Source organism: Anguilla anguilla, chromosome 9, assembly GCF_013347855.1.
Source record: "Anguilla anguilla isolate fAngAng1 chromosome 9, fAngAng1.pri, whole genome shotgun sequence".
In the NCBI taxonomy this organism is placed as follows: Eukaryota; Metazoa; Chordata; class Actinopteri; order Anguilliformes; family Anguillidae; genus Anguilla; species Anguilla anguilla.
The window spans coordinates 5,368,345-5,440,433 of NC_049209.1; the positions used below are offsets into that span (position 1 = coordinate 5,368,345).

Below are 72,089 nucleotides of genomic sequence, written 5' to 3' on the forward strand. Positions count from 1 at the left end.
ACAGGACGTATACGTAATCTGAATCATGCGAGGGTTCACTTTCCAGTCCACAACTGGACAAGGTGGGATATCAATAATAGAACTCACTGTTTCATTCCACACCCAAACAATTGGTAATCAGGAGTCAATATCACAATCTCCTTCACCAGCCAATAGCAACTGCCCCCCCCCCCCCCACAGAAGAGAAGACCCATTTCTTTCTGCTTTATCTCTCCTACCAGATCCACAGTATTGATCCCGCCTGGGCCAAACTGAATTCGACTCACTGGAGTTTATCAATGGCTTCTGGTCAAACGGCCATTGGGAGATAAATCCAAACACACTGTTTCTTCCCTCGCTGGCCTGAATTAGACCTGCTGATTCCAGTTAAACCCAGACAAGGTACTCAAGGTAGTTCAGCAACGAGGAAAAAAATGGGCGGAAAAGAACTTCTGTTGTGAACTTAAAATAAGTTGTCAACTCTAGCATTTTGTTGCCATCTTTCCAAACCATCCTTCAGCGATGTCATTGTCAGTTCTAGAAAGTGAGTTCCATATATGTCCCTCTGAGCAGCTGCAGTAGGTATTCTGTTAGAACAGCCAATGGCATGCGTCTGCAACCGTGTGTAGACGCAAAACGCATTCGATTTGCAGTTATAATGTGAAAAAGAAAATTATGCCACATACTCGCCTGATATAAGTTTCTGTCCCATTTCCCTTTCGGTCACTGCAATAATTCTCTACTATTTTTTTTTCCCCAAGGGAGATAATGCTAATCCTTCATTCTTTTCTCTCTCCTGCTGCCTCGGTGTGCTTGGTTGGTTTCATTAACTGCATTCTGAAGGTGATAGCTTTCAATTAAATTAATTTTCCCACAATGCACTTTCACAAAGCAGTATACAATAGTATCTCTTCTTTTTTTTTAATGGAAGCCCTTAAATTAGGTTTAATTGGGAGGGGATCGCGTTACCCAGAACTGTGGTCTTCCGCCGGCTTTCATTTACATTTAAAGGCGTACCATGCAGGATTTTACCTTGAAAATATCAAATAGGCCACAGTTTTAAAACAACCTGAATACTGAAAAAAATGCACTTTGAATATGAAGAAAACTGACAGAGTGATGTAATCGGACAAAAGTCCTCCAGCAAAGGTTTGTTTCATTCTCTCTTTCGAGACAAAACCTCACCAAGATCTGCTTCTTATAAAATGATCTTTATCTGAAATGACTCATTATTTGAAATGGTATGTACGTCATCTTAAAGAGGAAAAAGAACAAACGTCTTTAAAACATGAATTCTAAAGTAATCATTTGTACTTTTTGTTTAAAAAAAAATCATATACCTACTTGTGAATGAGAATAAAGTAGAACAGAATTTATTATCAGGACTGCAACAACTTGCTGGTGTCATGTCCGTCAACAGGCAACAAGAAATGATAAGAAATTCTCACCATGTTCAGGAGACCAGAATTTGTATTATGTCTACATTTTGTATTTGCATCCATCCGCAAAATTAAAGATACAAATGTTGACGAGAAGTGTCCTAGTATTTATCTTGTTCATTACAAGAACAATGTGATTGGCTATGGATATAATAGATTGCCTCTCACACCGATAGAGATATTTTCAGTCTGTTTCCGTCAAAGCCGTTGTTGTTTCAGCACCATGGACAGCAGCGGCCTCACGTACTGCTGGGTAATCAGCCAAGTACGTCTCATTGCTTTCAACAGGCCACACCACACGCAGCTGTTGTATAAACGCGGCCGGTGGTACCTTGGGACAGACTTTGTTAGACAAAAGTTGCGCAGATGGTTGGGTTATGTTTTTTTCTTTCTCTGTCCTTGCCATAAATAAAACAGATCCAGCAAGGCTTTTTAATTTGACAGGGATTATGAAACAATTGGTTGAAAAGGTTTTGAGCTTCGTCCAAATGTTACATTGTGATATAATGATTGACGCGCCTGTCAAGTGCCGACGAATAGGACAATCTGTGTACCTGGCCAATGGAAGATTCCATTTTTCCTAGATGCCATTTTGGTGGGGTCTGGGGACATCCCAGCTGGCCCCTGACATGGACCAGGAAGCAGTTTTGTTGCAGTTTTGTTGCCAGAGGCAGTTGTACTTGGCTGATTTAAAGCAGGGGTTGGTAGCATCCATCTTCATGAAAAACAGCTTCAGTAAATTAATCTCTCTAACGGAAGAAAAGAGGCCAGATTTCACTTTGAGGGTCAAGCAGATGAGCTTAACAGAGCCAGCAGAATGTCTGATCAGCTACCAAGTTCTTGTTTTATCCCTGTTCTGGAAAGTATCACTGATGAAGTGTGATTTTCTTTTTTCCAGAATCCACACACCAAAAGGTTATGTGTCAGTCTTTTTTTTTTATCTTTGTGGTTTAAAGATAAGGACAGCATATGCAAAAATCAATTCCATCAACATGAAACCTTCCAATAGGAAGTCTCCCTGTTATTAGTTCGCGTGTCACTTCCTCCACACATGTCCAAAGCAGCATCATTATTTGACACTCTTGAACACCTCAGTTAATCCATATGAATAACTTATTTTGTCCAACTTGAATGTGTTTTTGTGCATATTAAGTGGGCGAAATGGTTTATGTATATTTGATTCACCAGAAACATTTCCAATGACTGAACTACAAGCATGGAAAAAGGCAATGAGGCCTAGCTTTAAACCAGCACATAAGTTTCTTGTCTTTTTTCTTTAATAATGACTGAAACTAAAGGCAGTAGTTTTACATATCTCAAGAACCATTATATAATGTATGTGCGTGAGTCTAGTCAGAAATAAATGCAGCGTGGTGTGCAAGCATTTACCTCCGTATGGCTAAATTCATTTTCAACACCTTGGTTTCTCCATACCTATTTATACCTACATGTACCAGCAGATGTTCTTATCACAAGTGACTCAAAGCAATTCTGAACGGTTCAATGGCATCAGTTGTGTGAACCGATTTAAAACCTTATGCTAGCAATGGCATCAGTGAGGAATTGCGGAATGGGATTTTTATTTTTTATTGTTTATTTTTTTATCTTCTTCATAGCTCATAGTTTATTTTATCAGTTGGGAAATTATCGGGATGGTTGGGCAAATAAAATGTAAGATATGGTTTCATTTCGCTGCCTAGACCCTCCGAGGTGCAGCAAATGCCTGCCGATCATCGCTTGGTGTGAGCTTGTTTCCATTCATCCAGCAAACATGGATGACAATCAAAGCATGAATGGAGATAGAAAGGTTCCGTTAAACCTCCCCACAGGCCCAAGTGCATGCTGGGAGTGCAAATGAAAAAGAACTATTGACTGCTCTTCGTTTGGCACATTAGGTTTGACCTTCCACTGTTTTAATTAGTCCCGCATTTTAGCCTTGCAGGTAGACCTGTGCTAGCTTTGTCTTTTGCGAGGGGCCTGCTTTGTTCAGCTTTCTTTATCAGCTCAGAAACATCTCGCTGGAATGTAACGGACGACACAACGCCAGGGTATTATTCTGCCCTGAGTTACCGAGTCTGATAGCAATCTGCAGCGGCTTTGAAGTCTTCCATTTTCGCTTCCAGACCGATGCTTCAGTGTGAATGAAAGGTGGCACATTGTCACTTCAACGAGCGTGTGTCCTCATCAAGGAAGCCTGGCAGCCCTGCACTGAAGGCAATAAGCTTCATTTTGCAAAAAAAAAAAAAAAAAAATCTAGATCCAGTTTAACCCTTTAAGGTGTAAGATTACAAGTATGTGATTAGAATGTTCTTAACTGAACATTCTAATGCTGATGTAACAATTACCACTGGTAATTAAAGGCAAGTTCCAGAACACTGACTTAGAAATTTGAAAAAAAAAAAAAATCATTCTAAAGAACCTGTCTTAAAAAAGTAGCTGTTGCTCCCAGCATGCACCTCCTCACCAGGTTCAGTCAGCAGGTGACAAACATATGTAACACTTTTTGACGTTCTGCGGGTTGGGGCCAGACACGGGCTGGAACCAGTGGAGCATAAATCATCTGTGCCCGAGGTGATAATGCATTGCTGGATCCGTGCTTTGGATCTGGATGCCACGTTTGTGCCAGTGCTGGCCCTCAGTGCATTTAGAGGCTGGGTTTTGTGTTCCAGATCCGGCCTGGATGCTGCGTTGCACTGGATTCAGGCCGGTCATATTTTTTTTAAATCTGGGAACAGAGACATACAATCAATCAATCAATCTTTTTTTTTAATTTTTTTTTTTTAATAGTGATGAATATTCCTGAAGGGTAAAATAAGAAATGAAGTCCAAGTCCATAAATGCTATGACTCCAGACACGGTCAGGTTTGCCGAAGCTCTGTGATCAGGCACAGCGTTCACAATTAGGGACGGCTAATTAAGAGGAAACAGTCAGTGGAAAGCCAGCCATACCGGCTCAATTTGTCAATACCGGTTACCAGGGAAACAGAACCTGTCCCTTTCATGATAAATGTTGAGTGAAAGCGTTGGGGCATAGTCTCAGTGAACCTCCGTAGCTTTGTTGACTTTAACAGAAATGGCTGCACGTCATTCATAAAGCATACCAAATGTGGACGGAGGAAGATTGTCTTATTCTTTGGTCGCTTTGGTATGTTCAGGTAAGAATGTTTGATTTTACACCTTAAAGGGTTAAAAACTAATTACCCATGGCATAAGGATAAGATAGCGGTACAGCTCGTGTCTTTAAAAGAGAGAAAAGCTGAAACTGAAATTGTTCAAGTCTATTTCAACAAATTAAAGTAAAAAAGTGTCGGCTGCTTTCCCATACAGCCGTGCAGATGAATATCCTTTGTGAGCCGAACCGTTGATTTTCAATTTTAAGTGGAGCATGTTCAGCTGACCTCCATGGAATTCAAGATCAAATATGGCACAGATAGCAAACAAAATCCATTAAGTCGGCGGGGCTGTTTCTGAGCCCATGCCCAAGCCTCCGTGTGTAAATCAGCGTGAAAGATATCTGTGCCAGTTCTATCTGGACAGTGTTTACAGACAGGTTTTTGTATTCTTCGGTCAGGGTATATTTCACGGCTAAAAGCCGTGTGAACAGGGACTTTAATGGACGCGCTGTGGTCATTTGCATTCCGTGGAGTGTCTGGGAAGAGGCAGCACTCTCTTTTCTATTACGCATGAAATGCAGCTCTACGACACCCCTGCACACTGGAGCCACTGCTGCGAATGATTGATAACTTTAATTATTCTGAAGGAATGGCGTCCCCATACTTTTTTCCGAAGCAAAAAAACTTGCTGCCCAAATCCTTGGAACACACTTCAAGGAATAGGTGTTTTTGCTGTTTTAACTGATCATGAAAACCTTGTTAAAATCTTTGATAAGCTTTGATCAGTGTCACAGACTACCCCTTTGTTTTATAGACCTGAGTGTAATGAGTGTAAATAAGTACAGAGGGTAGCACCTTCGCTTCACAGCAAGAAGGTCCTAGGTTCAAATCCGGCCTGGGCCTTTCTGTGTGGAGTTTGCATGTGTTCTCCCCGTGTCCGTGTGGGTTTCCTCCGGGTACTCTGATTTTCCTCCCACATTCCAAAGACATGCAGGTAGGCTAATTGGACACTGTAAATTGCCCATTGATATGAATGGTGAGTGAGTGGTGTGTGTGCCTTCCGATTGTCGGCCTGTCCAGGGTGCATTCGTGCCTCTCGCCCAATGCACGCTAGGATAGGCTCCAGCACCCCCCGCAACCCTGACCAGGAATAAGCGTGTATAGATAACGGATGGATGGATGAATAAATACCAACAGTGACAAACAGTGACAGCTACTTGTCACATGTTTGCATTGCTGTAACTTTTTCCGTTGCATTTGTTTGTATCAAAAAAATTGTTGTTGCCAGAAGTTTAACGAGTTACACATACTTAATTACGTCCTTCACACCGTCTGCTTTAGTATTGCACGTATAATGAGACAGATAGAACATCACATCATGCCGTTATTGTGCCTGGTCTGGGTGTAAAGTGACTTTCAGCGCATTTTTTACAAATAATGCACTAAAAATAAACGCTCGGCTTAGCTGTCAGTGCGTAGCAGAAGCCATTTAGCATGCAGAATGTCTCAGGACTGATCACTGGCTGATCACAATTTGGTTTCACGGTGATGGATTGGGCTCTGTAGCGCATAAAACAGCACAGCCAGAATCTGCCGTGTTGCGTAATAGGTACTGTTTAATATGACTGCGGCAACGGAATTCTCCTCTGAACTGAAATGATGTAACAGGAGGTAAGATGGCGACCAATAACGGCTGGAATGTCATCTCGTACTTATCGTTTTGTTTGTGGCATTTGATGTGATCTGTTTAATGTGTGCAGTCAATATGCTTTTCCTCTAGGAATGGTACGTGACTTTGGATGGTGAATCGATGTTAATTAATCTGCCTTGAATACAAAAACACATTACATTACATTACAGGCATTTAGCAGACGCTTTTATCCAGAGCGACTTACACAACTTTTTTTTACATAGCATTTTACATTGTATCCATTTATACAGCTGGATATATACTGAAGCAATGCAGGTTAAGTACCTTGCTCAAGGGTACAACGGCAGTATCCTACCCGGGAATCGAACCTGCGACCTTTGGGTTACAAGTCCAGTTCCTTAACCACTGTGCTACACTCCGTCCTCCGTCCACGAATTTGAATTCCAATGAACACACATTCTAACAAAGATTTAGGATTGGTGGCATGGAGTTACACACCAACAAACACAGTGTTTGAATTGCACCATATGTGGTGTCCGGTGTCATCGTACACTAACTTCTGTGCTGAATAGCCCTTGCATAGTCTGGAAAAATAGGCAATAAGGCAGATGTATTATGCTCAGACAAAAAATTGCAAATATATAATCATTTGAACAATGTACACTCAGCAAAGCAAAGTGACCCCCTAAACATAAATATGTGGGGCATAAACAATGCACTGCATTGTGATTGCTTTTATATCCCACTGCTCATGTGTGCATCTGTGAGTTTCATTACACTACTGAGCATGTGCAGTTAACCCGAGGAAGGGTTCCATCGATTGCTTTCCCTAAGATATCTCACAATCCCATCCCAGGAGAGCATGAGGAGTTTATTTCACCTTTTTTTATAAATTCATACGTGTGAACGCGCAAAGCCTTGCCTTCTCTGGAACTTGCAAAAGTGGAAACACAGAAAGAAGTGAGAGATTAGAAAGAGCTGTATTAATCCTTCCAAGGTGTGAGATCGCAGATATGTGATTGGAATGTTCTTAACTGAACATTCTAATGCTGATGTCACAATCACTCCTGGTAACAGAAAGCAGTAGAGTTCTAGAACACTTTAGAGTTCTTCCACGATGATCTTTTTCACCTAATGGTAAATGGTAAATGGACTGCATTTATATAGCGCTTTTATCCAAAGCGCTTTACAATTGATGCCTCTCATTCGCCAGAGCAGTTAGGGGTTAGGTGTCTTGCTCAAGGACACTTCGACACACCCAGGGCGGGGTTTTGAACCGGCAACCCTCCGACTGCCAGACAAGCGGTCTTACCTCCTGAGCTATGTCGCCCCCACAGTATACAGTATACAGAAATACAGTATATAACAGAAATGCAGAGTGTTGTGTTTCAGAGCCTAGGCTTAAAGCAATGGTTTATGAAGTTTGGACTATTAAAAAAAAAAAAAGTGAATAAAAAAATAATAGGTGTAAGACATTGCTGCCATTTAAAATGCTACAGTTTGAAACTGCCCGAAAGTGGAACTAGCCATCATGCGACGGTGAGCTTTAAAAAAAAAAAAAAAAAACATACTGGATGATGGATCGCACAAGCCTGAGAAGTGTTGTAGCAGCTTTCACAGCTACAGAGACCTCAACTTTCACAAACATCCTACAAATCCATTTTTTTTTCTTCACAAGTCTATTTTAAGATTGTAATAGCATGCGTTATGCTTTTATATGAATGTTACCGATTTGAATCCAATTTGTATTACGATTCTAAGTTGGCAAGATATTCACTATGCTACAGTACATACTGTTTCTAGCATACAATATATATGAGGGACAGTTTGCTGAGAAAATGTCATTTTTGTAATGGATGAGCATAGTGTGAGGCCATCTACCCTTTGGTATATTTACCCTGAATTGTGAAGAGGCATTTGTTAAGTATAAAGTTCTCTGTTCTCTGAAGCGTATTTATCTGTATCTCTGCAGGGAGTTCAGGCAATGATTGGTCAGGGCCAGTATCAGGTCAGTGCGTTCTGGTGAATCTTGCACTTGAAGGAACGATCTGTTATTTCAGAAGAATTTGCAGTTGTAGCTTGTCCCTCTGAGACGCTAGAAGTCATCAACAACATCAGATTGATATAGCCCACCGATTAGCGTACGCTTCATGAACGTACGTCATATATATAAATCACATCCAGTCCAGTGCTAAGCAATGCAGTATACATTCACAGCAAATATTTAAAATAGGTGAAAAATCCATCATTCATGGCCCATGTCTATTTTCAGGAAATGATTACATCTTTTCAGGCTTGACACTTCTGGTTAGATGAGGTGCGGAAACATCGCATTTACATTTACATTTGCAACCGCTGTTTGATCCACTCTTACTGGCTCAGAAGAAGTGGGGGCATACTTCAGGGAAAAGAAAGTGAAGAGAAAAGCTTTTGGTAATCACAAAATGGTACACAAGAACATTGTGTTTGATGGCAGCAAAAAGGTCAGACCGCCAAGGGAAGTTCACCATTTTGCCCGCTATTATTAGCTTCCTGTGCTATTTTCTATTTGATGTCTTCACGCATAAAGAAACAGTGTCCATGACGATGAAAGATTTGAGCAAGACTTAGAAACTCAAAGTCTGGCGACGTTGCTCCCAAATCCGTGTGTTGAAAAATTCAAAGGCAAAGTGAGAGCAAAACTGTATGGAATTTTGAAATGAATATATTTTTAATTCCCATAAAATATTAGGCATGGGGTAAGGTTTGAAAATTAGTATGGTGGTAAATTTGGACTTTTTAGAAGTATTTTTGGTGAATAAAAATGGAATGTCTGGCAACACTGCTCCAAGGCTGAAAATGAACACAAAACACTGGACTAGAGACACTTGATGTGATTTTGAGGTTCAGTTTGTTCCCTCTTTTTCCTTCTTCTCTGTGTGATTGTGGCCCGGGGGTCAGGGGATGAGAGACACCTTTTTTGAGTGTTCAGTCGCATGGGGGGGGGGGGGGGGGGGGGGGGGGGGGGGGGGGGGGGGGTCGGGGGTCGGTGTGGTGGTGCCTCGTGGCTTCAGGTGACGGCTGGTGTCCCACAGCGACCGGCTGATGGATTCTGCGTTCGGGCTGTGGATGGTACGCCTCGCACCACCTGTTAAGAACTTAAGATGCCGGTGCCAACCGCAGAATATAAATGGCCTGCTGCAGGAAAAGAACAGAGAGCAGACTTTTTACCACATTTTGTTGCCGTGCAGAATGCTCAAAAGTGCTTTAACTCAAAATTAGCTATTTTTAGAGTTATTATAATCTCCGTTGACCAGTCAGTGGACATACATAGTTGGCTTCACGGTTAATATTCTCAATTAAGTGAAGCAATTAATCAAATACATAGAAGTGGGGATTTTTTTGCCGTGTCCAAATATGTGGTGGCATTGTTGTATCAATCAGCTGAATCCTAGCAGCAAGCTGATAAGCTATTGTGGGCATCAAATCCCATCATTAACAAAAAATGTAAGGGTTTAAGACAATTTCTGTTTTGTTGTTTTTTTTATTCTTTTATTTTTTATTGATTTATTCTTTGTGAAATTAAGTATTTCTCTATATATTTATAGTGAGGACATCTATAAGAGATCCTTTGTCCTCGCTGCAGTCTTCAATCGAACAAAACCAGACTATGAGCTATCATTTTGTGTGATTCCTGAGTGATTGATATGTACTGTATATTGTATTTCTGAGCTGAGACCAAAGACTAATTTCTGGTCTTTGCTGGACAATAAAGTTCATTCGTTCATTCATTCATTCATTCATTTTTTCCATGACGTGATCAGTGTTTTAATAACTGGTCTTACTACCCAGCTGTTTCATACCCCATGGAGACACATATATGGGCCGCCATTTTGTATATTTATTTGCTGCCCACAGCCAAAAAGTAGTTGATGGCAGTATGGTAGCCTACAGTGTATCATAAAGGAAAACATCCATGTCAGCTGCAATGGATTTTCTTTGAAAAGCAAAATTATGTAAACGCGACTGTCCGTCCCATCTGTCGATTGGCCAGTGTCCACCGATGCGCTTGCTGTCTGTTGTTTTGATTGGCTCTCTCATTTTAATACATGAAAAACAGCGCTTTGCACAGACTTCTGTCCAAACGGGCAAGCCGATGGAGTCTCCTCACTGTTTATTATATGCTATTAGATGCACGTGGTTGATATTATCCGCTTTTGATGGTGGAATATTTAAGAACGCTTCTGTGAAACCTTGAAAGGAGCTGCCCAAGGCTATCTTTCGCTCCACTGAGTGATGATTCATCTCGCTGTCGATTTCAGACCTTAATTGTGTTTATTTGTTTTTAATTGTAGGCCTGATGTTGTGTCGTATGGCCTTTTTCGTGATTTTTGTTCAACTGCCAAATCTGAATAATCAGAAATGCCTGATTGAAGATGAAGTTATTTTTATGTTCAGTGCTAATAAAGTGCCAGCAGCCTTTTCAATTCACCCAAGCAGACTGCTGGACCATGAAATGCGGTTTTAATGGTGAAAGAAAGGGGCAGCAGGGTGGTGCAGTGAGCAGCACTGTCGCCTCAGAGCCATAAGGTTCTGAGTTTGAATCCCAGCAGAGGACCTTTCTGTGTGGAGTTTGCATGCTCTCCCTGTACGTAGGTTTCCTCCCACAGCCAAAAGACAAGCAGGTTAGGTTAACTGGAGACTCTAAAATGCCCGTAGACATTTTAGTGTGTGAGCAAATGGTGTGTGGGACTCTGTGATGGATCTACCAAACACATTACCACCAGGGAGGGTTCATTCCCTGACTTTAAATAGCAGGCCTCACCTGGCACCCCTGAATGGAAATTGCCCACTCCCACTCTCTTCATGGTATTCTCCAAACTAAAGCCAGGGGGGGGCTAGTAGGCTGAAGCATGTTTGGACCACAAAGATTGAGATGTACCTCTAAAGTAAAGTGTCAATGACCCAACATCTAGAATAATAAAACTCTGAAAACAGGGCGACAAAAAAACTTATTGAATGATTCCATCGACCAATCAGAGTGGAGCATGTCTTCTTCATGCAGGTAGGATGCAGGTAGATTATATTGATCCTGATTGGTCCCATTCGCTATGACTGAAGTTATACTAAAGTTCCGATTAGAGCAGGGATCCATTTTACTACTGAATGCTCACCGCCATTATATATATATATATATATATATATTTTTAGCAGCACAATGTCAGATGTTAAGATATGGAAGAGTGCAGATTTACTCTTTGGTGAAATTGCCTCAGTGTCTATCTGCAGTAACATTCCCGTTCCATCATCTGTTTTCGATATCAGCCTTGACAACGAGGTCTTGCGATTTTAAATGAACTGCTAACCCACTATCAGCTATTGTAAGCGAACTGATGAAAAATCGTTCTTTCTGAAGTTTCATACAGATTATGTATCGACCCTCTTAATGTAGGGCCATAAATCCATTGCCTTCCTCAAGGACTGTCTTCTGCTAGCACTTATGAGACGTGTTATGCACCATACATTATACAGAATATAGCTACGGTTAATTTTCACAGCAATTACTGAGTCATTCTTTTGACTGGCCCAAGTGAAATCTGTCGTTCAGACAAAACATTGTAACCCTCTCTGCAATTATAGCCTAAATCAAATGATATTACGAGACACGAGATGTGATTAGGCTGGGTAAATTAGAGATGTCTGCAGCGAGTGAAAGCCAGTCCATCCCAGTATGTAACCACCCATCCCCATGATTAAAAGAGGCATTAGTGACATCCTGTTTCAGAAGCTACTGTCGTCAACAGCCACTGGACATTTCTGTGTTCTGTACCAATTCAGAGAGGCAGTCTGCGGCCCCCTCCCCTGCCCACACTCACTCAGACACACACACACACACACACACTGTCCCATAGAATTACAGAAAGCACGGCTATGTGTGTGTGTGTGTGTGTGTGTATGAGAGAGAGAGAGAGAGAGGGAGAGGCAGCTGCACTGGGTCTTGCTGTTGTCATACCAATGCATGGCTTTGCAGTCTGGCCCACTGGTTTTAGACCATGTGACCTCCTTCTATGTGGAACATGATAATCAGACAGGTGGAACATGAAGCTCAGACAGGTGGAACATGATAATCAGACAGGTTGTACTATATGAGAGAGTGAGACCAGTTATCAGAGACTTGACCGTTTCCTGTTCTCTGGTGCACAACAAGGAAAAAAACACATGTTTATGCAACTGTTATCAGAGGGGACAGGGGACAAATAAATAATTGGCAGGTCACAGGATGATTTGAATCCAGTGAAATAAAATTTCATTTTTATAATCTTTTTCTGTAATAGTCGGGATAATGAAATGCCCATCAAGTACAAGCACCATGGAAACAAGAAACCATGTGTCATGTTGTGCAGCCAATGCATCAGCTGATGTAAACTCAATTACATGCAGGAAATGGTGAGGTTATTCCCAGCAAACAGACGTGGATAATGGATTATTACAGCGAACAAAGCAAAGCTCTAAATTATCGAAAACTGTCTGTTTAGCAGCACTGCTTCATTCTTGCTTCATTTGATCCTCAACGTGCAGGTAATTTTCAGCGTTGCGCAACATCAGGATCGTCATGGTTACCTACAGATGTGCTTTGCTCTGTCAGCTTGATGGTTCCACTATATTCTTCCAAAACATCAATATACTTACTGCAAGAATGGGGCCCAAGTTGCACTATTAAACGAGAATCTCAAGGCCTTTGAATAAGGACGTAACGTTTGTCTTAGCAATGTGACAGTCCCTAATAATGGCCCGTCATACTGTACAGTCAATTCTGCCTTTCCTCACTATGGGGATTAATCTTCCTGTTTGTTACTGTACAGAGTAATTGCACACATTTTATGGTCTTGTCCAGATGTCAGTCCAATGCACAAATAATCAGAAATAAGTTTAAATTAATAGGCTTTATCACAGCAATGCAGGATCGTCTTATTGAAGGTCTCAGGTAGGGCTACTGCTTGAACCATGAAACAAGCTGCTAGCAAGATGTAGCCAACAGTCTAATCTGTCAGATCTAGGCAGATATCAGATGATCTAAAGCCACCCACTCTCTCTCTCTCTATCTCTCTCTCTTCCGCTCTCTTTCTCTCTCACTCCTTCTCACTGTCTGTTTCTCACATTCTCTGTCTTTCTCTGTCACTTTTTTCTGTCAATCTCTCTCTCTCCCCCTTCCTGTGTTTTTTTTCTCTCAATCTCTCCGTTTCTCTCTCTGGCTCTCTTGCTCTCTCTGTATCTTTCCATCTCTCTCTATCTTCTTTTCTCTCTCACACACTATCTGTTTCTCATTTATTTTCTCTCCATCTCTTTCTCTCTGGCTCTCTCTCTCTGTATCTCTCCATCTCTCTCTGCCTTTTTTTCTCTCTCACACTCTCTCTCTCTCACTATCTGTTTCTTATTTTCTCTCCATTTCTTTCTCTCTGGCTCTCTCTCTCTCTGTATCTCTCCACCTCTCTCTATTTTTTCTCTCTCTCACACTCTCTCTCCCTCTCAGTATATGTTTCTCATTTTCTCTCCATCTCTTTCTCTCCAGCTCTTTTGCCCTCTGTATGCCTCTCTCTCTCTCTCTCTCTCTCTCTCTCCGTCACTCCCTCATCAGTGGAACAGAGCTGGAAATGAATGGTTATTCAATCAGCTGTGCCACTGCGTGTATCAGCAGGGCCTTCAGAGCCTCTGCTGTAGTTCATCTTCACACCTGTATATAAGCAGCACTGCGGTGACAGGTTGCTTGTGCCTCTCTGTTTCCTTTCATTTATCACCCTGAAATGAGGTGTGTGCGTGTATATGTGTGTGTGTGTGTGAGTGTGAGTGCGTGGGTGTGTGTGTGTGTGTGTGTGTGTGTGTGAGTGTGAGAGCGTGTATGTGTGTGTGTGTGTGTATGTGTGTGTTGTGTGTGTGCATATATGCAGTATGATAAATCTGCATGTGCCAATGAAAAAGTTATAGATGTATGTCATGTATATTTTGAAAATATTTGCATTCATGCGATATAATAACATCTATCTGTGGCCTTGGTGCCCTTTCATTGTTGCCTTGTATCATGTGTGCACATCTTATCAAATGAGATGCATTAGATGGCTGAATCATTTGTTTCCTCTCTCACAAGAGATAAACAATAAAAGCACGATGAACCCAGCCTTCTTATCATGCTTATTAACTTTGCTTTGAATGGAAATTTTATGTCAGTGTTACTTTTTCATGACTCCCACAGTTTCCATTCAGTAGATGCCAAACAGTAAGACTTTTCCTTTTTTCTTTTCTTTTTTTTCTTTTTTTTTTGTTGTTGCTAAATTGAAATGAGCTCTGTGGGGAGAACCAATACATGTGCAGCAATTGGCAGCTGACCACTGGCAGTTGAGTGCTTCCCACTAATCAGGATTAGAGGGAAAAGAGAGAGTAGGTGGTATTTGGGGTCAAAGGAGTTTGGAAAAAAATATATACTGTATTTTAGAGCCAAAAGCAGTTGGTAGCTCCTGTAAAAAAAAGGGGATTGACTACTACAACTACTACACAAATTTGAATGTAGTTGAACTACCAGCAAAGAGCTACAAAATGTCATTAAATGCTATTTTTACATTTTACATGTAGTTAAACTATTTCCCAAATGTGGAGATTTTTTTAAATTTTTAAATTTTTTTTAATAGTAGCAAGCACAAAATTGTTGCTTAGGACCCAAGGGCATCGCAGGGTGTTTCTGTCATATGGTAGATGTTGGCTGCCTATGCAGAAAATACATATTCATTTTTGCTGGCATAATTTCTTAGAAATCCATAACAAAAATTTGGTTGCGAAAGAAAAAGCGTGGGATGAAAGGCTAGGTCAAAACAGCAGAGATGAAAAGTGCTTTGAAGTCACAGGTGATTCTTCACCTTCTTTTAAAAATCCCCCGTCTTTCAGTCTTCATTGAGACAGATAAATCGAGGTCTCTGGTCTCCTTTTTGCTAGTGGAGCGATTTTATTTACTTCAGCGCGGATCTTGGAAACCAGCTGGAAGATCAAAGCCAGCGGACCTGTTTACAGACCTAGCACAGGCTGTCCTATGCATACAGAAACAGATGCGAGCAGACAGAGAGGGCGGATTTGACGCTTCATTCACCCAAAGGTACGCACATTTGCATTTTTTATGATGCACGGGGCTTTTGTTGTCAGATTTCCCCTTACTTTCGTTTTTTTTTTATTTTTTTTTTAACCACGTTATTTTAATGCCCTATTTTTACCGCCCATCTTCCCCACCCCACCTCCACCCACCAGAATTTTTGGAGGTTTTTTTTTTTTTTTTTTTTTTGCAGCTTTGCAAACTTTTCCATTTCCAGATCTGCACTGTTCGGTTTCCACAGAGCTTGCACAGAGAACTCAAATAAATGATGCGGTTTTCGAAGAAAAATTAGACACAGAACCTGGGAGTGAAGTGGAATGACAAGGGCCTCTGGTTTGATTGCCCGGGCAAGAGAAGCACCAAATCGATCGCCAGGCAGAACAAGGGAACGAATCCCGGGACCGATATGAATTTTACATTAAGTGCCTTCGAGTTTACTCTTTTTTATTGAGCTGTGCCCAACCTCAGCAATCATGAGACGTGGAGTGCGTTTCAAGTGTTTTCTTATTGCATATATACCCAGTGTGCAAATTATGTCTATATCCACACAATACCTTATTTGTGATTTATGGTAATTTGGCGTCAATCTTCAGAGTGACAGGAGTACTCACAACCCAGGTAAATTATTAGCTTCTTTTAAAAATTTTTTTTTTTTTTTTAAAAAAGCTTTGCAGGTTCCTTTATCTGAGAAAAATACAACAGCTGGGTACTTTCTGAAGTAGCTATTTTAAGAAGTGCATTTCATATATGTGTAAATGTATTGTAATTTTTTGCACAGCTTGTGAACAATTTGCTTTTCAACTGGAATAGCTGCTGGCATATTTAATTGGTGGCTGGGTAATGCAAATACCCCTGATTGCGCTCACATAATCATATACCACAAGGGGAAAAAAATAGCTGTTTAGAGCAAGTACTCTTGAGCTCCACAGTATTACTGTTTCACTGCATTGGAGACTCAAAAATCCAACCTTATGGATGCATGTTCAGTTTCAGTTCCTACACTATAATACAGAGTAATGCTTTTTGTAGCTGTTTGATCACATTGCTAGTTCACAAATTGTCTGCGTTTTGATTTATTTCTTGATGCGTATCATATCAATTGCATTCCCAGTTGCCGTCAACTGCTGCAATACTCCTAACGGATGAGGTTCACTGGCTGGAAAAAATAAATAAAAAGATGATCGCACCTAAATGATAATCCACCCAAGCAGAGTTTCACTGCTGATTTAAAAACAGATTTTTCACCCAATAAACAAAAGGTTGGGCTCCGTTATTCCAGGAACAAGAATGGATTGCCCGGTAAACAAAAGCTGACACATGATGATTTGCTTGGCTCTTTCTCGTCATAGTTAAATGCATTCCATTATATCGCAATTAATATCAAGTGCGGCAGAATCTGCAGGGTGGTCGAATACAAACAGGTCAGTCTTTCTGACCGTTGGGGAGGGGGAGGGTTGTCAATAAAAAAATTTGATACTCACAGTAAAGTGACTGTCTCTGTTTTCTTTTTTAATTCTGCTGCAAAAGCATTCCAGATTTCTGCCAGTACTTGGCTTAGACAAAGATGGAGCTAGTCCGGTTGCCGCTGAATCTTCATTAAAAAGAAAAGCCCACAAGAACACAGTGTGGCTTAATTAAAAACCTGCTACACTGAGGAACAAGTCACAGTATAACTATTCTAGTGCTGTGGAACCAATAAAGTACCTAAATGTGAGCCTATTAAGGAAATGATGTTCCTCCTACGATTCAGAAAAATATTTGGACAGGTGTGTGGCACTTGTATATCACAGTGATCATAAAAATAAAATCATAAATCTTTTTTCATCGGGTTGTTATTCCCAGCTAAAAACAGTGATTCGGATGCTCCTCTACCATGCTGTCTGTCTGGATGCGTACTGGAGCCAAGCTTCTCAACAGCTTGACAATATAGTGAAGGTCCAAATCTCCTCCTCACTGTGGCTCAAATCAGCCTTTATGGGGGAAAGAACAAATGGTGAAATTTAACGAGAACATAAAATTAATTCCAGTCACAAACATTTCTCACTCAGCGAACAGGAAGTCATTGTAGGAATACAGAAACATACAAACTCTGCCTTTGTTTATCAAAGGTCACCCTAGCAACGTTTCCATGAGAACAGCGCAACGGAATTTACAGTGGAATTCCACATACATACAGAACTTTTAAATAAACTCAATTGTTGCGGCTCAACCAATGCAATTTTGCTTCCTCCCTTCTTCCAGAGAACGACAGTTGGGGCTGTTTGAGAGCGCGTCTGAACAGCAGCAACCCTGACAACCGACCTTCGGCGCGGCGGATCCGTGTAATTTGCAGTGACCCAAAAGCAGCACAATGGCAATTAGCGTTGAAATGCCTTTTAAGGGCGTGAGTCACGCATAGCTCGCCGCGGAGCCCTTCTGGAATTCAGATTTCGCGTTCGGCTTGGCGGGGGCCGAGCCATTGTCTCCTCCGGATCTGGGTAATTACGCCTCACGCTCCCAGCTGAGCGTCGTGTGCGCTCGCGAGTGCTATTCAGACTCTTCAAACGGCTCTTTCACCTTCACTTCTTCGAGACGTTTTGTTTTCCTTTATGAAAAATAAAAAAAACGAAATTATGACAATTGAGGAGGATGCCACACTTGAGATTATCATGCAGGAAGCTTCTGTTTGTGTTATTCTTTTGGCCCTTTGACCCTGTCATCTGAATCTGGGAGATGTCAGCGTGTTGTTAGAGACCTGAGCTGAAGTTGATGATGCCTAGTTGGGGTATCTGCTAATCGGTGTCTCAGTTCCATGGCTGGGTCCTATCAGGTCCTATCCATGTGATATACGGTCACATTAGCCGCTTTTCCACCGCATGGTGCCGGCTCGACTCGACTTGACTCGCTTTTGGTACCAGGTACTTCGTTTCCCACTGCAAATAGTACCCCCGTCAATGTAGCTGGTCGTCATTAGCAACGCCGCATGAAACGCGCTGCTCTGACTAATCGGTCTCTGCAGTGTTTTCACGTCACCTTTTGTTATCGCCTCAGCTCACTTGGAACGCCGACGGAGGTGATACCAAAAAAGTACCAGGTACCAGGTACTATCCACAACTTTTGCCCGATGGAAAACCAAAAAAAGTCGAGTAGGGTCGAGTTGAGTTGGGTCGGTACCATGCGGTGGAAAAACGGCTATTGAACTATTGAGGTAAAGTCAACCGCTTCGCTCGCAAATGGGAATGTTCTTAGCTGAACATTCTAATGCTGATGTCACAATCACTGCTGGTAACTGAGAGCAACGGAGTTCTGGAACACTGACTTTGAATTTTGGAAAAAAAAAAAAAAGTTCCAGATGAGGGCTATGAGGTTGTGTTGGTATGATGACATTAACAGATGACATCATACCAACAGAAATAATGGGGTGAAAACAAAATTAAATATTTACTCTTTGGGCATCAAATAGTACAGCTTTTAAAATGTCAATTTCATGGAAGAAGGGTTTTTAATTTTAACCAAGGACAGCAGTTTTGGAGGCACAGATAATAGCACCATGTGCAGCATATTTATCATTTTTGTGTTCAACGGAACAAAATATTTTTTATGTAAAAAAATACTAGCCAGTTTCAGATGCTGTGGATCAAGTAGCCTATAAAGAGTTATAAACTTTGATTATTTTTCTGGGTGAGCAGCCCTTAGTGTCTTGGAAAACGTGGTCGGCAGCCGGTTTACGTGCTACACAACTTTAGCATCCTCTGGGCGGTATTTCACAAGCTAAGGACCACACCGTCAAATGAATGCAAGCAGTATGTTTACTGAGCGGGTGTTCACTATTGAAAGCGATGAGTAGTAGTATCGGCAACAGGCCTGCGTTGTGAGGAAGACTACGGCGAAGGAGTCACCATAGCTCCCTGGTCTCGATGAACCCCCACTGGACCCTGTAGTAGAAAGAGAGGGGGAGAGAGATACAGAGCAGGGGGCACGTAAACGAGTACAAAAGAAGAGGTGCAGTGGGCAGGAAGGTTTCTTACAGGGAGTATGTGGAAGGGGTGGTGTTTGAGGTGTGGTTCCTCTCCTGAACCTCCGCTGTTCTAGCTCCATTTAAACATGCTGTTAATTCAAGATTCGCACGAGACTCCTCAACACAAGTTTGAGAACAGGCTACAATCTGGGACTATGGACAATTTGGCCTCGATCTTGGTCTCCATGAGGAAAATACAGAAGTCTCGAGAAAATGTGCTAGTCTCCGACTTGTAGGCACACTGCAACTGAGCCACTTAAGGCCTTAGTTATTTTATCTGCATGTATTTACATTTTTAACACTCATTCATTAACTGCCGTGATGTCCCAAAGTGTATTGTAATGTTTTATTTTGATGGAAATGAGCAAAATGTACTTTAAATGCAATGCTTTTTCAGTATTTACATGGTTATATAAACACCTGTTTGACGGGCACAAAGACCAAGGTGAGGAAGAATCTGTCAGAGTTATCCATTCCTTACAGACCATAAAAATAACAGGGAGGCAATTTGCCCGAAATCACCTTGAAAAGAAACAAATTAACAAGCCCGACCGCCTTGCCCAAGCGGCGCTTTGATCAAACAGTAATAGGCTGGGACGTTTCCTCAAGGCAAGGTTGATTTTGACCAACTGAAGAGGAGGAGCTCATCGCAGAGGAGTTCATACATTTTTTGCATCTGCTTCCTCGTCACGGTCTGTGCATCGCGATCAACGACCCCAAGCGAGTGTCTGTCACAGACACAGCTCGGGCCTCACTGTCGGGGCACTTACGCTGCTTCGCTTCGTAATCTCGCGGAACGATCGCAGTTTGATTAAAGCAGCAATAATGAAACCGCGCAAAAAAAAAAAAAAAAAAGAAAAAGAAAGAAAGAAAACTTTGAGGCGAACGAGAACAACGTCGTCGCTTTCGAGCCGGTGTTGGCGAAGGAGCCTGGGCGTACAGCATCTGTCTGCACCCGAACGGAAAAAGGTGAAAGAAACGCCGTCTGTATTTAAAAACCTTTTTTCCAAATAGCTTTAATAAGCATGACTCACGTATAATTATTAAGCCTTGCAAAATCTCCCCACCCACACAGAAGCAGTGGAGGCGGTTAACATCAGGAAATCTACAGCCAGTGCAGGCAGCTTATTTTTTTCATTTACCTGCGAACAAAAGAGGTATATGTAAAAACTGTCTGTTACATTAGAATGTTTTTAATTAATTTATTTATTCACTAAAAAAATGTTTTCCCTGTAAAAAGGGCAAGACTTTTTCTGTAAGTCAATAAATAAATGATTTGGCCTAAATATTACAGTGCAATCCTTGATCACAGATTGTAGTCCTTGTCTAGTACCAGTGTACTGGTTGGGTAGATTGCTCTACTGTGCATACAGGCGAAGTATAAAAAAACTGAAGACGTGTTGTTCACTTAACTCAAGATTTTAAGGCAGCCAGTTCACTTGTTATTTACGTATAGCCACCTTGAAATTATTCACAGTGAACTCTGCTGGACTCATATGTACACTGTTAGAGTTGAATTCACCCTGGACATTTTACTGTGTGGGAGTTTCTCATGGAGAGTGCTGCCCGCTTCCCCCACTACAACCAATCATCACTACCCACAATCCATCTCTCCCGAGGTCTTCCATTTATAGCGGGGCATTCCATTTTTCTTTTCTTTTCTTTTTTTTTTTTTTTTAACCAGTGGTGCCATTTTAGATGCTGTTGGGGAAAATAGAGACCCTGGCTGATAGAGCTCATTGGATCGCACTGCAGCTCTTAACTCGTGAGCTGTTATGCTTTGAACTTTGACCTCTGCATTCTGTGTTCCGGGTGCACGCAGCGCTGAGGGGTCTGGCCCGTATCGGCTAACGGACTGGCCCCCTGGCACCAATCACCTGTCTGTTCCCGGTCCCATTAAAACAGGGGCGTCCAATCTTATCTGAAAAGTGCCGGCATGGCTTGCAGGATTTTGTTTGAGCCCAGCACTGCCAGCACAGGTTTTCCGTTTCCTTCCCAAACCACTCCGTCTAGAGCTAACTCACCCGTGAAAGCTCAGCCCATCATAGTTTATCATCATTACACGTGTAATATGATTGCACACCCACTATATCCTGTGAGCTCTCATGCACTAATTGTTATTTTGTTTGTTTTCTTAGGAAGCCATCTTCCCCGTGACTTCAGTACGAAAGCAGCGATTAAACGATTGGCTGCCGGCTGTTTGCTTAGCGCGCTGTTCCAGCTCCTCGTACGACTGAGGCGGCGGCGGCGGCACAACGTTATTAGCCCGCTAACGAGGCCACGCAGATCCGGCAGCTCGTCTCGCGGGTGCTGGAGACGCGGGTCGGAAGACGAGCTGGTCTCTCTTCGGTCGGCTCCAGGACAGGTGCGACGCTGACAGGATGCGGGGCGGCGGCACCCCCGCAGTGCGATGAATATCTTTTCGGGAAACCGGAAGTACATTTGGGGAACTAGCTTTCATTCCCGTAATAACAAGTTAAGGGCTGCGCAGCGTTGTGGGATATACTGCGCGTGTAGCCTACACAAAAACACGCACATTTTTACTCTTCTTTTTTATTCTGAAAAGTTGATGGCGTATGTATGGTGCGTTTCTGTGAATGTGAACTCAGGGGCTGTGAATACATACAGGGACTGGTTTAATGTCCTGAGACTCAGAATGAATGAATTCATGAATTAATGAATATTTAAAATATTTTGGCATGAAACAAGTGTCTTGGATGACAAAACGTTATACTCTTATTATTCATAATATTCATGATATTATTTATTTAATTTTTATTGAATGTCTCTTAAAGTGTGTGCTTCAGCATAACAGAATATACATTTCTTGAGATTAAGACCAGGGACTGAGGACATTATTATTTAGGAGTTGATGTCATATGTATGTACGGTACTGTTCTTTCATTGTTACTTCAGGTGCTTCGAATGCACACGCCTTGGATGGACACTGTCGCTGATTTATGCAAAGCCATTCGTGAGTCTCCTCAGCACGAAGAGGCATTACTATGTGCAGACCACTTTAACAGAGGAAGCTGTGCTTTCATCTGATTTTCCAGAAATGCTTTTTTTTCTTTTTTTTTTTTTGCAGGTGAGCCACGGCGGGAAATAAATAAGGATCAGCGGCCTCAGGGAGATAGAAATCTAAAGCCGGCCGAGTGCTTACCCTTGCCACTGGAGTAAGATCAAATGCACCGAAAGACGGAATAGTTTCCCCTTGTGTCAGTGATAATGTCGCCTCTATCGTATGGGCTGCAATTCCTGCATGGTTCAACCCAATATGCAATATGTAAGCACCTGCAAATTAAAGCTGACAGTGTTTTTTCTTTCCAATTTTTTTTTTTTTACCTCACTGATTGGTTTTTGGGGTTTCAGTTCAGACCAGGACTTTGCCCAATTTTCCTTTCCTTTCCTGTTGCTCTGTAAAGTGTCTTTGTGATGGTTTTCCTTAAAACACGCCGTACAAACAAAATTGATTTGATTTGATCTAGCGGGGTCATTCCACCGAAGGACAGAACAAGTCACACAGTGGCCACAGACGTCAGTCCACCATAGAAGTCGCTGTGCTAAACAACCGCCAACCCCACCCTCCCTGTGCACTGCCTGATGGGATACCATTCCACCCCAGTGAGCACAGTCACGGTTGAGATCCACGTCTAGACTGCGAAGCACATGACCATGCTAAGAATGAGTTCTCTAGCTGGCCATGTCACCTGAGAGCCACAAATATTCATTACTACAGTTTTAGTATGTGAACAACAACAATTTGAAAAAAAAAAGTATAATATCTAATGCAACAAAATATTTGAGAAGAATGGAAACATGACTAGTGAATCAGACATCCCCCCCCATCCCACCCCCCCCATTCGCCCAGTATGAGACCAAAAAAATAATATATAAATCACCGAAAAACACTGATAAATATTTAATTCCTCAAGAGGGACAGAGCCGCTCGAAAACCCGAAGCAATCCCACGATTCATGTGGGTAAGACGTGGTGTTGTTTATGAGTCGGCTTTTGGGTGCCTCGGTCCTGCAGGAACCCGGTCATTACACAGCGTTCCTCCCTGCGGTGTCCCTAACTGCCGCATCTCTGCGTTCTGCGGGGGAAGGAGGAGACAAACAAAAGCACAGGTAGCATGAGAAGCTGGTGTCAGTGTCAGTGTCAGTGTGGTGACCTCTTCTATCCATACCCTCCTGAGACCTGGAAATTCATTCGTTTTCATTGAATATGTTTTGTTTTATATATTTTAAAAAAATGTGTGCTTAAAGTTTTTTATATCTTTTATTTTATGCCAGGTCTCAAGAAGATAAGGTCTCTTTTTTTCTGTAGACTTTCTGTCATCTTTTCCTCAAACCTGAAGGTCGAAAGGCTTACTGTAGTCACCCCAACGTGGTATCTCTTAATGAAAGCTCTGCCCTCATCCAAGTGGAACAGCTGGTCAGTGTTGAACATGTCATTACAGCTCATTGTCAGCAAGAGTGTTCTCCATAACCACCAATCACAGGCTGCGCACAGCATGTCAGCTTTTTACAGGCCTTACCGACAGTGACCTTGAGTTTGCCTCCCCTGTCACTCAGGGGCATTATGTCATCATTACTGTCTCGGAACATAACAAGCGACCAATCGGAACAAAGCGGTAATTCGCTCTTTGTCATTGGGTGACCAGTATGAATGGGGTGGGAGTGGTTTATCCTTTATTAGCAGGTGACTGATCGAAAACCCTGGGCAGCGCCAGACAGCCACGTTAAACAAAAAGACTGAGAGAGATTGAGTGAGCCATTGACAGTGATGACATAACGGGCACCAGCGCTGCAAGATGGCCATCGCAAGGGCATTGTTCTTTTAAAATGGCTGCGACAGAGATAACATTTCTCCAACATGGCCAGTGCAGTGCAGGGATACTATTGTTCCAAAATGGCTGTCACAGGGGGGCATAAACGTTCTAACCCAGTGGGTGGGTGCGAAAAGGTTTGGGAAACAGACCCTGTACCATTTTGTCAATCTATTTAACCTGAATGAGCATCCAGCTGTTTAAACTGATAATGCTTAAAATGTGAGATTTAAGACACCCCTACCTAACAGGCAATGATCATAAATAATAATAGTGGGCCTTTCAGGATAGCGGGAAGGCTGGATTGCAATTTGTGTCTGAGAGCTAGATAGAATATGTATGATTTAGTTTGGAGTTAGCGTGACCGCAAGCTTATTGATTTTTATTTTTTTTTTCAGTAAGGAAGGTTTGTATTTATGTCTTCAGTTGCTGTCGCTCATTATCATAGTTCTGTCTGAATTATTGATAAATCACTTTTGATGCTTTATGTTGCTGTCCCTTCCCCAAAAACAACCTCCCTCCTAAAGGAGTCTTCTGAAGAGGAAAGGCAGCATCGTTCCCATAAGTGCCAAGTGGAATAAGAAAGGAAACTCACTGACTTCCCTCCCTACAAAGGGAAGTTATGCATATACACATCACAGGGCCCTATACCTGTGCTTAGTTCCACTAGTATTTTCAGTTATTTCTGTTATTTCAGTTATTTAAGTTATTACAGTTATTTCAGTTATTTCAAATTATTTCAGTTATTTCAAATTATTTCAGTTATTTCAAATTATTTCAGTTATTTCAGTTATTTTCTTTGGCTGAATCAGTGCCCTGGCTTTCCGTGGCAGTGCGCAGAGGAAAAACCGAAGGGCTTCTCTTTTACTCTTTTCCTTTTTATTTTTTTCTTAAATCCCAAACTGCGGGAGTTAAGGAGACTGGAGAGGACGAGGACCCGTGAGCACAGAGGCTGAGAGACAGTGCAGGCAGCCCCAATGCCCCCCCTGGGGCCTTCAGATCCACGCTAAAGCCATGCTGACAGCTTAGCTTCTGAGTCAGGGAGGAAGCAAAGAAGAGTGGTATCGGAGTTAGTGAGGTTTAATAGTTAATTAAATGGTGCAGTCAAGGGGCATAAACCATGTAAATGAGCTGCTAATTAAAGTGGGTCATTAGCGTACATGAGAAAATCCTAGTCGAGTGGAAGATTGATTGAGTGATTTTGCCAAAAAATGTATTTAAAAAAAAAAAAAAAAAAAAACTCTTTTTAAAAAACGAGTAAGTTCCCTAATGTTGTGCACTTTTTGCAGCTCAGCTTCAATGTTGGTGCCAATCAGGCACCAACATGGCTTTATATCAATTTTATTCTGGCAAAAAAATTACATTACATTTATTAGGCAGACGCTTTTATCCAAAGTGACAAATAAGTGCATACCAAAGGTCATTGTAACAACTACAAAACGCTGGTCTGATAAGATACAATACTCATTATGTAACAGTTCATTCATTGCCATGAACACATTAAGTCCAGTTCACACAGTAAGCATAGGCTAGGTCAGAGAAGAACGTTAAGTCTAACTAGGAGGCATGTCAACAAGCTACCACATCAAGATAGCGATACAAGTGCAATTTATCTATGATGATGGTGCCTATCTGTGCATTGTCAACAAGGGTGCCATTTGGGGGGTAGGAATTTAGGATGATTCCAAAAACTTGGAACCCTCAAAAAATTGTGCTGCATTTTTGCAGGGATGGGGTGGCTCGTGGTGGTGAAGCCCAACATGATATCCTTCCATGGGGCTCAAAATTCCTGGTGGTGCCCTTCATTGTCAAATGATCAACCTGAGGTACCCGAAAGAAAAGCAAAAAATAAAAATAAAACATTTACATGCAGAAATATCTGGTCATGATTATTGCATGGCCTTGAAATTATACTTTTTTTCTCACGGGATTATGTGTATCTGACAATATATCATCATCACCATTATCATTTTGGGGTCTGTGGTGTTTATTGGTGGAACCTTAATATGCTAACTTTTTTATTGGATCTTCAGGCTGTCCTTCAATCTAAACAAACTGAACCAACATTTTAGAATGGAGAGCAATCCAGTTACTCTACACAGCCTTCTTAATTATTAACCGACACAAATTCCAGCAGCACTGCGTTTATCAGTCCAAAGAGACCATCATTTTTTTTTCAGTGCAGAAATTCAGATGCCTGGAATAATTGGACTGGTCTCCATTCTTTGTGAGCGGCGTGCACAGAAGAGAGTGTCGCAGTCACCATACAGTATTAGCCAATCAGAGCCGGCTGCCGGCGTGAACACTCAGTCGCTCGGGGCCGCGGCCGCCCCGTCGGCGGTAAAGAGGTGGGTGTGATTTAGGTCGGGGCACTTTGGCGCCACGGCAACGGTCCTGTTTAGGGCCGCCGAGACCCTCAGGCCGGCTCTGCAGCCAAGTTTAGCGCGCTGGAACAACAGTAGCAGGAAAAAATACGTCGTGACTCATAAGACTTGTCTTATGGGACCCCAGTGGATCAGTGTGCTTAAAAAGCATGGAGAGGCCTCTGGAATAATGTACCCACTCGAGCCCATGACAGTTCTAACTGCGGCCCTGAATTCTATGGGGTGACGCATAATAGGCCCCAGTACTGACAGAAGGGGTTTTATACCATTACTGCATGGATAAGTCCATTTTTGTTGTATATTGTGACACATACAAGTGCTACATTCATCTTACGAAAAAACGCAGACAACTTACTTATTTTGATGGGTGGCTGAATTGAATTTGGGAGATAGGGAGAGACCCATGCAATCTGTTTTTTCGCTCTTCAAAATGCACGCTAACTGTCAAACAGATAATAATATAATTGAGGGTCTCAGTGTCAGAGGAGGCGGATAATAATGACTGCGTAATGTTGCACTGCAGTACACTGCAGAGAGGGCATGGTGATAGGCTTATGATGGCGGTGAGATGTTTCAGTTTGCTTGTGCTACGCGTTGGGTGAGTCTAAATCATGTGGGGGGCGGGGGCGGGGGGCGGATGGCAGGGAGGGTTTAGGTTAAAAGCTGACGCCTGCATCCCATTTTGGGTTATTAAAAAATTAGACCAAGTTCACACAGGAAGAAATCATTTCTGGATTCCCATGGCCTCCGAATCAAATTAAATTGTGCAACTATTGTTAATCGGGCCTGAAATAGATTTCGGTTTTCTCGGTTGTGACCGCGATCCTCGGAGATCTGGAAAATGAGCCGTCTGCCGTCCAAATTAGGTTCCCCCGGCAGCTCCGGGAAAATGTGACAGAAACGTCAGGCAGCCAAGCGTTAGACATTCTGAACAGCAGAATCACGAGAAAGCCGTTGTGGGTGTCCGTGTGCTCGTATGTGTGTGTGCATGTTCACAAGCATGCACGCGTGCACTTGTGTGCGCACGGGTTATGAAATTATACTAATTATACTGAGATGAAAACTGCCAGTGAATGAGACACGGGCTGATTCCAGAAAGACTTCATATTTTGCTGTTAACACTTTCAAATTATGTCAAAGCTCTGGTGACGGCAAGAAGAAGAGACCGTTACGACGATCGAAGCATCGCTTCCCTGCGTGTGTCTGGACACAACAGTCCATAACAACACGTCCACCGACAGCCGATAATGTTTGACAAACAGTGAAGTGATGACTGAGTTCAGCGTGTTTTCCATTTGACCACAGTGTCCATGCCGAGGTGCATAAAGACTCCCTCTAGCTCTAGACCAGGCTGGCCCTCTCCTTCCGCAAAACCTGCGTCGGAACCGGAACTGAGAATCCTGCTTTTGCACCATTGTGCCTTATTCGTATTCTGGAATGTTCCTTATTGGAGATGGTGCAACTCTCTTTCCCGAGGCTAAATTTTTTGTTATTATTTATTTATTTACTTTGTTTGCAATGTGCGCGCGTGTGTTGCCCAAATTGGATTTTTTAAATATTTGCTGTACGCCTGTCAGTATTACTTGGGCACGAACTTTTAAAAGCGCATTCTTGATTTGCAAAACCAAAGAAAGGTTCTCCTGGTATTCACCGCGAATGAGAAATTAATTCTCAGTTGACCTACCTGCTACAATAGATATAATTGTAAAAAAAAATAATAATTTTGAGATTTAAAAGCAAGGAAAAGGGAGAGTAATAGAAGGATGCACTTGGGAAAAACAGCTCAGAAAATAAGTTTCTGCCAATGATACACCCTCATATTTACACGGGGGGTAAAACGCCACACCTTCTGCATTACTATCAGATAGTATAAATCTCCCATCTGTGTAGGTGTGAAGGAAGGTTAAAATAGATTTTACAGCTTACGTGATTTTGGATTTGTTTCATTTCCTGAAAGGCTTGTGAAATGTAGCACATGCAGTTAATTGATATATGAATACTTCAGCATTTAATTTTAGGATTTTAAGTTAATTCTTGATTACCATTAAAACAATACCCTGCCTCTCAAGTAAGTACACTAATCGAGAGTAAATAGGTTATTGCAGAGGTGTGGTTAATGGAAAATACTGGGTGTGGTCTAAAAAAACAAGGCATGCATTTTGTGTCTCTATCATTCTTCATATTTTCCATTTTACAATACAATATAATGTATAATTGCCAATAGGCATTTGCCCATCGCTTTATGTGAAACTTGATGACGATCTTTATTCATTTAGTGCTAATGTCTGTGTTGAGCTCTGAGATACACACATCTGTGAGCGCTGCCAGGTGAAATCTGATTGGCTCACTGAGAAAATCAAAGTCCGGCAAAGAATCTCTGACACACATTGCTTTATTTTCATTTGTTTTAAAACTAAAAGAAGCACACTTCAAAAATACCAGGATTTGCTAAATACTGACAAACTACACCACAAATATGAGAAAGATATAATTATATAATTTTTTTTTTTAACTGATGAAAAAGTAACTTTTTTTTTTCCAGTTTGGATGAAGTGTAAAGTGTTGCTAAATCGGTACTTTAGCAAAGATTGGGCAGTCAGGTACCCTTTAACATCACGGTTCAAGTAAACAGTGATCAACCTCAGTGTTTCCACATTGTGTTTCAGGGCCCAGAAGTATGATTTTGTTTTTTTTCACCTTTCATACAACAATTTCCCACTGAGAAAAGAGTTAAAATACTATTGTAAAATTGATCACTATTCAAAGCAAAACTGTCTAAAACCTTCCATGGCCCACCTGACTGTACACTGAGTTAAAACTGCTCAGATGTTAGAGTCTTCAAATATTTTTTCACTTGTTTTTCAAAATTCTTTGAGTCTTACTCAGAAAGTTTGTGACATTTACAATAACTGTTTAGCTTTTATACACAGTTAAATGTTACAAGTTAAAATGACCATAAATGGCTTAAAGCCAGTATTCACAATGCATCTTTTTTTATTTTTTATTAAAGAACAGCTACTCACAGATATTTCATGAAAATCATTGTAAAAGAAGTAGATTTGAAAATTTCTTCCCTTGTAGTAACAATCACATGCCTTTTGCTGTGCGAAGTACCAGAAGCCAGCTTGGAGGGACATAGATTTCGACTGAAAACGTGTACAAAAAACATATAACTTACGAAAAATAAATTAAATAAATAACTCAGACGACACGGAAGTTCCACACGGATGCATGCCTTTGTACAAACGCTTGGTTGCTCCAATACCAAATACAAAACAGCAAAAATTACGAGATTTAAAAAACAATAAATAAATAAATAAATAAATAAATGATGGGGCATAGAATACAGTACATGAGACAAGTGATGGGCGGAGTCAAGAGTATGGGGGGGGGCGAGGCGGCCTCTGAGAGCACAGCGAATCAGAGAGCGGTGCGGTGGGTGTGTGCGGGGTGTTTTTTTTTCTCCCGTTAAAAAGAGGGGCGTTTTTCGGGGGCGAGGGGCTCAGTGGCCCTCGGTGTTGGGGGGCTTGGCGTCGTGCTGGGGGGTGCCGCCCGGGAGCCAGGGGGAGACGGAGCGGGACGTGGTCTGCTTGGCCATGCTGTAGTGGCTGATGACGGTGTAGAAGCGGCCCCTGGAGCTGCTGTCCTGAGCCGTGTAGTAGGCCTCCAGGGACGCGGGGATGCAGCGCTTGTGCTGAGGGAGGGAGGGGGAGAGGGGGAGAGGGGGAGAGGCACAGGGACTTTACTCCACAGATTACCCACACACGCACATACACACACAAACGCAGACACACACACACACACACACACACACACACACACACACACACACACACACACACACACAAACACACACATAAAGACACACACACACACACACACAAACACACACATAAAGAAACACACACACACAAACACACACATAAACACACATAAACACACACACACACACCCACACGCAAACACACACATACACACACACAAACACACACATGCACACAAACACACACAAAAACAGACAAACGCGCACACATGCGCACACACACACACAAACACAAACACACACATAAACACACACACACACACACAAACACACACATAAACACACACACACACACACACAAACACACACATGCACACACACAAACACACACACACCCACACACAAACACACACATGCACACAAACACACACACACCCACACGCAAACACACACACACACACACACAAAAACAGACAAACGCGCACACATGTACACACAGGCGCACACACACACACACACACAAAAACAGATAAACGCGCACACATGCACACACAAACTCACACACACACACACACACACACACACACACACACACACACACACAAAACACACACAGGTCCTTTGTTTCCTCCAGGTGCTTGTAAAAAAGAATAATGCTAAATAGAAAAACACAGCAAGCTATTATGTTCCCAAGTGAAAACTTTTATTTGAACCTGAACAGCACTATATAGTCAAAACACTCATCACTGCTTGTGGATTAAAATAATTATATCATTCAATAATTCTGTAGTGAGCATAATAGCAATTCAATTCAATTTTATTTTTATAGCACTTTTTATTGACATAGTGTCACAAAGATGTTTTACAATGAAAACTGAAAGGAATTCTGCTTCATACTTTAGTTAATAGTCCTCCCTATTCAATAAACATCGGCCTTGATTCTACCAGTTTTCTTAAATGACTTTTAAATAAATGCGAGTGCAATTTACATTGTATAATATTGTTGATATAGAGTTAAGCAGCTATGTCCCGTAGAATATTTCACCCCGCAGTGTAAAGCCAACAAAAACTTCAGCTCCCTCTGTGATTGCAGCCAAATGAACCTCACGTTTTATGTTTTTGGGGGCCAAGCAAAACCAACAGGCCACAGTAGTAATTGAACTCAAATTACGCAATAAAGCACTGCACGCATGGGCCCTGCCAGTGAACATATTTGTGGTGAACAGTCCCGGTGTTCAGCTGAAAACCTGGCTACATTTGGTAGAAAAGTGAAAGATTTCCAGCCAACTAGGACGTAGCCAGGCTATACCTGGGTAAAATCTCCGCTGTATTGTGATTATCCTTGTCTGCTTTGGTCAGACTGTTTCTCAGCCTAGACGTCCACCTCTGTAGATGTCTAGATTCCAGCTTCAGCTCACCGGGACTCCTTACCTTGTAGATGAAGCCGTCCGGGCAGCTGTGGTCGTAGGTGAAGGCCTTGTACACCACCAGGAATACTATACAGGCCAGGAACGCCAAAGCCAGGAAAATGAGGATGGTGACCTGCGAACGATTCACGACATGACTGGTCAGATCGGCAAGCAAACGGCCTCTTTTATAGCCTCTAAACAGCCTCTCATAGGCAAATAAACAGCTTCTTTTTATAGCGTCTAAACAGCCTCTTACAGACAAACAAACAGCCTCTTATAGGCCAACAAACAGCCTCTTTTTATAGCGTCTAAACAGCCTCTTATAGGCAAACAAACAGCCTCTTTTAATAGAGGAAACAAGATACAGTCTGAAGAGGTGGGTCTGCATTATGTGTTGGAAGATGTCCTCACCACTTTGGGAAATCTGTGGGCACAGGGAGAGGTACGGACAGGCGTTGTGATTGGGAGAAGTAACCCGTCAGGTGGGAGAGAGCCAGTCGCCTCGAGGTCAGGGAATGGACAGGTCTGACAGGGGGTTTGAAGACTGGCTGGAGGTATGGCGCTCCTACATTCACTGCAGCCTGTAGGGCTGGTGTTTTGTGTTTGAGGCTGACAGGAGAAAACAGCCTCATGCTCACTGTGTCCTTCACTGAAGAGAGGTTAAATAGATGCCGATTACCCAACACCCCCCAGCTCAGGGGAAACTGCAGTAACACAGCCACGTGTGCATGCGTGTGCGTGCATGTGTGTGCGTGTATGTGTGTGTGCGTGCGTGTGTGTGCATGCGCGTGTGCCTGTGTTGCGGGTGGTTGCTTCACCAACGGGACCTGGAGATCAAATTAAGACCTTGGGAAGTGCAAAACCATTTATGTCTCCCTAATTAACTCACACTACCATCGCCATGACACCCCACCCCCCAAGACATTATGCAGACTGTCAGATCCCGTTTGTTTCCTCGCCGTGAACCGAATGCAAATGTAAAGGAAGTATAGCGTATTGCATGCCGAAGCACACACTGGCTCTCGGTGGAAGCGTCTCCGACGAGACCGTTTTTTTGTCAAATGGAGGCTTTTCGGCGTGACGCTCCTAAACAGACAGGTCCTGTTCGAGCACCCGGGGGGACTGCAGTCATGCAAATTTATGCACCGTTCCTTCGAGGCAATTCAAAGTGTAACTCCGAAGAGATTTCGATTACCGGCAGTGATTGTTGCATCAGCATTAGAATGTTCAGTTAAGAATATTTATATTGTGATTTTACACCTTAATGGGCCAACTCAAAGCTCCCCTGAAAGTATGAGAATTATGACAATTTAAGTGCTTTGCACTGTTCTGTATTGTAAAGCCCTTTTCACCAAATGCTTTTTCCACCCGAAGTGATCTGCATGTGATTGTGTTCCGCAAAAGCCCCTGCTTTGGTTTGGCAGGGGGCGACAAACAGGCCCCTCCTACGATAGGCTTAAAGAATGAGTAATGGTAGACGGTGCTAGAATGAAATGGCCAGTGAGAGATCAAGAGTGACTCACCAAGGACCCGCAGGTAGGGCTGAGGAAACCGGGATTGTGGGAACTGTATGCTCTGTGCAGTCACTGAGCAGAACTACACTTCACCCAAGTGCCGTACTGTACCACATTCTCAGGTCACAGCTCACGAAACCTCACTTTTCCTTCACGAATAGTTACCACTTTTAAATGGATCTTTCACGTGTTCAGAAATACAGGGATATTCTTGATTCCAGGATATTTGCACACAGCGGGGTTTTTTAATGCCCTCACAACCCTGCTTGGTTTGTTACAACATTTTTTTCCCTCCCGAACTGCCCTTTCACAGTAGCCAGTGCGTTTATTAATAATAAATTGTGACATTTCCGGCTCAAATATGAAAACCTTTGAAACACTTAACCAAACAAATATTCAAGATTATGCATCAATAATTCATATCGCCCAATATGCTGCGCCAGCGACACACTGTATGTTTTCATATTTCAATGACCTTTTACATCTTTCGATATTTCAACGGAAACATGAACCTTTCAGCATTACGTCTTATGGGCTTCATTTGTTTCACACATAAGAAATATTTCCTCATAAGCAATATTTCCTCCCTCCACAAAAACGTTTTTTTTCATTCACTACAATTTGAATGGTTTTGGATTTTGATTAGCATCTTTACTTATATAGTATATGTACATTCCAGCATGATTCCCAGCTCCACATGAAGTCTTGTTAAACGCACATGCTGTACACTGTCTCTAAACAGCTCAGTTTAATGAAACAAATGAATTCCAAGAGGTAAGACAACAATAAATAAACAATGAATATTAATATACAGGGTGATCTGTTTTTCACATGCATGGTATAGCTGAAGGATTGCCTATTTATAATTTAATTTGCACCTCTGGGTGAAAGCAAGACTAACAGGTAACACCACACACCGTTTTAAGAAGGCATTCAAGCTAACAGGTACGGGCATTAAATCTTATTCTTAATATGTTCAGCAGCTCAGCTGTCAAATTGAGGGGTTAACAGCAGTTGTGAAACATTTCTGCCAGGATCTAAAAAAATTAGAATTTCTTAATATTCACACTGAAGTTATAACTAGGGAATGTTTCCCATCATATGCTGATCCTGAGCTGGTGTCATGATGACTGTGGGTGTCAATCAAACAATGGAGTCCATGACTGGTCAATAATGAACCACCCACACTGCTGCCTGATGATGATGATGATGATGATGTGACTATTGCTTATTAACTACCAAGCTAACCACGATTGTGAAAAACGTGGTTCCAAATTACATTTCAAATGAAGCGGCCAGATTTTTTTTTTCTTTTGAAGTGCTATTCATTAGAATCTCGTTGTTCTCATCAGGAGAATAACTCTCCAGTATAGTTACTATACCGTTGTCTTTTTCTTTGTTGTCAGCTATTAGCATTTTATTAGCAAGCAAAATTACAGAGTGGGCGTTTAATAGCCATTTAGTCCAGAGCTGGGTGGGTGTAGTCCATTGCTTGGCTTCATTAAAACCCGAGTTTGTGCGTGTGGGAACTCTCATTTTCCCTGTGGCTTGTCTCCTGACCTTGATATGAACCCGTGCTTAATCCCTCTACCGTCTTCATTATAATTGGTCTGGAGCCGAAGCCTCAGCAGGTGATCAATGAAACATAAAATGGACTCTTAACGGGGGTACCTGACTGATCCAGCAGCTGGAGGCATATGCCTGTCTAGGCGATTCAGCCACGCTTGTGTACAAGCAAACACGGCTAGCACAGTCAGTGAAACTACGATAGGCTCATTAAATCATTTAAAATTAAATGGGTTCATTCTGACCGAAAAGGAAACACGTTTACTTACCAGAAACAGATTTTGGTACATTTTTTTTTTTTTTTTTTTTTTTTTTTGTAAGTTGGGAGAGGCCCAGTATTATATACACCCAGCTGGTGGCTTGTCACTATTGCGTTGTTATGGGATATAGCTTGATAAGTTGCTAGGCTACCACACTGAGCACTACTGTCACAGAGGACTCCTTACATTATAATGCAAGCGGTTTATATTAGTGCCTAGAATGCTGATCTAGGATCAGCTGATGTCGGCAGAAAACACGTATAGAAAATACTATTTCTCTTTCATCACATTTCCAATGACAGTATAAGAGGGTGGAATACTGAGTCACCTTTTCAGAATATACTTTCTACCCAGAAAGAAACCTAGATTTGGAAAGTTAAGCAGTGATATCTATGAATTCTTCATAGCATAATATACAACAGGCCTAACCTGTGAAAATAAGTTTTGGCTGAGCTTTAGAAATAGGGAGTGTATATATGCTGAGACCTATATATACATTTTTATTTTCCTGTATATTTTCTGATAGCCATCTACATTTCATCAGCTCAAACCAGTCTGTGGAAAAACACATTTTTAGGCCCAGTGATTGCAAATTCAGTGTTTGTGTGTGTGAAGAAATACATATATATTGACCAGTCCAGCCAGCTCCTGAATCAAAAAAAAAGCAGTAACACAGTACAATGATCACATCTGGGTTGCAAAACTATTCGTTTTTTTCTTCCCTCTTTTCCACGAATCAGAAACTGCACTCACGGACATCCCCCCATGAGATTGAGCCGGGAAGGATGATTCAAGCATGAATGGCTCCGGTCATCTCCAGAATGGAAAACTGAACTTCGTCGCCTGATAACGTCCGCTGCAAAATTCTCATTTTCAAAAAACGGTCATTTTGTCCCTGAAGTGAATCGATACAGCATGCCCTCGGCGTGGCCATTTCAAGCCTCTGATTGTACGGACTGCTTTTGAGCAGTTAAAACCTGATTTTATTTTTCTTTCTCTCCTTTTTTTTTAAATTTTATTTATTTTGCGATGACCGTATTAAGGATGAAGATTACTCCGTTATCCCCCCAAATCTTCTTTATTTCAGAATGCCGCCCCCCCCCCCCCCCCCCCCCCCCCGAGACAACAACAGAGCGCAGACCTTGAGTCGCGAAAACGACTTTCGGCAAATGCCGGCGACGGGGTCAGAGTTCGACAAGCGCCAGGGCTTCGACGGTCGACGAGACGGACGCAAAAACGCCCGTCTGCTCTCACGTGTCGCCTGTCTGTTCTCTCTCTCTCTCAGTGCTCAAGGTTGTTGTTGTCAGCTGAAATCCGACGTCGATATAATCCATCGGCCATAATCCCCCTCCCCATCCCCCCTGACACGGGTTTATATCCAGCACCTCGGGTCCCTGCTCTGCACCGTATATTAATACAGCACATTTAATATTTATGCTCCCAGAGACTTATAGGAATTCATAAGAAGCCTGAGCTGTCACCTCAGTATTCTTGTTTTCACATTTTTTTTTTTTTTTTGGTGCCTGCTGGTTGATCCCCTAGAGCTCACTGCAGAGGTCTGCGCATGCGAATTTCACTATAGGTCAGTCTGGCTTCCGAACACCTCAATTGTTCCCCTCTCACCCCAATTTCGGCATTGCGGAAACCCATGAGAGCCTTCGCCGATAAAAAATAAATAAAATAAAATGAAAATAATTGAAAAAACGTTTTTTTCCCCATTTTTACAACACACCTCAACGTCCAAGCCACTTTATTTAATTTCCCTCCGCCCTTGAGCCAAGGCTGTGTAGTGAAAGCAGGCGGAGAGAAAAAGAAAGAAGAAGAAGAGAATTCAGCAATAAGGGGGTGACACTCCTGCTGTTAACCTCTGTGACAGGCAAGAGCAATCAATAGCAGATTGCTTCTGCAGCTCCTCCTGTGTCACCTATTACACCATCAAGGCATTCCTAAACGCTCTGAAGGGTTAACGTGTTTTTATCCATATTTTTATTATTATTATTTTTATTATTATTATTATTATTAAATATAATAATAATAATACTAATACTAATCATTTTATTATTAATAATTCTTATTTTATTTTATAGGTTATGTAAAATGATGTATTCTGTCCTATTCAGCATTGCTTGTTATCTTCTATCCAATAAAGGTTAGCCCAGTAACCGTGTGAGTCAGACGCCAATACATCACAGTCTGGGATCTTCCCACAGGCCTTCAGCTGAAAACAAAAAAGGAAATAAGTAGCTGGACTTTGAGAAAGTAAGTTTTACTTCTCTGCCTAATGAGGTGGTTGTCCTTGGTATTGACACACACACACAGTCACACAGCCTCTCTTAGAGGGGATAAAGGATCGCTGTAAACAAGTACAGTGTTTTTATTAAAGCATCGACTCTGTCAGCAGGTGTGTTCTTTCCGCAGAAATAAAGACCCTTATAATTGGATTAAGTGTGAATCGTTTTCCTGGAGTGGACTGCCTCTCTATTATAAGACAGGGGGTGGATTTTTCCTACTCAACCCAATTCCCAGAATAAGTTATTTTACTATTTGTGTATGTGTGTGTGTATGTGTGTGTGTGTATGTGTGTGTGTGTGTGTGTGTGTGTGTGTGCCCATATGATTTCGTACAAACATTTCTTTGTATTAAAGGGGCCAACAAAAATTACTGTTCTTTCCAGGTATATGAATCATATGAATGTTTTTTGCACACCATTGATAGACAAATGCAACCTGAACTCATATTACTGTGTTGCCATAGCATCTCAGACTGACAGTCAACGGCTGTCGCCTACAGTCAACAGCTATCCATTATTTCACTACCGGACAAGACAAAAAACAAATAAACAACCTTGGGACCTCCAAACTGACATTGCAGACTAATTTAGCGCTGACTGCCCGAGCAATACATCTACTTTTAAATTCAAAAAACATTTCAAAGATAATCCAGACATCTTACAATGAACTTGACTTTCTATTCAGAGTGAAAATCACTGATTTCACAAGACTTACGAAGTAGGTTGATTGGGATATGTGGCTAAAGTCACAAAAACTTAGCCTCACAAAATGCATGAACCAGAAGAAAAAGCAAGCACTTTTGAGTCCTTTCGCAAAAAAAAAAAAAAACAAAGTACTCTCACAACCTCACATTTTTTCCAAATGCAAGATGAAGCACTTTCAGTGTTTCCAAGGACCCCAGGGGGGGAGTCTGAGCACCACACTGTCGGTGCCGTGATTCTCGTGGAGGCGGAATCGCATCTCATTAGCTGTTTAACGGTTTCACTTGCCCCAGACAGTTTACATAGCTCACATGTAACATTTTCCCATTCAGGCAGCTGGATATTTACACAGTAAGCACTGTAAAAAAGGAAGGTGAAGGTATGATGACCGACAATTAACAAACCCATCCAGCCAGCTGTTTAGTTGAAGTGCAATGGTACAATGTGAACTTCTAAAAAAAAATCGGTCCCTTTAGTGAACACTCTCCTTCAGTAAATTATTTTAAAAAGAAATTAATCAAGAGGTGTTGAGGGTCCCAGAGGATGGGGATACTGAGTTCACCTTCTGTCGGCTCGTAACTAGGCCAGGGCCGCCCAACCCTGCTCCTGGAGATCCACCATCCTGTAGGTTTTCATTTCAACCCTAATTTGGCACACCTGATTCTGGTAATAAGCAGCTCAACGAGATCGCTAGCTGTTGAATGAGGTGTGCTTTGTTATGAGGGGTGCACAACTGTATCTATGCAGATTACACAAGTCAAAGGCACGTCTGCGTCTACCAAGAAAGATAGCAATCCGTATAGAGCCACAGTACAGGTGGAAAGCAGTCTCCTTTTCCTATGCATAACAGTTAGCACACAGGAAAGGTTGAAACATTAATTTGGAGTCAGACACTGCTGCCCAGTGCAGTGTAACGGTCACCCTCATTTCCATGAGGGTAGGCCAGTAAAACAGGCACGGATGAGCCAGGAAATCCGGAACGTCAGAACAGTCCTGCAGCGAGAAGCCAGACCCCAGAAGGCCCCAGAGCGGAACCAGAAGACATTCCCTCAAGCGTAGCTTAAACTCAGCACCAAGAGAGGGTGGCGCCAGTTTCCTGATACAAGGCACAGGAGTTTAATGGCTCACTCAGGCGTGCTTCCCATTGTCACGGAAGAAGGAAGACCAGCTCAAAGACCATGTTCCTGTCGGCCAGGGTGCTGCTGGGTAACAGACTCCCAGGAAACACAACGGCACAGCATCACTGGAGACTGGCAGATGAATGAGTCATAGTCACTCATTTCCTGTGTTGCCAGCCTATAATTGCAGGCCCTATTGCATTAAAAACCACCCAAATTATATCCTTGCCACTCAAAACTAGAATACCAGGGGGTCGTGTGCATTTGTGATCAAATGTCTCCTATTGTCAGCAACAAAAGTTGATGAAAAGTAGCACAATTGTGCTGAAAAAAACTCCCAATCTGGCCATGCTGCTCATTGCCACCATCACCTATGGGAGGCCAATCAAGTCCCAGAGATTCAAACAGAAAAACTGGGATCCAGGGGGTATTTCACAAGGAGGATTACTTACAGGACATAGCAGTCCATGTCCCGGTTTTGGGAGGGTTCCAGGTTTTACTCATTGCACTTATCCAGTCAACTCAGTAATCCTGCTTTGTGAAACATCCCCCCAGGTCCCAAATGATGTTATTATACGTTTCTCTATATATTCAATCTATTTTCAGTGGATATGCTTATTTTGCTTCAGTGACAAAGAGGTATACGCGTTCTACGGATTCCGAAAAATGCATCCGTTGAGAAGATGTCTGGGGATAAACACGTTAAAACGAGTGCGCCCCCCCACCCCTCGACAAGGCAAATGGTAAATGGACTGCATTTATATAGCGCTTTTATCCAAAGTGCTTTACAATTGATGCCTCTCATTCGCCAGAGCAGTTAGAGGTTAGGGGTTAGGTGTCTTGCTCAAGGACACTTCGACATGCCCAGGGCGGGGTTTGAACCGGCAACCCTCCGACTGTCGGACAATCGGTTTTACCTCCTGAGCTATGTCGCCCCCTGCGCCACAAGCTGCCTTACAGGGGTCCCCCCTTTTTACAGACAGGAAAGCCCCAGGGCCCCCAAGCTGAACCCCCCCCCCCCACCCCGTCACAAAACCTCCTTTCGCTTTCGCTCCGATCGGAAAAACAAAACAAAAAAAAGGTCACCGCAACCCGGCTCCCCGGCAGCGATTTCTGTCTTTCCGTGTTTGTCTTCCCCTGTTTTTCACTCGCTTTCTAGGCTGTTAGCGCACAGGCGTTTTCCCACTGGTGCGTCCCTACGGTAACGCGCGCCAGCCGCTCCCTCGCGGCTCGCACGTGGGAGGGAAGTCCGTGGAAGGCTGGCGGAGGAGGAGGGGGCGGAGGAGGAGGAGGGGGAGGGGGAGGCGCGGGGGGGGGGGGGGGGGGTACAGCTCAATAAGCGAATCGATAGGCCAGCGAGCGCTCCGTGCTCCGTGAGGCGCTGCGGGCTTGCGGGTGTCAGCTCCGAACTCATAACCGAAGAAAAATGACTATTTTGTTTTCCTTAGCAACAATAGCAGGGGCAGGAAAAAACGCAATTGAGAAACTATCTGCGCTATTAAGCCTTTTTTTTTAACGAGTCTTCGGGACACGCTTTTTGGGCGCTCAGAAAACATTTCTGAGAGGACGGAAGACTGCCGAGGGTGAAGCAGAACCAGACACTGGGACGTTATGCACCGAAAATGAGAACGCTAAAAAAAAGCATTAATCCCTCAGTCTTACGCCAGTCTGTAGATGAGCTAAGGCTACAGAGAAAGCGATGACATCAGCAGTGACTGGCGGCAGGGGAGGGCACACAGAAGCACTGCGCATCTGGGGACAACAGGAAGTGACACACACACACGCAGACACACAGACACACACACACACACGCATGCACGCACACACAGACACACACATGCATGCACGCACACACAGCCACACACACACGCATGCACGCACACACACGCACACACAGTTACATGAGCGCCTTTCTCTAGCACCCTGTGAGGCGACTTATCGTCCTAAACAAGCAGCAGACAGACCTTCGCGGGCGGCTCGTACCACCACTCAATGTTCTAATCAGGCTAACCTTCGGACGGGAACGAAGGAGCGCAAGGCGACGGGTGCGAGTGGGGGGTGCATAAAGTGAAGAAAATGATGTCTTAAGGTTTTTTCGTCGGCGTTGTGTGTCTGCCTTCGACGCTGTCCGGAGACGCCGAGGAGAGAGACTCTTCCTGTCTCACTCGCCCGGTCTGCCTCCAGCTCCGCACACGTTTGGTTTCTCTCCTTCCTTTCAAACTGCCTGATCCTTCGCAGGGAAAACACTGCAAATTATTTGTTCCCTTGCATAAACTAAACAGGCAGGACGTTGTAAAAGGAAAGGCGAGGCCCAGAATGCACTTGCACCAAAAAACTTGGACGGGCCTTCTGAACTCACTGGCTGAATGCCTGATGGATTTTTTTATAGGTCTCCATACCCTGATTTAAGGCCGATAAAGTGGATTGTTTAGCAGTCGATCTGCACAGCGGCTTAGAACAAACAGGAATGAAAAGAGGATTTCTGCAGCGACAAAAACAGCCCTGACACACATGCACACACACACCAGCGGACACACACACACACAGACACAGACACACACACACCAGCGCACACACACACGCATGCACACACACACACACACACACACCAGAGCACACACACACACACACACACACACACACACACACACACAGACACAGACACACACACACCAGCGCACACACGCATGCACACACACACACACACACAGGGACACAGACACACACACACACCAGAGCGCACACACACACACACACACACAGGGACACAGACACGCACACACACCAGAGCACACACACACACACACACACAGGGACACAGACACGCACACACACCAGCGCACACACACATGCACACACACACACACAGGGACACAGACACGCACAGACACACACACACACCAGAGCACACACACACACATACACACACTCACACAGACACACACACACACAGATACACACATGCACAAAGGCCCAGAATGCACAAATGAGAATCCCCTTTACCCACTGCAATAAACACATCAGTAACGGAGCTTTAAGGATATGTTAATGAATATAAACGATAATGCGATTTACTGGAAAAAAGCTGTATCATTGAGAACGATGTCCCTGGAAAGCTGGGAAGTGGCAAACGTGAACGTTGCTCCCTGAATGATTAATTAGTCTCAGAATCTCGACAAACAATGAGCAAATCTCTCAGAAAGCATTATTCTAACAAGATATTCCTCATTAATCCTCATTTGCCACTTCAGGTGCTTAAACATCTCGGATGTAGAAACGATTCAGGGGAGCCATCCAATCTACCCCTAGATCAATGATTCCTTTAATTTTGAGTAATGACGTTTGAAGCAAGCATTTTTTTTCTTCTTTCTCTTTTATTTTTTAAAAGTCTTTTTAAACGCTTACACGTCACAACGAATAAACACAGAGCGGTTTTCCCGGAAGCAGTCGCTAGCCGCCCTAGCGAAAAGGCGTGTTATTCAAAGCCGCAGTACGGAGGGACGAAAGAAGCCCTGCGCTGCTTCTTAATGCCCACCTCGGCCCACAGGCTGGAGACCCGGTTGGAGACGCTACCCACAATGCACCGGGAGCAGAACAACAAGCCGCGGTCCTCACGGACAGGCTAACGGCTAACAGGGCCCTCTCACGGCACGGGGCCTCCGTCACTTAGCGGGCTAATGATGCGCGGGGGGGGGGACACGGGGGGGGGAACGCGCTCCAAACACGAGCGCCGGGCCACTAATTGGTCCCGCGGCGGGGGCACCGCCGGGGTCAGCAGGGAGGAACGCGAAGAAACAAAAAACCGGAGGGAAGGTGTGTGGGGACAGAGCGAGGGAGCGAAGAAAGAGAGAGAGAGGGTTAGGGAGAGAGAGACAGAGCGAGGGAGCGAAGAAAGAGAGAGGGAGAGAGAAAGAGAGGGAGAGAGAGAGGGAGAGAGAGAGACAGAGAGAGAGAAAGAGGGAAAGAAAGGGACAGAATGAGAACAAACATGAATGGAGAGAAAGAAACTGGTACAATGGGGGTAAGGAAAAAAATAGAGTGAAGGAGGCAGAACAATTGGGACTGAGAGAGAGAGGGAGAGAGAGAGAGAGGGAGAGAATGAGAACCTAAATGAACGAAGAGAAAGAAACGAATAGATTGGGGTAAGGAAAGAAATGGAGTGAAAGAGGCAGGACAACTGGGAGTGAGAGAGAGAGAGAAAGACAGAGATAGAGAGAGGGGAGAGAGATAGAGAGGGGAAGAGACAGAGATAGATAGATAGAGATAGAGAGAGAAGGACAGGCTGATAAATGCTTCAGCAGACAAAAAATCTGCAACATACCCCTGAAATTCAGGTAAATGCCACGTGGCATGGCTTGGTATCTGATTGGCTGGCAGAGCCGATCGCTGGCATAAACATTATATGCAGTCATTCAGGCCTGCAGCCATGTCTGCGAATAGCTTCTTCGATCACACTGTCCTCGGTCTGGTTCACAGGCTTGTTATTGCAGGACCAGTGAAACCCCAGAGCCGGCTCCGTTGGTTGGTGAGCATGTAAATCAGCCGCAGAATCATATATTCCATTCGCTGTGATCATTTCTCATTTCTTATTTGTTTCTCTCGAAGAAATTGGTAAGAGGACCGCCGTGAATAGGCGATTTGAGAATGACAGGGTGGAATTTTAGCATTTCCGTTTCAATGAATGGAGTTTTCTTTCGAGATTAATAATTCATTAACCTCAAGCCAACATACACAGCAAGCATTACAAAGATGACAATACAAATGCTTTTCTTTAACAAGGCAATTATAGTAATGGAGCCACCAGTCGTCTAGAAAACAAAAATCCAATATGAGCCTCCCTTTGATTTTACTCATATATTCATCCTTCTAAGTTAAGAGTGAAAAATCTGAAAAGCAGGGAGTAGGCCATCTGCTATCATAAATCATCTTTGTCATGGTTCAGTTCAACACCCTATCCCTTGTGTCACTTCAATTAAGGTGTCCTATTTGAAATGATAAACGACTAAAATAAATTAAAAATGCAATACGAAAAGATAATGCAGAACCAAATGTTCGGTTTTTTTTTTACCCCCACAGTACATTCTGTGTCACATCCTAACCCTATGAGTGCTGAGGGCATTTGGCTCTGGAAAATCATGATTATGAAAATTAATCCAAGCCTCGCTCAGTTATCAGTTTATCGTGTTGTGCATCCGCAGACTGACCTAAAAATCTCATAAATCTCTCTTGAATTTCATTCTGTTTTTCTTTTTTTTTTGGGGGGGGGGGTTGTTTTTTTCCCCCTTTTATACGTTATCGTTTTTTTCTTTCTAGAAACTTCAGCGCAGAAATAACACCCTCATATATCCATGTCCTGCTTCCCCCCAAAATTGTTAAATAGGTTAAAGGGAGGAGGCCAAAAAGCTAAGGAGCTGAGGCTCGTTATAAGCAGAATTAGCGGACCAGATTAATCATTCGGTGACAGCTGCGGTCCCCTGGACAGCGAGGTCAGCTCCTGTAAAGCAAAATGTCCGCCCAGCCCAAATTAGCACGAAATAACACACAGCAGGCGGCCACTCAGTGCTGCAGTGTTCAGCGCGATTTCACAGCCTCACCGCTAACAACCGTTATTTACGGGCTCTTTAAAGTTCATTTTAACACCCACACACACGCACACGCACACACACACACACACACACACTAACACGCGAGCGTGCACGAGCACACACACAAAACAACATGCGGGCGCACACACACATAATACACACACAGACCCACACCCATTTTGAAAAATGAAAGGCTTGGTCATAAATCACTGCATGACTGAGGTAATAGGATTTGTATTGTGACACAGATGCAGATGCAGATTGGACACAAAAGCCCCCCATTCCCCACGAGACCAGCCAAAATGAGTCAATTTCCGCTAGAAAAAAACTGGGGGGAAAGGCGAGTTCCCCATACTGCGGGCCTGCAATACGGTGATAAAAATCACATTCATAAAAAATATCCATCAACAGGTTAGAACATTGAAGACTGAAGTTCAGCAAAATAAAATGAACGTGTTTTCCACCACCTTAAAAAAATTTTTTTTTTTTTTTTAAAACAAGCAATCTCTCGCTGCAACCTGAAAGTACGACAGCCACCCATCAAGCGTACCTCGTTCTGTCTGAGCGCCGTATTCAGAGGTCACGTTATCTCCCTGGCACACGCTACCGACAAAAGGCAAAGGTACAAAAGGCCGACTTTTATCACTGCGCGTCAGAAGGCCGTTTTTCTTCTTCCCTGGGCCTCAACAACAAAACAGGGCAGACAGGCGCAGAGAGAGAGAGAGAGAGAGAGAGAGAGTCGGGCCGGCGTGGAGGGATGATGTATGAAAGATGCACACGAGAAGCAAAACCAGTTACGTAACGGAGAAATCTCGAAACGCTTCGTCTTCCCGTGATCCGTACCCCCCCCATCCCCCCCTTCTCTCGCTCTCTCTCAAACCTTGAATCATTCACTCCCTTTCTCCCTCTCCTCTCTTGCTCACTCCCTTTCTCCCACTTCAATTTTCCCTCCCTGTTCGCAGAGTGATATAAAAAAAAATAAAAATAAATACATATAGAAAATCAGTAAGCGCTGCAGCCCCAGAGACTCACAGACTGACTGGATGTGCAGGGCTTGTACCAGCTAACAGCTCCCAGCCTCTCTGCTGCTTCTGTAGTCTACAGCATCTCTGAAAAGCTTCGCTCCCTCAACTGCACGCCATTACAATCCCCCAGTCGTTCCTGTTATCGTTTCTATTTTTCTATCTTATTCTATCACATGGCAGGAAGCTCATCACAGAGAGATGTGCGACTTGTGGATATGATCAACGGTTCCTTTCCTGCCTGTTTAATCTACTCGATGTCCGTCTGCTGATAAAAAGAAAAGGGATTGAGTTTTGCTGCATCAGTGACGAAGGACACTAGCAATCTGACCACTTTTTTTATTTGCGGTTTTGAAAAACAGAAAAAAACTGTTCTGTTTTTACTGATGGTGGAGACACAATCCATGTTCTCGCTGGGGGGGGGTGTGGGGGAGTTACTGTCTGATCTCTTTCCTCAGTGCTCGGAGGTTGATGAAAATTGAACGGTTGGATCAACAGCCACAGACGCTGCTGGGCACACACCCAGTTTGATGAAAATCGCCATACATGATTGGCACAGCAGTGTCAATACTGAAACCAATCAAATTATGTGGTGGTGGCATAGAAATAACTACACCAATCAAATTCTGTGTTGGTGGTCTAGAAATAACTACACCAATCAAACGCTGGTGGTGTAGAACTAACTACACCAATCAAATGCTGTCAATCAAATAAATGGCATCATACATGTCATACAATCACCATACACTCCTTGTCACAGCAGTGTCAATAGTGAAACCAATGAAATTCTGTGTTGGTGGTATAGAAATAACTACACCAATCAAATTCTGTGTTGGTGGTCTAGAAATAACTACACCAATCAAACGCTGGTGGTGTAGAACTAACTACACCAATCAAATGCTGTCAATCAAATAAATGGCATCATACATGTCATACAATCACCATACACTCCTTGTCACAGCAGTGTCAATAGTGAAACCAATGAAATTCTGTGTTGGTGGTATAGAAATAACTACACCAATCAAAAATGTTGTGCTGGTGGTGAAAAAATAACTACACCAATTAAACGCTGTGCTGTAGATATTTATACGTATGTATGATATTTCTAAATGTTGTTCCTGCATCTGAATTTTGTGTCAGGCTGCACTGGGGCATGATACAGGAAATGAACTGGTTAATAAAATGGGTCATCAGCTTGGAAAGGTTAGAAGATTATCCCAGTAAGTAGGCTTATGAAGATACACTCAGCCCGTGATGTGATTCATATTCCCATATACGGATCACAAAATAATATTCTCATGATGCAGTATGCAACAAAAAAAAAAAAAAAAACAGTTTTAAATGAATGAAAAAAAATACAACCCTGAACTCAGGAAGTCTACTATTATCTGAGCTGTCCACTCTCTTAGCAAAAAGACTTTACATCTCTTGGGCGTCTTAGACAGTTTTGATGTTATTCCACAGACATCAGAACACTCCGCTTCTTTGAATTTTTACTGAACAAAGGCTCGGCTGTCTGATGAAATAAAGACTACAGAGATTCAAGTTGATTCCCTGCAGAGAACAATATTCATACAGTAGAGAGTCAACACAGTGAGTATTTCCTCTATAGGACATAACCTGCCAAATAATCCACAGGTGGGACAACCCCCACCCCTCACAACTGTTCACACATATTTCCATCTGATGAAGACAGATGTGGAAAGCAGGTCTTCATGAACCCAACATGGGTGGAGCCTCTTATATCGTTAGGTGAATGGCTGATCTGAGCCAATCACAAAGATCGGCACAGGTAATGATTGGCCGCATATGGCAGACGTGAAGCTTCGGACTTCCATCAGTAAATGTAAATGTAAATGTAGAGGGTGTATAAACAGAGGACATCAAAAGACCCATTGCTCATGAAAAAGTTTTAAAAAGCAGAGCAGCTATGAAAATAATCTAGTTAACAAATACATTTTGGGCTTGGGCCCTGAATTTCCCATCAGCCACTTCCACAGGAAGTGGAAACTTCCAAACTTCCAACGGCTCGTCCTTCCAGTTACCCCACGCTTCTCACCGTCGTCGGGGCAACAAAACCAACTGCGAACGGCTCTGTCTCTGGGTTTTTTTTTTCTTTCTTTTTGCCCTTTCCTGTCAGTGTTCAGCTGACCCGTTTTCAAATGCCTTCATCTTACTTTGCGCTCGCTCCTCTGACTTAATGCGAGAATTCGTCAAAGAGCACATGAATTATGGATTAGATCAGCCTGTCTCCCCCGCTTATATTGGCGTGTGCATGTGTACGCGCACGTGTGTGTGTGCGTGTGTGTGCGCATGTGTGTGTACATGTGTGTGAGTGTGTGTGCGCATGTGTGTGTACACGTGTGTGTGTGTGTGTGCGCATGTGTGTGTACCTGTGTGTGAGTGTGAGTGCGCATGTGTACGCGCACGTGTGTGTGTGTGCGCATGTGTGTGTACATGTGTGTGAGTGTGTGTTCGCATGTGTGTGTGTGTGTGTGTGTGTGTGTGTGTGCTTTTCCACTCAATCTTGCCATGTCTCTTTTCAGAGGAGAACATTTTACATTCCACATCTCACGTGACAGATGTCAGTGACACCCCTCCCCCCACCCCAACCACTCCCGCCCCTCTCCCTGAAAATGTCGCAGGTAAAATAAATCACACGCATTCAGCAGGAGCACACATGTACCCATATGCCACAAAAATAATGCACTTTCGCTCTTACTGAAAATCGACCTGAGCAACTGTGCCAGCCAATCAGATGGAAGTAATAAACACAAGGACTTCCTGTTCAAGATGGTGGAGAACAAGCACCCACGGAGTGATCGATTTTTGTTTTTTTAAATATATTTTGCGCTTCAGTTGTCAGCAGTACGAGCACAAATTCCAACCTGCACTGAGCATAACCTCATGTTTACACATTTATATTATTTATCAATTTTGAAGAAAGAAAAAGGCTTTCTGAGAAAATTCTGCCTTCACAAACACTTCAAACCGTGTGGGTAAAATGTATTTATGACTGAATGGGGGTACTGCTGGAAGGACGACCGGCCCCTGGAGACAGTTTCCATTCCGCACTGCCAGAGGCAATCGGAGGGGGGGAAACAGAGGGGGGGTGGGGTAGAGTTTGGGGCGTAATATCCAGGGCGAATCGTGTTGATCAGACAGGCCTCTCACCTTGAGTCTCTCAGAAACGCCGTCGCTGAAGCTGATGGTGAACTCCTCCACCTTCGGCGCCTTCTTACTCTTGCTCTTCTGATCCGTCTGATATTCGGTCCGTGTCTTCACCACGACCTGAACAAAAAAAGCGACAGTGAATTCATTAATAATCATGTGATCTTCTCACATCCATCCTGCCCCCCCCCCGCCATCCCCCCCCCCTTCCCGCCACACCTGTACTGACAGATCTGCGATGCGGCGGCGTGCTTTCCGAAGTGCAGCAGCACCCGCCCAATCGCATTTCAGGGATAAAGTTTACACCGCGTCCCCGACGCTTGACATTCTGTGACAAATTAATTAAACGCCGCCCTTCTTATTTCTCCGGGTTTTAATAAGGAAGTCGGAGCTTGCAGTCATGACGGATCAAGGAATGTGTTTATTAAATTAAGTCCTCGGGGGCTTCCAGTTCCTCATTTAATGGCGGGCTTGGATTCAACCGGGTCCGTGACTAATTCTTTGTAAAAACGCACTGTATAAATAGAATCTGATTGATTGAAATTTGATTATTAATATCCTAAAGCCTGCTGTGAACGAGCCTCCTGGACCAAAAACCTCCCCTTGCTGTTCTCCTGACATGTCCTCCAGCAACTCCGCCATTTCATTTTCCCGTCCGAAATGCGGCCCGCCTGCTTCCGTTTCGTCGCGCCCCACCTCTGCAATTTGCTCCACGAAATTGGAAGAGGCCGTTGCATTACCTCTGCTTTTCCTTCTGCGAGAGGTAATGAGCGCACCAATGGGAGGGGAAGCCAGCCCCACCCCCAGCCCCCAATTTGTAATTGTAGTCAGCGACAGGCTTCCATAACTCAGGGGAGGCAACGGTTAATGTGATTTGCTGGATTACATCCGCCACACAAATCTGACGACTCCGAGCCGGCGGCTCATTCGTCTGGGGCTCGCCGGCGGACGATGACCCGCCAACCACTCTCCAAACGGCGCGCAGAAACGATGCTCGCCGTCGAACGCTTCTTCAGCCATCCAATGGGGTAGATAAACAAATGGGGTGAACCGGTTAAAACTGGATAAATTTAACTGACAGCGGAACTTGGAACTGTAGTTGCGTATACGATATACACCCACAACAAAATGGGAGCCACTCGTGTGGTTCGTGCTCTAGTTTGTCTCTGATACTAAATGAAATATTAAAATACTTGTTTGTGGCTCTAAAATATGTCATCCCTTTGTGAATTGGTCTAAGAGTCCTGGACGTAGACCTACAAATTTGACAGCCCGATTTGTTTTGATTATTTCGATGGCCCTACGCAATAGCGCTTTAGGATCAGGAAGATCGACAAGCATGCTCCACCGAGTCCATTTGATGAGCCCTCCAATTTTGTTTTTGACCGAATTCGAGGGAACACATTCGGAACCAAACTAAACGGTTCCTTACATTTAAAACGTACATTCGGTTGATTTTTAATTCTACCGTGCATCTCCAGGCAGCTCTGAAAACATGAAGACCACCCCAACGCATCCTCTTCTGTCCACCTTCAGAGACATCTACACTCAGAGAAGACGAACAACTGCCAGCGTACGGAACACTCACAAAGCATCTACACTCACACATCTTTCTACTAACAGGCGAGGTGATCTCTATTCAAGGGATTTTTACGAAATTCTGGAACCGAAGTATCTTAAAAGCATCTCATCAAACCCACGTAAATCCAGCTGGAAACATCACAAATCAGCCAGCGATTCATGACACGCAGCATTCAGGTGAAAGTGGAAATGTAATATCGCAATCAAAGTTCTAGAAGCTGTTTTGCGGTAAACCATTTCCGGTAACGATAGTTTCTGATCTAAAACTCAAAATCGAAGCAAAATGACCTCTAGCCTCTAATTCTAAATCCGAGTTCTCTCTCCCTTTCTTTCTCTTTCTCTCTCTTTCTCTCTCTCCTCCACAACCACCCCCCTCCCTCACCACTCTGCTCTTTTTCCTCTCTGTGCAACTGTTCGCAAAGACAACAGCAACACAATCCTCCCTAGCCACCGTTTGAAATGATGTAAACACTTACAGGGATATTACCCACCCCCCCCCTCTCCACCCCCTCCCCCCGGGGCACCATATAGGAACTACAGCAGCCTCGCGGTGGTGGCACAGGCCGTATGTACGGTCCAATAAACCCATAATTCAAAGCTGAAACAGCACAATGGCCTCAACCACCTCTTCTTGTCGAAAAACAATCATCGCGAGCGGGTATAATCGTGCTGCTCAGGTACATTGCTCAACGTGCCACAGACACTCAGAGAACGGGGCATTACTGCAGGCACAGAACCTGAATATTACACGACTCATTTTCCAGCAGACACCTTCATCTGGATTTTTTTTTTTTTTAAATTCTAGCTGACACCTTACATAAACGGCAGCCTATCTGTGCGTGTGGGAGCAAGCGAGCATCCGCAGTACAAGGTGACGTCAACCCCCCCTCCCCCCCAATCGACCCCCCCCCCCCCCGCGCGCGCGCGCGCCCCCCGCACCCCCTCCAGAATCACAACAAGAGTACAACAGAGAACTCAGCACAGTAAGCTGCTGCAATCTCCTGGTGTATATGAATCGAGGACCAGCCGTTCTGAAACCCAGAGAGACAGTCAGTTAATAACAGTACTCACTTATGCAGTCGTTTGGATGAGGAACAGAACCTGAAAATTCCCATCTAAAGACTGACCACTGCACCATCAATTTCAGTCAGAACAATAGCCCCATCTGCTCTTACCATACATCTTAATAAACCCCCAGTGAGTGAATGCCTTCCTGCTTGTTATAGTGCTTCTAATCCTTTATGTAAAAATGGAAATGGTTCAGTGTTTAATATGTACTACTTCACTGTTGTGTCGCTATTCATCAGTGAATGTAAATGAGTGAGGCTAAATGTGCCAGAAACCTATTAATACCAGCAAAGAAAATAATGATGAACATGTATGTATATATGTGTGTATGTATGTATGTATTTATATATGCATATATGCATGCATGTGTGCGTATGTATGTAAATCAGGCTGGTGGCAACAGAAAAGATGTAAAATTAATGTTGTGCTAGCTAGGTGGTCAACACAAAATGAAAAAAAAACAGCTTTTTTTCAAACTGACTTCTGAATGAACTGCTCCCACTGCTGTGAGGATCTGTTTTTATCGCAAGAAAGTATATAAAGGCTAATCGGTACAGTGCTGTTACAGGCCACTCAAATTAACAGGCTATGTCTGAGCCCAGGGATACACCAGCCCACTGGAACACACATTGCAATACACCAGCCCACTGACACAAGCATTGAATATGCCAGCCCACTGGAACACATCAGCCCATTGGTGCATGCATTGGAAAACGCTGGCCTATTGGAACATGCTGTGGAATACACCAGTCAATTGGAACACACTATGGAATACTCCAGCCAATAGGAACACGCTGTGGAATACACCAGCCAATAGGAACACGCTGTGGAATACACCAGCCAATAGGAACACGCTGTGGAATACACCAGCCAATAGCAACACGCTGTGGAATACGCCAGCCAATAGGAACACGCTGTGGAATACACCAGCCAATAGGAACACGCTGTGGAATACACCAGCCTATTGACACAAGCATTGAATACACCAGCCCACTGGAATATGCTAGATCACTGGAACATGCTGTGGAATACGCCAGCCCACTGGGACACGCATTGAATACGCCAGCCCATTGGTGCAGGCAGATTTTCCCCAGCAGACCTCTCGCTCTTCCGCCCGAGCTCACACCTGCCAGGGCACACGTCCGTTTCCGCGGTGACGGATGAGATAAAGACTCACTCCGCTGACACGTTAACCTTCAGCCTCCCCAGGGATTATCCTCAGTAACACACCGAAGACCACTCCAGCTGGCATGTGAGTCCAACAGCCGTGCCCCACCCCTCCTCAACCCCACCGCCCCCCCCCATCTCCACCAGCAGAGCATCGAGTGAGAGACCCCCCACCCTCCATCAGCAGAGCATCGGGTAAGAGCCCCCCTTCACCACGTCCCACATTTATCTGCAGCTACAGTTCCGTGCTAATTAATTTACGTGATTGCAGTCGTGTCGTTTCCAAATATGCCTCTTCGTTTATGGAAACGACCATCGTGGGCCTGAACGAAGTTTACGTTTGTCAGCTTTCCAGGGGAAGCAAATTGGATTTCTGCCACATCCGATATAGATGTGTTTCACTGTGCAACGTCTAAATGCCAAAAAAAAGTCACATGAAATCTGAACAATTTGGATTTATGCAACATTTGTTGGTGGTATTTACCAGATGAACACGCATGCAAGTTGTGCCTGTATGGCTTGGATGGAATTTAGTGAACCCAAGGCATTTTGCACATCCTTTTCTTTGCCAAGAAAATCACTGCATAGGTGCATGACATCACCAGGAGCCGAAACACAGAGGGAAAACCACAGTATTTGTGCCAGTGGACTCAAAAATACCATCCAAAATAACATCCTTAATATCATTACTAACATCCCTGGTTGCACGTGTACTTGTGTGTGTGTGTGTGTGTGTGTGTGTGTGTGCATGTGTGTGGGGGGCTTCTGTACAAGCAAATGTTTTGAGAACGCAATGAATTGTTCATGGATAAACAGCTCAAGAGTGACCTCAGCTAATTTGCACATGCGTATCATGTCATAATAAGTCCCACACGGGAGTTGGATATAGGCTGCATACACCATGACATCACAAAGGGCTTGTCTGAATCATGCGATGACACTTTTCAGAGCATTGTTAGCAAGAGCATTATTTTTAAAGGTACCAGGATTCTAATGCAAACCACTGAGTTTCCCTCAACGTGGAGAGCAAGATCTGCACCTGTTCATTGCTCAGCTCTTCATGTGCTTTTTTGACTGCACCTGCTCACAGCCGGTTTGAGGGGCTATCCTCCCCTCTTTCACCTCCCCCAGCATTAGGCATCTGATACAGCTTCCACCTCCGACAAGCTTACATCGCACTCGTACATCACAATGGACGGATAATTATTTCTGGAGAGGGTTTTTTTTTTTTTTTCCTGGAAAAATACAACCTGACAAGACTGTCATAGCGGCATGCCTGAGGCAATAGCACATGAAAAAAAAAAAAAAAGACCTACTGGACCCAGATCTCCTGATTGACACGGATCTCCTGCTTGACATGGATCTCCCGGTTGTCAGGGGATCGAACTAAACAAGAGGAGGCCAACCCAGGTCCCAGAGAGCCGCAGGGCCTGCCGGCTGTTGCTGTACCTCCGCACTTAATTAAGCAATTAAAGCAGCTGATTACACAGTCAAGTTACCTCACCTGGGTCCCGTTTTACGAAGCAGGATTACTGAGTTAGTTGGATAACTGCACTGAGTAAAACCCAGAACCCTCCCACATCTGGAACATGGACTGAAGTAAAAAAAAAAAAGAGCTGTTTTCCGGGTTTTACTCAGCGCAGCTATCCAGCTGACTCAGTAAACCTGCATTGTGAAATAGTCCCCCAGGTTTCTTGGGTCTAATGTGGTCGTTGTGTTTAAGGTGAAAACAAAAACCAGGAGACCCTGCGGCTCCCCAGGACCAGGACTGTCCAGGCCCGTTCTAAACCCATACTGTAAATTAACTAGATTCCCAGAACTCTGAGTCACAACCCCAAATCTCCAACATCAATGAGCAGGTGGAGGGTCTTTCCACATTCATCACAGAATGAATCCTTCACAATAACTCTTAGATATATTCAATATCAGAGCTGCATCTATTCTTAACCGTATTATTTCCCTAGGAGTTGGCAACCCTGACCCTGGAGCACAGAGATTGTGCTTTTGTTCTATCTTAATTCCCCTAATCCACATAATTTATCTTAATTAACACAGTTGACTATGCGCTGGAGGATCTCAGAATTTCCCCATTCAACATCTAAACATCTAAATATTTATGTACATCCATCCATCCATTATCTATAACCGTTTATCCTGGGCAGGGTGGCGGGGGTGCTGGAGGCTATCCCAGCATGCATTTCAGATTCCTGATTTCAGAATGAGTTTTGGAGGTATTGGAGAAACACAAATTTAAACCCATACACAGACATCACTTATTTACATTCCACGGAATCAGATAACATTAATATAAATGATAGAAGTGGTTGACGGATGTCGTTAAAGGTTTGAGTATGTTTTGTATTATTATTCCACGTTGTTTACTGAGTGACAGTCCTTTGTCCTCCGGACGCTTGATTCTGCTCATTATGACCCAGTAATCACTGAAAATCCCATGAGAAAATACTCAACCCAAACAAAGGGTTAATATAAGCGCTGGTTTATCGGGTGAGACCGCAGACAGCAATTTCAACGTGACAAGAACTGGCTCGCTATCGTGTTTTTTTTTTTTTTTTCCCCCACAATTTTGCCCCAGACAGCGGTGACGGCCATAAATGAGCTCGTCTTCAACGGAAAATGGCCATAGATGTTTTCATTTTTTTATTATTATTTGATCAATAAACAGGCAAGAGCCGCGTCGTAAAGAATAACAAGCTCAAAACAGAGACAGCGGCGTCTTTTACCTTGTCTGGGGCTGGATACTGAAGTTGATTGACATCCAGGGGCGTGATGAGAGGAACGTTCTGAAAGCCGTCCTCCACACTGGCCGCTTTGGCGCCTTTGTCCTGTAAATTACTCCCCAATTTAACCATCTTCGGCAAATCCCTGGCGTTTCAGTATACTCCCTTAAAAGCAAAGACAGAACAGACGCGGATCAGTCATCGGCAATCAATCAGGCTTTGTTTGTCTGACACCGTCTGCGAACGGAACTGATTGTTTTCCTAAAAAGCCAATGATTCGAAAACATTTCTTAATCGTGTTTTCTTTCCGTTTTTTTTATACCCATCACAATGTAACATACCTGTCCTTGTATACAAGCGTAAAATCCACACCACTGGTTCTCAGATATTTCGCTTTCAGCGCATACGAAGTATTCTAAACATATTTCTTTGCACATGCTATTTTGTAATACAGCAAGTACAGACTATCCTCCGCGGATAAGACCTAATTATTGGAAACGGTTAGTTGACATTTAAACATGTTAGAAAACAGTCATCTATGCAAAATATAAACAAATAATAACGCGTTCTGACACCCATAAGACAGACAAAATTGCAAATGGGCTCAAGTTCCAAACTAACGATAGACAACACAAGAGAAAAGCTAAATTGTTTTCTTATTTCGGTTCACTACATCTGGCTACACCTGCAACCCTCCATCCATCCTCTTGAAGTAGCCCGCATATAAAGCATTAAAAAAGACAAAATATTTAAACAGTACTTACTGGATCAATTATATTGTTCAAAGCAGCCACTTCACTGTAATGCAGATTCAAATCCTGTATTCAGGCTATATTTCACACAAAAAAACAGCGGTGAGAGAGACCAGATATGTAGTTACGGACGGAGACGCGCTTAGAGCCTACGTTCAAAAGAACTGCTTGACGATGAGAGGAGCGTAGCCAGGGAGCGCGCTGCGAAACGGACGGCTGGCGCAGCGTCTAGCCTGCAGATCCCGAACACAAATACTGGCCCTTTTGCTTTGCAGTTGGCGCCACTAGGGGGATTTCCAATTCAAACAAAATTCGATGTTTGGTCTGCAATAACTGGCTCCAAAAAAAAAAAGCTTGTTGCCCCACAACTGGTCTGCTACTTTGTCTGTTTGCGCCACCTGTCGACTAGAAATGTGAACGCAGCCACCAGGTTAATGCGTTGATCCGATAGCCTGTTTCTACCTGTATCGTTCACGCTGGTGTTATTCGACGCATAAATGCTGCGACGATTCATGGAAGTGTTTTGAACTTGGGCGTATCTGAAGTATTTAAGCTAAGCTTATGTGCGGAAAATAACTAAAATGTGTTTATATTGTCTTATTCTAAGATCCACAAAATTCCCACGAAATTCCAGTCTGGGTAAATCCCACCCCTTCTAAATTATCTAACTAATTAATCTCATTAATTTCTTCCTCTGCTCCTCGACGGCCCATTCAGCAACCACAGCATTTCTGAATACTGTGAGCACTTTTGCTTTTGAACGGTGCCCTCCAAAGGTAATTATGATCAAATTAATGTCTGTATGTGCACTGAATTTTTGTGGACTGGCGTGTTGACCATTTGGGCGTTCGCTTCTGACAGGACAGGAAGATAATTACGCTGTGGTTTCTGGCAATTGAAATTTCAGTGCGCATTTGCAAAGCTTTTCAAATGTGGCCGCCACCCTAGAAATTTAATTTGGCAGGAAAGCCGGACATGCCCTATCATGTTTGTCATTAGTCAGTGCATTAGTTTGTCCTCATTTTTCATACAGAATATATGTATACAATTAATTTACAATTAATAGCCTATATATATATCATAATTCATAGAAGTATCATATTAAATTAAATTCAGACTTAAATTGTTGCGTGCCAGTAGCCATAAAGTGGTTAGTTATGTAACTCCTATATTACTTCTGTTACTTGTTTTTCAGTTGGCTGTTCAGACTGAAAACCAGCTGCTGTGCTTCAACGTTTAGCCCATTCAATTCAGCGCCATTTCCGGCCTTAGAACACTTGACGCAGATGTGTTATGTGCGGAATAACAGACCTGATAAGTGACGTGTGTCCTGGTGCAAAATGGCTGCTGTGCATTATGTTCTAACAGAAGTGAGTCATCATTCCACCGACAAGTGCTCTGCGATCATGTCATGAAAAGGCGTTATATTAATTCCGTTCATTATAATTAAGATACGGGCCACAGTACTGGTGGAAATAATATATTTCATGCTAAAATATCAGTTTTTCACAGTTAATACTTATAACAGCACAGAAATGCACCTACGTTGTCTCAAACTGATGACTGACAAAGAAATGTATCTACAGTAAAGAACAAAGTATCTATGGAAGGTCCAATTATGGCAACTTTTATAATAATCAAGAACCAGTGGATAATAAACTGTAGTCTGTGTCTATGTTCAATGGCATACAAGTTCAATATCTCAAATGGCCAAAAGAGGTCACTTGTGTTACAGTTTCATTTGCAGTCGCACAGTATTTGCACCCCTCATATCTAACATTGACCTTCCACTATAGAGATCTTTAAAATCACTTCAAAGGTCATGTGACCTGTTAGTCTCCAAGACAACCAATCTATAGTTAAATCTCACCAGCACTGCCAATAAGCCCAACAGCAATCACACACCACATCCTCATAAGCCCAAGACAATTACAAACCTTTCCTAGGATACAGCATGGCAATTTATACCAAACCATGTTTGTTTATTATGGACAGAGAACATACGTCAATGACACCACCCAGGCAGAATGCATTTTTTAAAAATATAACAGTAATTGCAAATATGAAGCAACAGTGGTAGCAACAATAAATAGCTTGATGGATGCTGGATATCCAAAAATGGTTAAGAGAACAGATGGCAGACTGTATATTTTGCTCTGCATCCCGAGTTAATATTTTGCAGCTTGAAGGCATTCAATCCCCCAACACCAGGAGCTCAAATTCAGAGGAAAGGAGGATGTGCTTGAAACGGTTGGTAATGAAGAAGCGGAGGCACATTTCTTCATCCCCCAGCTGAAGTTTATAAACCTTTGTTTAAGGTGCTTTCTTTTTTTTTTTTGCAACTATTTGCCAAAAAACTGGCAGTCAAACAGGGAAAGCATGCGACACAGAAATGCACACTCACACCGAGCATTGTTCTGAGGTAATAATCTTTTGACCTGAGCTCCACAGTTTATTCGAAGCCCTTTGTTGAGATTGGTGCAGGCAGAATATTCCGGAGCTTTGGGACAATGGATCCACTCGGCACGATTCCAGCAACGTGATGACATAGTTTTTGAAGAGAGAGAGGGAGGGAGGGAGGGAGGGAGTCAAATTCCTGTAACCTGATTTAATTCCCTTCTAACCATATTTTAAATTAAAGCAATAGAGTAGAACCTTCTAGATTACAGCAGGATATGATATGGCAGGAATATCTCCTGATTTTGTTCAGCATTCGTGCCAAGGAAGTAGGAAAAGTAATTCAAGTGGAGGGTATAACATATGGAACTGCACTGCTATATGTTTCTCACACACGCACACACACACACACACACAATTCATTCACCAAGCCACAAACTGAGTTTTCCTTTTACTAATAGGCCTATCAACATACAAAAAAAAAAAAAAAAAAACACCACTAATTAGAAATTTAAACACACCCACTGAGGCATTCAGATGTTCTTGTCAAAAACAAAAAAGGGGCATTTGATCTTATATCATCACACTTCTGGCGCTGTATTTTATTATCGACCAGCTTTCAAAGTCAAACTTTCCAGCGGATGCGCTGATATCGGCAGCCAGTGTTACCGAACTTTGGAATTTGTCCCTCTCCACGTACTTGGCTCTCGAAAACCGGCGCCCGCCGCCAGACGCGACCTGTTCGCCATATAACCTTTGCTTTCCGATAGAGAAATTGATGGTGTCACCGGAGCTTTGTATCCCAACCGCTATTATTGCGGATGTGTTTGTAGCCGCATAGTCGCGTGGTACAGCGCAAGAACAAGCACGAGGTGGTCAGCGCCAGGAGCGAATAGCGTTTGCTTAACACACAATTACGATAAAAGGTTGAACTCAACATACCAGCGGCCCCCGAGGACCGTAAACTACGCTTGCGTCTTCCATGACCTAATTTGAGGGGCAAAGAGGAAGGTGTACTAAAATAATTATGACAGGGTAGTCAGGGTACTTCCCAACCCTACCCCCCCCCCCCCCCCCCCCCCCAACTAAAAGTGATCTTAACATGTCCTCCCCTCCGCCAGTAGTGGTACCTAATCCTAAAAAAAATCGTAAGAATGGATAGCATCATACTAAACACCGCCATCAGATGTCGCTGCTGAGCACAGACGAGATGACTTGCACAGTAGCGTTGGGACTGGTGTTGAAATGCAGTTGTGCATCATCAGTTGCCATGTCCGACATTAATCCTTTGATATTGCATCACAGAAATGGAACACCTAGTGATGTCTTAATATTTATCAATACCAGCATTTATTTAAGGTGAATAACTGTTTGTATTAATAATAACCAGAATAAATATATCCACAAACAAATAATTTTAAAAAAATGCACCACATTAGCGGCACAGTGGCTGGAACCATATCTGGTGCTTTAATCTTTTCTAATTCCACATTGTGACCCAGTTTAGGTCTGTGCGCCAGAGACGCGTTAATTCTTCCAGAAGGCAACGTTGCATCCGTGTCTGTTCTACAAAGGGAAACCCAAACACACAGCCGGAGGATCTGTGTCTCTGCAAAGCTCTGCAATTTTGATTTTGGCAGAGATCACACAAAGAACCTGAACTGAAATCAAGCTCGCTCGCGGTTTCTTGTCACAGTTAAGTTTTATTCATTCAACATTTCACATTACAAATATTTAAAAATGATGCATATTGTTATAAATAGTTGGCTGCAAACAATTAAATAACATTAGATTTTCTTTTTTGTTTTCACTAGTACTTCTACAGGCCAACTCCTAGAAATATGGACTTTTGCATTACATAACTTAATTAGAAAGAAAAATACAAAAATAGGAACTTATAAATGTGAATGACAATAAAAATTAAGGTGATATCTTAAGTAAAAAAATGCTATTAATAAATACAACGACCTTCCCATACACAGTTAAAAACTACTGAAATTTTTGCCATTAAGTAACATCATTAACAGACAAATATTTAAATATCTTTTTTTCCTTCTGAAAATGTGAACCATATATTGTGGAGAACAATATAGCAATTAGTAAAAACTAGACACTTTAACATATTAAAAGCTTCACCTCAAAAATATAACAAAAATCTGATCAAAATTATAAAAATTAATTATACATTCCAATTAAAAATATACCAATAAACTGCTAAATACATTATTGACCTAATAATTACAATGCAATCAATCACAGTAGCTTGAAATAAACAAAATAAGCAAATGAGCACAAAACTTTTAATATTTTAAAAATAACTTCAATTATTCATATTAGTACAAATAGTTTGATTTCTTTTCTTTTCTTTTTTTACAAACACCAGCATGAAAAGGATTACAATAACAGTAGAAAATGACTATGAAAAACATATTAACATCTTCTTTAAATGTCTGCAATTAAAAATGGCATTAAAGAATTACATTGCAAAGATTCTTTTATCTGAAAAAGGTTCAAAAAAAGTATTGCACATAACGACTCGAAGCTAACTTGCAACATTTACCACATTCAAGTCTTAAGTCCTCTTTCTCTACGAGGGGCTGAAAGCCACAGGAGAAAGGGTGTGTACGGGTGTGGGGGTGTGTGTGTGTGGGGGAGGGGGGGGGGGGTGTGTGTGTGTGGGTGAGTGATCAAGTCTTCTCAACAGTGTCCTAGAAGATGTTAAAGTCCAGCACTGCAAAATTAGAGTTTTTTTAATGATATATTTTTCGTTTTCTCGCCGTATCCTGCAGAGATGTGTGTATGCGGAAGGAAGAGAGATTAAATGCACGGGGGGGTGTAGAGGGGAGGGTGGTGCGGGGGGCGATGCTCTTAAATTAAAGTTTAGAAACACGTCTGGTGCACGATCACGACAATTAATTTCAAAAGCTATTTTCCTGCATTTCTTATTTTCACTTTTTTTTTTTCTTTTTGTCATGCATGCTAAAGGATTACAATAGGAGCTAGAGTTGGCAGTTCAAGAATATATATTATATATTTATATATATTTATAATTTTTTTTTTTATGTTAAAATATCTAAACACCTAACATCCATTCTTGTGATAAGCGATAAAGCCTAACATGAACCAAATTTGCATTCGTATTATAATTATATTTTCCGCTATGGTGAGGGAGCCAAAATCTTTTTTTTTTTTCCTCATCTACAACAGCCAGGTGCTGAACATGTAGAGATATAACTTTTCTTTTTTTTTTATCTCTATTTTTAAATATCAACAATAGATTAACAACTTTTTTCTTTTTTTTTCGCCATGCTGTAAGATCAGATTGTTTCGTTTATACAGAAACGTCTAGTGTAAAAGATATAAGATCTTCAATAATACACTGATCTGTGTTCCGCGGAAAGTTCCGCGGGAGTTTCAACACCGGTGCACGCACAAAAAAGCCGGAAAGATCCCTCAGCACTTAAGTTATAAAAAGCATAATTGAAAATAATGTATATTAAAATCACTCAACTTTTTTTTTTCTCTTTTTAAATGAAATTTCCCATATATGCAGATCTCTCAGTAACAAAAGTACAAAAGCTACCTTTCACAATGTGGAAAAATTGAGGTATTGCAAAAAGGAGTTTTCCCATTTGTGAAAAATGTGCCTAAAATGACTGTTGGAAAAAAAAAGAAAAACAAAAACCAAAAAAAAAGATTTAGAAAAGTAGTGCATAATAAATGTTTATATGTGCATGACAAAATAATTTAGCTAGAAAACACAGTACCAAAAATCAGCAGGCCATGTATAAAATAATTCTTTTATCTCATTAACAGCAAATTCTTCAAAAAGTGTTAAACTACTAAAATGTTCAACCACCACACCCAGAAACTGAAGTCATGGTAGAGCAGGTGCAAAGAAACACCATCAAGCCAGAACAAGGTCTCTCACTAGTATATTAAGATCTATTTCAGCACTAAAATCCCTGACAAGTAATATGTTAGCAGATTAAAGATACAGTTTGACTGCAATCACGTACGCGAGCGTTAAGCTATTTTTTAAATGTATTTCTTCCCCCTCCCCCTGGAAAAAACAAAACAAAAAAAAACTGCCACAGCATACTCTCCTGTACTCCGCCACCTAAAAGCAAACCAGGTCTGTCCTGTCCCTGCAGGAGCGGTGTGTGTTCATGCGTGTGTGTGTGTGTGTGTTTTCGTGCCTGTGTGTGTGTGTGTTCGTGTGTGTGTTCGTGTGTGTGTCCGTGCGTGTGTCCGTGCGTGTGTGTGTGTGTGTGTTCATGCGTGTGTGTGTGTGTTTTCGTGCCTGTGTGTGTGTGTGTGTGTGTGTGTGTGTGTTCGTGTGTGTGTCCGTGCGTGTGTCCGTGCGTGTGTCCGTGCGTGTGTCCGTGCGTGTGTGTGTGTGTGTGTGATGTCATGGATTCAAGGCCTATCTTTGGTTAGCTGTGAGGCCGTCTCTACTTTACCAAAAGGGAGGGAAGGAAAACCAGAGAAGTCCAAAAAAAAAAAAGAGAAATAAGAGTCAAAAACTTTCTGCTAAATAAAAAATAAAAAAAAACAAATAGAGAAGTTAAGTAGCTTAGTGTCCCTACAGCGCTCACTATATGGAGATCTTTGGCTGGAGATCTGTAAAGCGTCCAGGTGTTAACGCTGCATTGCTGTGGGGGTTGGGGGGGGGGGGGGGGGGGGGGTGGAGGTCTGTGTGGGGGGGGGGGGGGGGGGGACTGGCAGTCTTCCTTGTGAGGCGTGGCGTGGGGGCGTGGCATGCATGTAATGATTACTCCACATCCTGGGCCAAGGCCGAGCGTACATCCAGTGCAGAGTGTGTGTGTGTGTGTGTGTGTGTGTGTGTGTGTGAGTGAGTGTGTGCGTGCGTGTGTGAATGTGAGCGTACGCACGTGTATGTGTGTGTGTTTATGTGCGCGTGAACTTCTTTGTCATTCTTGCTGTTACTCGGCTAGTGTGACTTCTGCTTTTGTATAAAAACAAAACAGAAAGTAAAGGAGAAAGATGGGGCTGGGCTACAGCTTTGGGGGAGGGGCCTATTTCCATGTGCACGCAAAGGGTGGGGGGGCTAGGGGGCGGGACCAGCAGTTAGGCTGGTCCTGAGTATTACTGCCTCATGCAGCCAAAAGGAAAAAAAAAAACGTTTTTTTTTTTTTTAAATACAGGCCTACGGTCCGTTCGCAAGCTCTCAGAACCCCCAAGCCTGACCAGTTCTAAAGTCCGGGTTCTCTTTAGGGCCCTGCTGAAGCGGATTCATACGCGCGTGGAGAGGCAGTGCTGAAAAAAATGTACCTTTTTGCCAGCGTGGTCATTTACCCTGTGGACTGGGACTGTGTTCGGGGACAGGAGAGGACAGCTGGGCCCATCCCTGACTTCCTGCAGAACGTTAGCAGCTAAGCTTGAGGTATTATTAGGTATTTTGCATGTGAGAAAAATGGGAGAGCGTACTGCTATAAAAAAATAAAAATAAAAAAAAGGGGTTTCCCGCTCCAACAAGTGACCTTAGAAAACCATAGGCTGTTTTTAAAAAATAATAATAATAATAAATGAAATAAAATGTAAAATAAACCCCGCTCGAAAACACTGATCTCGCAAACGAGCCTGACGCCCCAGCCACTGGGAACCTGGTTCTCTCAATCCTGCAGCCACCACGCTTTGGTAAATACTGCCATTTTCACTCCAAATCTGCACCCAACGAAGAAGAAAGGGCGCTCCTAATCGACAGGAACGCCTCACAGTCCCACTTCCTGTTACGGTTTCTATCCTTTCTTTTGTCTAGATCACGCCTGAATGTAATGCTTTAAAATAAATAGTCAGGGTGTAACCAATTGGATTAGAACTGAATGTTTAGGTGGGGGGGAGGGGGGGGGGGGGGGGGAGGAGTAGTTTTCAGTGATATCAGGTGATGAAGCATCTATCTCTTCACTCAAAGTATTCAAGTTTACATGTGCAGAAATAAAAGAATCAAATGGAGTCAAATAAAGAGAAATGGGATTATATAATTTTCGTCTTTCTAAGCATTTTGCTTCTCTAAAAAAAAAAAAAAAAAATTCCAGTTTCACTTTTCTTCTTTAAAATATATTAAATAAAAAATTTATTTTTTTTAAAGATTTAAATCAAAACTAAAAGGAACCAGCAACAGAAAAGTGCATTTTTTAAATATATTATATATTTATGACGTTTTTGCGACTGCCGGCCCTTAGCTCCGCCCCTTCCTCCCTCGCTCCCTCCCCTCTGGGTCTCTCGCCCGCCCGCCCGCCCTCTCTTCCCCCTCCCTCCGCACGCGCTCAGTTCCAGCGGAAGGAGATGTGGCGGGGGCGGTCCCCGCCCTCCTTGACCAGCGGCTTGTGGAACTCGCGGCCGGCCCGGGAGTGGATGGCCGCCCAGCAGTACTCACAGTAGTACTGCAGGCAGGTGACGTTGGCGCAGAAGAAGGGCGCGAACTTGCCCCCGCACCGCGTCCCCTGGCACTCGTCACACAGCTGATCGTCCAGGACGTATGGCTTCACTTCCACCTGGGGGGGGGGGAGAGGAGGGAGGGGGCAGAGAGGGGAGAGAGAGAGAAAGAGTCAGGTCACATGTTCACGATAAGGGGCTGAGGAAGACTCTCAGAGAAGAGGATGTGAAGAAAAGCAGAGCTCCTCGTGCCTGTCAATCACAGCTTCCCAAGCCCCACCCCTTCCTGTCCATCACAGACACCACTCCCACTGCAGTGTCATTCTATCCAAAAAAACAACCGTTAACCTTGTTTTCATTTCGGGCCCAAGAGCTTAACAAGCGAGAGACCCCATTAGGACTGCGCACAGCACAACGTCGTTCGGAGAAGTGGTGACCGGTGAAACATAAGGAGAGCGTGTCTATTTAAAGACGTCTCCGTTTGACTGCGTGCCTGGCGCCGCCTCGGGGATGAGGCGTGTTTCACACGCAGCACTTCGCCCGTGTGCTTTCACATCAGACACTTCCAGCGTTCCGCAATAAATAGCTTCAAATTGGAAACAAATCGAGCATCTCCTCCGCTCTCCAGCAACGCTCCAATCACGTGTTTAAAGTAAGCGGACACTCCCGCCAAAAACAGACCGTGATACGCACACGCTCACATCACGGACGGAACGCGTTCTGCGAAAGGAAAGCGACGCCGCGGGGCGGTTTAAATTTCCACGGCGATTCGGCGGGTCGCTAAGGAGGCCCCAAACGAGCGGACGTCCCCGGCCCCTTTCCGCGAGGAGGATTTACGCTCGGGGGGAAAGCCTTTTACTGGCCGCTGACTTGTGAGTAAAGAGGTTTTATTGAGGCGATAAAAAGGGGACGGCGTGCGGTCAATCCGCCCTCGGGAGGGAGAGAGACAGGGAGGGCGGCCTGTTTCCGCTAATAAAGGACCCCACCGCCATTAATCCTGCAGACAGGGGCAGGTCACACACCTGGAGAGTGCGTAAGAGACCGGGCTGCGCGCTTAAAGTAACCGCTATGACGCACGCTTCCGTAAGGAACAGGGTGTTAAAGGCTCTTCTGTAAGGAACAGCGTGTTAAAGACTCTTCCGTAAGGAACAGTGTGTTAAAGGCTCTTCCATAAGGAACAGCGTGTCTAAGGCTCTTCCATAAGGAACAGTGTGTTAAAGGCTCTTCCGTAAGGAACAGTGCGTTAAAGGCTCTTCCGTAAGGAACAGTGTGTTAAAGGCTCTTCTGTATGGAACAGCGTGTTAAAGGCTCTTCCATAAGGAACAGCGTGTTAAAGGCTCTTCCGTAAGGAACAGTGTGTTAAAGGCTCTTCCATAAGGAACAGCGTGTCTAAGGCTCTTCCGTAAGGAACAGTGTGTTAAAGGCTCTTCCGTAAGGAACAGCGTGTTAAAGGTTCTTCCATAAGGAACAGCGTGTTAAGGGCTCTTCCATAAGGAACAGTGTGTTAAAGGCTCTTCCATAAGGAACAGCGTGTTAAAGGCTCTTCCGTAAGGAACAGCGTGTTAAAGGCTCTTCCGCAAGGAACAGCGCATTAAAGGCTCTTCTGTGTGTTACTGGAGGAACACCAATAACACTGCGTGTGTATGAGTATTTGTGTGTTTGTGCATGTGTGTGTATTTGTGTGTGTATACATGTGTGTGTGTACGTGCGTGAGTGCGTGTGTGTGTGTGTGTGTGTCTATTTATGTGTGTATACGTGCATGTGTGCGTGTGCGTGTGTATGCGTGCGTGTGTGGCTGCTGAGAGCCAGGGCCTCCGCAGGCTCACCCGTTTATCGATTTCTCCGTGCTGCAGCTGCACAAAGCGAGCGCTGATAGCAGCTATGTAGCTCTGCTGATTAGAGAAGGCCACCCGCCCTGCTCCCTTAGGGTACTTCAGCTCCGGGTCCGTATCGATGCCTGCATAGCACACCCCTCCATACAGCCTGTCCATGATCATGGCCAGCTCCACTGCGGGGAGGAACACACACACGTATAAATACACACACATACACAAATATACACACACACACACACACACACACACACACACACACACACACACACACACACACACACACACACACACACACACACACACACACATACATAAATACACACACACACAAATGTACACACACGGATAAAGACACATACACACAAAATACACACACACACACAAATACACACACACAAACACACACACACACACACGCATGCACGCATAAATACACACACACACACAAGTACATAAACACACACACACGCACACAAATATATACACACACACAGCCACAAACACACGCACACAAAGAATGCTTGTCACCTATTTTTCATAATCTAAAAAACAATTGTGTCATTTTTCTTTTTTAAACTGCTAACAGCCAAGTGGTTAGCGATTACAACACACAGGGCTGTATTTCCAGCTACCATTCACACCCCATTTGCTGTCACCAATTAGTGTAATAAATGATTTTACAGCTTTTTTGTGCAGCTGCACAAATACTGTAAGCATCTTTATTTTTGTTATTGTTGCCGTTTAACTGCCATAATTTCCTTAAATTATTCAATGACTTGATTTTAATTTCTTTAATGGTAGCTTTGGCCAGCTTGAGAAGGGGGGGTCTCCATGTTACCTGCTCGCAGGGGGCGAGGAACCCCTCCCACAAAGATGGTCTTGCGGGGGTCCAGGGGCTGGGAGCCGTCCATCACAAAGTCGCTGTCGTTCAGATTCCAGGGGCGAATCTGGACCTGGGGGGGGGGGAAGGGGGGGTGGAGACGGGACGCGCGGTTAAATGGGAGGCGTGGCTAACACCCCGCCCCGTTGACGGGTCCATACGGGCAGCGCTGAGCGTTCTGAAGGCTCGGTCCGGACTCCGTCACGCACGGGCTGGGTACTGACACGTCCGAAATTTTTTCAAAGGCGTGCTCTCCTAAGATCAACAAGCGCGAATGCGCAATAGCTGCGACCGCACACGCGCATGCATCCATGTGTGCACGCATCCACGCACACACCCTCACACAAACACGTGACCTCTTCTTTGGCTCACGACCAACCTTTCCACAAAATCTTGTGCAAATCTGTGAATCCATTTGGGAGTTTATTCCACGCTCCCTCTTGGTCAATCGGCCTGAAAGTTACTCTGCTCTACCTTCGGTCATGACCGACCTCCATGCCAAATTTCAGCCTCCTGGGGCGAAAACTGTGGCCGCTACGCGGTGGGACACTTTTGTGGGCCAACCGACAGACAGAGCTACAGAGCTGCGGTCGCACCTAAAAATTTATGAGCACACTAATGCATCCTAATTAGTAAATGTGCTCCTAAATTATTTTTTCCAGTTAGCAGTTAGCACACATTAATTCTCAGGGGCAGATGTGCCTAAAATGGGAGCACTGTAGAGCCCTGGTAACAATGAATCATCACTGGCTTATTAGCATGGAGGAACTAGCATAGAGAGACATATTACACTGTTGTTAAATTCACCGGTTTTTCATTGATGACAGTTGGATTATGTAAAGCTGGGTGTGGTGCCAAATGTACTGGTTTGTCTTTAATAATGGTGGGATTAGGTAGACCTGGGTGTGGTGTCAAACTCACCAGATGGTCATTAATGATGGTTGGATTAGGTGAAACTGGGTGTGGTGTCAAACTCACCGGACGGTCATTAATGATGGTTGGATTAGGTAATGCTGGGTGTGGTGTTAAACTCACCGGTTTGTCTTTGATGGTGGGGCTGGACACACAGAGATACAGCTTCCCGTCCTCCTCGATGCAGGCATCGATCAGCGCCTGAACGGAGCTCTCGTCTTGGAACAGGAGGAAGGCGTAACCTGGGAAACCAGAGCGGACGTGAGCCCAGTGTCACCAAAGTTCGGTCCTGGTTTTCGTTCCGACCGCAATTGCAACTCCTGAATTATAACAAGCCGTTGACTGTTCTTAAGAGGCCTTTTTAATATCTACAGTGGGACGATTTGCATAAACTCATTATCACACTTAATGTAAATGACCACATTTAAGTGAGTAAGCGTATAAGTGAGTAAATGTGCAAGTGAGTGTGTAAATAAGTGAGTAAGTGTGTAAGTGTATAGGTGTGTAAGCGGGACAGGGCGGGCACCCCTTACCTTTAGGGGGGAAATAGGATTTGCTCTCCGCTTTGTGAGGCCAGTCCACGAACAGGTGTCCGAAACGTCGGAAGCTGGCCGTTATCTCGTCTGAAAGAGGAGAGCGCACGCGCGGTTAGCGTACGGTCGCGCGAGGGCTCGCAGAAATAGCACTGTGGAGCTTGTAGCTGTTGCCTACGGCTCGCAGAAATAGCACTGTGGAGCTTGTAGCTGTAGCCTGTATCTGCTAAGCATGCCTGGGGATCTTTCGCTCGCACCCATCCGCACCGGTACTCTGTTGCAGAGCAGGGGATGGAAATGCACTCCAGAGCCAGTCTAGGTTTTACTAAAGCATGTTAGCGCAGAGTGGAAACCGCTAACATGGTTAACACGGCTAACACAAGAGCCAGGCTAGCTCAGATCCCTGGCTCCGGCGCTTCGATCGACGCCCCTCCCGTTACGGGTTACACCACAGACGATGGACTACGGGCACCGCGAAGGACCCGCTGCTGGACCCGCTACGGGCGAAACCCGGCGGGACGGTGGGGGCGAGTCGCCCTGCTCACCTTCGTCGATGTCGGGGGGGAGGCCCCCCACGAAGACCTTGCGGGAGTAGCGCTCCACGCGCTCGCCGTTCTGGTGGGGGAAACAGTGGGGCGAGCCCAACCCGGGCAGGACCTGCTCGGCCCGCTCGTCGTCCACGAAGCCGTCCTCCATGGGGAACAGGGACGAGTGACCTGGGACAGAGCCAAAAACACCCAACAGTCAGTCCCCGTCGCACCAGGACATTCTGCCCCCAAAACACCGGTCTCAATGCTGACAGCTGTCTCTTTAACCACACGGGAGCTATTCAACCCTTCAAGAAATGACATCACAAAGGCATGATCAGAATGTTCTTATCTGAACATTCTAATGCTGATGTCACAATCACAGCTGGTAACTGAAAGCAGGGGAGTTCTAGAACACTGACTTAGAATTATGACAAAAAACATTGCAGAAGAATCCTAGCCTTCAAGGGGTTAATAGCAATTTCATTTTCGGCGCTTTACAAAATGGATGTTTACTGAAGTCGTTCCGGTTAGGCGCCTCGCTCAAGTGAGTGATGGCAGTGCCTCCCTGGGGATTTGAACCCACAACCACCAAGCAGTGGGCTCAGTTCCTAAAAACCACTACCACCGGACCACACTGCGCCCCCAGACTTCCACTGTGTCAACACCGCTCGTTTACGTACAGCTGTGCTCCTGACGCCACGCGCTAAAACGCACAGCACTCCGGCTCTCTGCTGTACCGTCACTGTGACGTCCATTTTGTTGTTTCAGATGTGTAATCAGCATGTGGGGGATAAAGAGGGGCTTTCTTCCTGCCCGTGATGATGTGGTGCTGCTGCTGATGATGATGTGGCTGTGGGGGGGGGGGGGGGGGGGGGGGGGGGGGCGGGCCCATTGGGACCTAACCCCACCCCCTCACACGCCAATCATCTCCGAGCTCTAGCAAACACTGGAGTTTCCACTCAGTTCAGACTGATGTACCAACTACCCCTCTGTCCCTCAATCTGCTTTCCACACACTCACACTGCCCCTCAGACACACACACACACACACACTTCCCCCTCAGCCACACACACTGCCCCTCCAACATATACACTGAAGGAGGCAACATTGTTCTTAAGCCACAAATGTTCACCGGACACCAAGAGACACAGACACAAATACAGAAGTAAAACTGAAGAGTCACACAGGTGTAGACACAGGCACAGACCAGGCCTGCCTAACGCTGTTCCTGGAGATCGACCATCCTGTACGTTTTCCATTTCGAGTCTAATTTGGCACACCTGATTTGACTAATTAGCAGCTCGAGCAGATCCCTAGCCGTTGAATAAGGTGTGCTTTGTTGGGATCTCCAGGGACAGGGTTGGGCAGCCCTGGCACAGACATGCATGCACAGAGACCACATTTCTGGCAGTTCGGTTTCTGGCAATTCAAATTACATCACATCGCAAGGAAATTGCACCATATCGAGAAGCCCAAAATGATTTCTTTACCTCGTCGTCTCCCATAATTCCTTGCTGCGTGTAAAACAGGACAGATAATCCATGAGCAGAACCACAACAGAAATATAAAATAAGACATGTCTCATTTTCTTAAAACTACTTGCAATGGTGAAGAAAAGCAACACTCTTTACAAGAACGGCTTTGCTTGCCGCCGCAAAAGCAATTCAAAAGTAATCTTGAAAAAAGGTTTAACGCAAATAAAACATTTGAAGTGTTTTCGCATACGTTTTGCCTTTTATACAATTTGGGCCCCACTATTCCTTTTTTTACATTACAGGCATTTAGCAGACACTCTTATCCAGAGCGAATTACACAATTTTTTTTTTTTTACATAGAATTTACACTGCGTCCATTTACACAGCTGGATATATACAGAAAGCAATGCAGGTTAAGCACCTCGCTCAAGTGTCCAACCTGGGAATCGAACCGGCAAGCTTTAGGTTACAAGACCAGCTTCCTTACCCATTATGCTACACTGCCACCCCCTTTTTCGCCCGAGACAAATGACAAATGTAACACAATGCGAATAAAGCCTTTTCAGAAACAGAAACCTGCAATTATGCGCGAGTGTCACTGTTGGCGTCTAACGATTCCACATCCTCCGATTCCTGTCGAGCCACAAACCAAACTGCCCTCAGCACCAAAAGCGGCCGCACCCACAGGCCTAGGGAACCGGAAAGACGGCTCTCACCAGCTCGACCCCGCCTTCGGGGGACTCTGGGCCCCTGCGCCGCCCCCCCCCCCTCGTCCCCCCCCCCCCCCCTCCAAGCCAGGAGCCATCCCAAAACTCAGAGATTTAAGATCCCAGCTCCTCCCAAGGAAGAAGACAACGTATCCACAGGTCAGAGAGAGCGGGGAGCACCAGGAGATGAGCACCGAGAAAGCAGCTCT

General features: G+C 43.8%; 2 protein-coding genes and 1 long non-coding RNA gene across 4 annotated transcripts in view; 1 reads left to right on the plus strand and 2 right to left on the minus strand.

The window, feature by feature from the left end:
• Positions 1–19,421: 19,421 nt before the first annotated feature.
• On the plus strand, positions 19,422–22,614 carry LOC118235509. The gene is made up of 3 exons (XR_004766866.1): positions 19,422–20,260; positions 21,430–21,656; positions 22,380–22,614. It is a non-coding gene; the product is annotated as an uncharacterized LOC118235509 (long non-coding RNA).
• Positions 22,615–28,880: 6,266 nt separating this feature from the next.
• nsg2 (neuronal vesicle trafficking associated 2) lies at positions 28,881–56,508 on the minus strand. The gene is made up of 5 exons (XM_035431607.1): positions 56,225–56,508; positions 55,464–55,625; positions 48,910–49,026; positions 31,701–31,811; positions 28,881–30,200 (listed from the first exon to the last, which is right to left on the minus strand). Exons 2-5 carry the CDS (start codon positions 55,590–55,592, stop codon positions 30,009–30,011), a joined length of 549 nt encoding a protein of 182 aa, XP_035287498.1. The 5' UTR covers positions 55,593–55,625; positions 56,225–56,508; the 3' UTR covers positions 28,881–30,008.
• A 7,262-nt stretch (positions 56,509–63,770) lies between these two features.
• The window catches only part of LOC118236310 (cytoplasmic polyadenylation element-binding protein 4-like), a 22,901-nt gene continuing 14,582 nt past the window's right edge, over positions 63,771–72,089 (minus strand). The window contains exons 5-11 of one of the 2 annotated variants that reach the window (XM_035434565.1): positions 71,189–71,212; positions 69,714–69,884; positions 69,169–69,258; positions 68,759–68,877; positions 67,682–67,796; positions 66,835–67,016; positions 63,771–65,127 (exon numbers count right to left, since the gene is read on the minus strand). In XM_035434565.1, coding sequence (XP_035290456.1) covers positions 64,900–65,127; positions 66,835–67,016; positions 67,682–67,796; positions 68,759–68,877; positions 69,169–69,258; positions 69,714–69,884; positions 71,189–71,212 — 929 coding nt within the window. In that variant the 3' untranslated portion in view covers positions 63,771–64,899. The remainder of the gene's footprint in view (positions 65,128–66,834; positions 67,017–67,681; positions 67,797–68,758; positions 68,878–69,168; positions 69,259–69,713; positions 69,885–71,188; positions 71,213–72,089) is intronic. The other variant, XM_035434566.1, reaches the window with a different exon arrangement.

Coding starts and splice junctions, on each gene's coding strand:
- nsg2 (XM_035431607.1), bottom strand. CDS start 55,592: ATGGTTAAATTGGGGAGTAATTTACAGGACAAAGGCGCCAAAGCGGCC. Junction 49,027..55,463: donor AGTATCCAGCCCCAGACAAG/GTAAAAGACGCC, acceptor TTTTTTGTTCAG/GTCGTGGTGAAGACACGGAC. Junction 31,812..48,909: donor GCGTTTCTGAGAGACTCAAG/GTGAGAGGCCTG, acceptor AATCGTTCGCAG/GTCACCATCCTCATTTTCCT.